Here is a 69,672-nt window from a genome sequence, read left to right as displayed (position 1 = left end):
TTAAGATCATACCAGGCCAGCCGGCCTCTTGAGGGAATACACCTTGGGGCAGCACTTGTTCTTGATGACACCACCAAAGAACTCGCATACCCGGTTGGTGACTTCTTCTTTAGTCACCTTTCGCTGTGCCTCTTGGGTTGGATCTAGTGGTCTTGTGTATTCATATGTCAGATGGACCCTGTCCTTGATCGGTTGCGTTAACCTCCGAAAGAAGTTGATGCTCATAGCCCCGGCTGTGAGCCCACACCTTTTCAGGTCGGCGATTTCCTCCAAGAGCTACATCACCTGCACCATCTCTGTGGAGGTCGGCTGGTTTGACCACTCTGGCATTATTACGGGTGCATATCCATGGCGGGGTTGCAACTTGGGCTTCTGATTGGCAATGATGAACCATTCCTTATGCCACCCTTTGTTAAACTCTTTAAGCTTCAAATCAAAATATTCATGGACTCTCGTCAGCCGCAACGAAAATCCACATCCCCCAATCACTCGTGGCTTCCCCTTGATCGACACAATTTTTGATATAGATACTTCCACAGATTGAAATGGGGTGGAATGGCATGGAATGCTTCACAGAGATGGATGAAAACTGTAGAATGGAGTTGGGGTTGAGATGTATTAACTCAATTGTTTAGTACTCCAGTAATCCACGGAAGAATCCCCCATTGGGATCCCAAATCCATGCTTGAAGAACGCTACGAAGACAATGGTCTCCGTCTTGTCCTCGGAGGGGAAATCTTAGCCGGCGGTCGCCTTCCACTCCAGCAACGTCTTGGGTCCCAGGAGATTCCAGTCGACGAGGGCGTGGATTTTCTCTTCGGTCATTACGGATTTCATCCAGTAGGTGGATGGATCCGATGCTTGCTCCGCCACCATCTCCTCGATTTTTAACCCTTGCTGCGCAGATTGAATATAGGCGGGCTTCTTGGTTCGCATATGGTGGGGAACTGTGCTGAGGTGGTAGTGGCTACACCCTGCGGGCGGAGGAGTGCTGGATGTGCTCTATGGATACGGTGGCGAGACCTATGGCTCTCAGCAGTGGTGGCTATGGCACTGGCGGTGGCGGTGTTCGAGTGTGGGTGGACGGGACATACAAATTGATCCGCACCCCTTCAGCTTTAGAAGACACTGATGGCGTAACTCTAGTGATGGAATCCACGGGCCATACGTTACGCGGCAAGTATTAGATGGAATTTGCGGGTTTCCTGTTAAGTTACATGGTGTGCCTCTGTGGCCCCGCCAGTCCTCGTACTCGGGGGCTGTGCGTCTATTTCAGGTCAACGTGCCTTCACGGCTCTGCTAGTCCTCATACTCGGGGGGCTGGACGTCTATTTTTTAGTCGGCGCGCCTCTGAGGCTCTGCCAGTCCTTGCGCTCTAGGGATGGGCACCTATTTCTTATCGGTGTGCCTCTGTGGGCTCGCCAATCCTCGTACTCGGGGGCTGGGCGTCTATTTCAGGTTGGCATGCCTCCGCGGCCCTGCCAGTCCTCGGACTTGGGGCTGGCCGCCTATCTCTGATCGGCGTGCCTCCACGGCCCCGCCAATCTTGTACTCAAGGGCTAGGCACCTATTTCTGGTCGGCGTGCCTCTGCAACTCTGCCAGTCCTCGCGCTTGGGGGCTTGGTGCTTATTTTTGGTCGGCGTGCTTCCGCGGCTCCGCCAGTCCTCGTACATTTGGATTCGTTCATGCTACGTTATGTTTTTGACCATTTGACCAATTATTTTAATTGCTTCAATGCTTGGAGGCTACTCCTTATGGAGTGCGTCTTGCGACGCCCTCCATGTCCTTCGCTTCAACCTACTGGATGCCTGACATCCATCAGCTCAATGCTCGACTTCGCTCTGCGCGTATGGCTCTGCATTCGCTCGAATTTTCTTCTTTTTTGAGCACTGCGCAGCCTCTCCGTCACTATGACGCCATCGCAGCTTCAGCCGACCATATTCCAAGCTTCACTGCGATGTCCTCAGGTTCCTGTTCGCCTACACATCGCTGGGGGGCTTGAGGGATATGGGTACCCCATGAGTCCCCACCAACCAGGATACTGGCCAGCCCTAGCAAGTGGGCCCGCCTGACCAGAACGTGCGGGCCAAGGATGTGAAGATACTTGGAGCGCAAGTCAAGGAGGTCGGGCGATTCAAATCAGCCCGGATATTGCGGGGATACTTGTTGTAAACCATCTCAGATTGCTTTCTTTGTAACAACCAACTAGGTTAGATTCAAACCGACTTGTAACATAGATCGTTAGCCTATATAAGACGGCCAAGGACGCCTCCGAGGGCATTCGATCTATTCTTCGCACCCGCACAAAGCAATACAAACCAACAAAACACATGACGTAGGGTATTACTCTTCGGAGGCCCGAACCTTTCTAAACCTTTGTGTTCTCGTGATAAATCTATCACTTGGGTAATTCTTGGTGGACTGTCGGGCTACTAAATCCAACCATTTACATGTCCATTTTATGTGTCCTATGGTGGGTTGACATATTTGTGAACAAAAATATGCCTCCTCCATATATTATGATCCCCATGTTCAAAAATGCGTTTGATGGGTGCGCACTAGGGCAGTAAATCACCGGGCAGATGCTGATTATTTTCAATTAAGATATTACCAATAGCTTGCTGGGCTGCAGTTGCTACAACAAATTAATAATGTAGATCATGTACGAATGTACGATCCGTCATCATATACTGATGTGAATCACGAACCTGAGGAAATATCAGGCAAACTCGTATCGTCATTGATGGGCGCCTAGTTTCTCCGGAAGACAGAATTCTTCCGGCCACCGGCATACTCAGCTCCCACCGTCGCCACCGCCGGCATGGTACCGTGATTCCGTTAGCGATCGGCGCTACACCCCCCAGGTATACGATATGGGGCTCCGGACCTCGTGCTCGTCGCTGCTCCACGTCAGCCACCCAAACGCGGCGGGGTCCATGGGCCCCTTGGCGCTCTTGGACCTGAACGTGACGGTGTACCTGAGCTTGTCCCCGGGCCGCCTGAACTGGAGCATCGCCGGCTTGACGCTCACGCCGACGTCGCTAGGCCCGGTGACCTTGACGGTGTACGTGGCCCCGGTGTCGCCGACGTTGGTCAGCTCGCGCCGGTACTTCACCGTGCTGCGCGACGATCTCCGGCCAAACACGACGGAGAAGGACGGGTAGTTGAGGTCCCCTGGGCTGGACAGCTTCCGCGTGCACGTCACGTTGGGCCCCGCCGCCGCGACGGCCTGGACCTGCCGCGGCGACACGCCGACGGTGCAGAGGAAGGCGACGTAGTCGTCGACGGTGGCGTCGTAGACGAGGCCCGGCGAGAGCGCCCGGACGGGGTCGACGTGGCCGGCGCCGAAGGCCCACGGCGTGGCCGTGGCGTTGGTCGCCGCGTCGAGGAGGGGCGAATCGGTGTTGTCCACGGTGTAGGCGGTGGTCATGAGCGCGGACTTGATGGCGCTGGGGCTCCAGTTCGGGTGCGCCGCCTTCACGAACGCCGCCAGGCCGCTGATGTGCGGGCACGACATGGATGTCCCTGCATCGCCGAATGCGTGTCAGAGTGCCCGTGCAAGTAAAAAGCCTGTCGCGTGTCGAGCGTATCATAATTTTGATGCACGCGAAAGGTAACGGCATCATGGTGAAAAAGGCAAGATGCTACTATTACCAAAAAAAAAATGACTGCGACAACAATAACGTTCACAGACAGATTCGTACTAGCTAAAGAATCGATTTTGAGCACGAGCAAGCGACAAAGAGTCAGTCCGACAGTAGTGAAGAGGAAGCAATGCCAAGGCGTGCGCTCACCTGACAGAATGTTAAACGCCGACCGCCGGTCGTCGGCGACCAGCCCGGTCGGGCCGAGGGAACCTGTCCACCCGGCCAGGATGTTCACACCCGGGCCGATCACGTCCGGCTTGAGCAGCTGCGGCACAATCCTGTTCGGCCCACGTGAGCTGAACGCGGCCACCACCGGCGCCGGGCGCACGTCGAGCTCGGTGCCGGCGAAGTTCAGCGCCACCTCCGCGTTGGCGTCCGACTCCACGTACCTCCTTATGGCGTCGCCGCTCTTGGCGCCGACGGCCACCGCCGGGAGCAGGTGGCTGTCCGCCACGACCTCCTCGCCACTCTGGGCAGTGTTCGCGAGCACCATCCCCACGCCGCCCGCCTGCTTCACCACCTGCCCCTTCTCCACCCTCGAGTTGGCGCCTCGGTCGCAGAGCACCACCTTGCCCTTCACCTCCGCGGCGTCCAGCGTGCCCTCCATGCAGAGCTTGCTCGCATTACTGCCGGCGCGGATGCCCTTGTTGTACACCAGGGGGAATTTACCGTCGCCGAGCCCATCGCCTGCGTAGAGCGACATGCCGGCGTGGGTCTCGCCGTTTCCGAGCACGGCGTACGCCGGGAAGTTCCGGTCCAGCGTTCCGGCGCCGACGGTGATTATCCACGGGGCGGTGTTCACCAGGGACGACGGCGACGGCCCGCTGTTCCCGGCAGAGCATGAGACGACGATGCCGCGGCGGGTGGCCGCGAGAGCACCGACCGCGATGGGGTCGCGCGAGAGCGGCATCGCGCCGCCGCCGAGAGACAGCGAGAGGACGTCGACGCCGTCGTCGATGGCCTTCTCCATGCCGGCCAGGATGTCGGAGCTGAAGCACCCCTGCCTCCAGCACACCTTGTACGCCGCGACGCGCGCCCCGGGAGCCATGCCCCGCGCCGTGCCCGACGCATACCCGAGCAGGCTCGCGTCCGCCACGACGGCCCCGGCCGCCGTGGTCGCGGTGTGTGTGCCGTGCCCGTCGTCGTCCCTCGGCGACATGAGGTCGGAGCTGACGCGAGAACCGTTCCGGCCGCCCGACGAGTAGCCGCGGAAGAAAGCGCGGGCGCCGATGAGCTTGCGGTTGCACATCGACGACGGGAAGTCTGTGGCATTGGTCTCGCAGCTCCCACGCCACCGCGCCGGCACGGGGCCCAGGCCGGCGTCCCCGAAGCTGGGGCTCTCGGGCCAGACGCCGGTGTCGAGCACCCCGATGATGACGTCCGGACCCGCGGCGTCCGCCTTGGGCGCGTCGTACGGCGGGAGGTGGAGGAACGAAGGGGAGCGCGTGGTGTGGAGCGGGAGGAGCACGTCCTCGTGGACCGACGCGACGGCGGGGTGGCCGCGGAGCGCCGCGACGTGGGACGGGAGGAGGCGGGCGGCGAACGCGGACGGCGCGGCCGTGGTGTACGAGTAGAGGAGGTGGCGCGACGGGTCGAGGGAGAGCGCGTCGAGGTGGGCGTGGTGCCAGTGCAGGTGCGTGCCGTAGGGGGAAGGCTTGAGCGCGGGGTTCAGGTACACAATGTAGGTCGCCGCGCCGGCGTCGGCATCGACGTCGGCGGTTGAGGCAAGGGCAAATGTGGAGACGACGAAGACGAGGAGGAGAACAAGAAGGGGCGGTTGCTGCATGGGGAGCATGGTGAGCTTGGAGCGTGGGGGAGTGGAGGAGTGAGCGCCAGTCCGTGCGAGGCGTTCGGTTCAAATAAAGAACCGGATGGCATCAACCCGAGCACTGTAGACAAATGCACACACTTATTCCTTTTGAACTTTCACTTTGCAAATGGGGCAGGACAGCTCTGAACCTAATTATATTGCGCCATTAGCGCAAGCAAAGCATATGTCCGATCTGCCGTGCCCAGGATCATGCCCTATATATATGCTCTATACCACCACCGAAAATGTCCTCGTTTCCTTCAAAAAGAAAGAAAGGAAGAAAATGCACTCTTCAAATAAAAAAACGAAATGTTCGAACGTAGAGTACGTGTAGCGTTCCTCGCCTACAAACGTGGAACCCTTGGCGTCAACGTCGACTTTCCCCCCGGTTCTACACCCTGCACGATCGCGCCGGACAACGAGCGAGGCAGAAAAGCGCATCACGCTCCGGGGCGCTCATCATGCATGTCCGCCCCGGCCGCCATCCACGCCATGATTCAGAGACGCGCTCCTTTACAAGCGGCACGGCCCGCGGCCGCGCACGTATACGTACGCGCGCGGTGGCCGTGGCTGCCGCCTCTCGCCTCGCCGCGCACCGCCGGTCGGCCGGCTGTCTGCCGTGGTGCGGGCTTGGCTGCGAGGTGGAGGCATCAGGTTCGCCGCGTGCCCTGGTAGTGGGGATGCGTGGACCGTGCATCCGACCCGGAAAGGGATGCGCCGGGCGGCACCACCGCTCCAGCACTGAAGAGCGCCGGTGCGGGGCTGGGGCGCGGTGGCGGGTGCGCGCGAGCTGCGCACGGGCCACGGGGGCGCGCACTGCACGGAGCACGGTCGAGAGCACGCGCGCGGGGGCACGGCCAGCTAGCACGTGTGCTGCGATCGATCGAGCGCAGGCTCGCTCGTCCGTCCGGCGTGGCCGTCGACCGTCGTCGCCTTTTAGCCCCTTCTGAGATATATTGCGTCGCCCATGCTGCCTCCGCTTTATCGGGCGGAGCCCCGCGTGGCGCCACGATTCCTTGCCTCGCGATGGCGGATAGCTGGATTCGATCGCGAAAGCTGGTGCGATCTCGTGCGCTTTTCTTCTCTCTCGGCCCCGGCCGGCTCTGGTGCTACCACTGGACATCGCGGTCATGGCCTCGTCCTCGTAGGATATTTAGGCGTCTCGTCTCATCTCCCACCATTTACAATTCGCTGTTCCGTCAATGGTGCCATTTCTAGAACAGCTTATGGCCGATAAAGCTGCCACATTATGTAACATACACTAGTATTCATCAATTGTCTGAAAAAGAAAATGCAGCGCATAGTATGGGACTGGGCGTGCCAGGTTTTCAAGTGGCTGAGCCGCGATGATGGGCGCTGCGACCTGTGGCGGTGAAGATACATGGGGGGTACTGTACTGATCTACTCTAGGAACAGTAGCTCAGTGCATCAAAGCACGATCCCGTTTTGACTGGTAGAGCCAGAACGGGTAAAGGGGGGCGTTCGATGGCCTTTGCGTCTCTTTTGGGGGTGCAGTTTCCGCAGGCCTCGTTTTACTGCAAGCGGCTCAGGCCACCCGGCGCACTATCTTCTCTAGGATTCGCACCATGTTGACAAGGAAAAGTGTCTAGCATAAAGTGAGCACGTTCCTGTGTAGCCCATTTTGATTTTTATCAGCGAATTGCCTGTACTCTGCATCACATTGGTCAGCTCTCTGCAGTCGCAGCACAAAGCATTTTGAATTTTTGACAAACAAAGTTTCCATGACCGTTGCAAGTTTTGATCATTGCAGTGGAGAAACTATGACGATCCAAGTGAACAGTCAGCTCTATGATCAGAGAGACACATAAAATCCATCAATAATGTACTCTGAATTGCCAGCGGTGATCCATCAGTTCTGCATTCCGTTAAAAAATATTTTACCATGCTAAAAGTTGAGCTCCGGTTGAGGATTTCAGAGACATGGAAACACGTGTGCACGTAGGTCCTACATACTTATATAGTGATTGATCACCTTTCTCCATCATGCATGCCAATGCTCTCATAGTGGGTTCTCAACTGTGTGACCGTGCATCCATAATGCATCGACTGGTTGGCATGGTGGAGGAGTGAGCTGGTCGGCGGCACGCCGCTTGTAATGCTTCAGTTGCCTTCTTCACCATCTAGTGCTAAGCTAGCAGCTTCCATTAAGTTGTGTGCTGCAGCATGCTGTCATGTCCATTGATCTGATCGTATCTATCCTTGTATCATTGGTGTTGCCACAGCTGACATCCTTGTGATATCAGCCAGTGTCAGCCCAATGATCGTCGATAGTGGATTCATGGTTAGTGTAGGATTTGTTCAGGAGTAGAGACAACCCAGTTTCTGAATCTGCAGAAACAGAAACTTGGTATTATCTTAAGGAAGAACACGTTTGCAGAAGATTCACACGAAATGTTCTGTTCAGTTAAAAACCCATGTCTACGTACCTGTTCCGCCCAATTGCTAATTCCCAACTCCCAAGCCATATATCAGGAACAATTGTTAGGTTTGGCGTGGTTTCTTAGTGCCAGTTGCCGCCGATTAGTTGGATCAGCAGCACGCACCGGTAGCACCAGTCGCTGGTCAGAACGACGCTGATGCTCGAACCGCAGCGGCCAGCGGCCTCAACCAATTAGTTGGTGAATGGTGAACCTGCCCGCTTTATTGGCCCTGCAGCGAGCCCAGATGGATGGCATATCCTCATCTGTATCCGCGACGTCAAGGCGCGGCAGCTAGCGATCGTTCTGTCTGACCGCGTCCCCCCAGAGTCCTGAGCCTTAGAGCATGCTGTTCCGGGTGTCCGGCCGCGGCCGGCCTTCCGCGCCGGCCAGCCAGCGGAGGAGGAGAATGGCGGTGGCGCGGGCCAGGACGCGTCAGCAGGCTGCTCGCCCTTGGGAGGTTCGTCCTGCCGCGGCTCCGGCTCAGGGCGCTGCTCCTGAGGTCCCGGCGCGCGCTCGCGCGGCTCAGGGACTGCTACGCCGACGTGATGAGGGGGCTCATCGCCGACGCGGCGGCGGCGGAGCCTGCGAAGGCAAGGAAGATGGCCGAAGCCCGGACCGGGGCAGGGACACATTGGCGGCCGTGGTGGCCGGTGGTCGTGCCGGCGGTGCAACTCGCACTACTACATCCGTTGACACGCGCGCCACGACGCGGGCTTGGCGTTGGGAGTTGCCGGGTAGGTGTGATTGGTTCACTCTGTGTGTGCCGCACACGTGTCTTGGCTAGCGGCCTGTCGCATTTGTACAATTTCCTCCCTTTCCTTTGTGCTTTGAATGGTCATGAAATGTGTTACGCAAAGTGAGCATCCATGCACGTATCCGAAGAAATGGATGTGCAGGGCGCGCGCTCCTGGTCAGGTCAGAAGTGTTTTTCGTCCTGTTCTTTCTCCAGTTTTAGAGCTCCATTCCCGTGTCGTGCTGGCTTCTTCCGTCGAAGGCTTTTACGCTGTACTTTGACGGTAGCAAATAAGAATGACAGGTCTACGGCGATGGTCAAACCGTATCAACACACGGAGAGGATGTGAATGCATCGGCCCTTGCTTAGATCAATGGACACTTCTTGCATACAGTAAACTAAGACCTGACGCCACCCTGCTCCCAGCCCCTAGCCTGCCTACCACCTTGCGGGTGTGGCGTGTGGTGAAGCAGTCAGAGACGGTGGTGGAGCTTGAACAAGTAGAGGGGGCCGGCCACACTAGTTTAATCCTCAATGGAGGTCACCGGTCAGAGAACTCGTCTTCGCTTCCTCTCTAAGCTCCATCAGCACCTTCTCTTCTTCTTCTTCCATGGCCATCCCGAACCCATTGAAGCTTGACACTTCCGCCATCTCCGTATACTAGCCGTCCTCTACCACTGTGGCGGTGCCGCCCTTCCACCCTTGCCCACCACCAATCGCTCATAGGATTAATGTACAAGACAAATCGTCGTATGCATAGGAGCAGGTTACGATCTAAATAAGCCATGCATCTGACCCGTATATGCTAATTTTCTTTGTTTTTTTTTCCTTCGTCCACATTTTTGTTCAACCTCAAACTTTGCATAAATATGGATCATTGCATCCTCTATTCGTCATATTTTTTTTTGAACTTTTTCATGCACGTTTTGGTGTGTGTTGAGCACCCCAAGGTGCTACACATAATCACATATATCCGACAGCATTTTGATTGGCGTCTTTCCCCTTCCTTCTCATCGCCGCCCACAACTAACTCGTCGGCCGTCCACGAAATCATATCTTGGACCGTGCTAATGCCAGGCCGGAAAGCGCAGCCCAGAATTTGTCAAAGCGACTCTAGGCCGGCCCGAGGGCCAAAAGCACCAGCAGGCCTGGTCGCGTAGCCCAGATACTCCTTGGGATTTGCTTTTCTTGTGTTCCAATCTAAGGTTGCAACGAAGTTCTTGGGAGCAAACAATTTTCGGATAAGGGAACTGTATTTTGGAAGAGATCACCGTGAATCACGATCGCCTGTCGAGCTCAGCAGGGCATGTTGATCAAATGGGAACTAGGAGACGCAATGGCATGTCTCCACAGTCCACACTGCTTTACTGTCTCCAGCACGAAGTTCATCTGGACTCTGGACTGCAGAGCAGGTAAGCTGGAGGCAGGAACCAAGGGCAAGATCACCGACGCTGGGAGAGAATCGTGTCAGCTGTGAGCCTTAACAAAAACAGACCGACTAGCAAACAATCCCTCTTAAATTACCTCTGTTGTTTCCATAAAAATTGAACTGACCTCTGTTTAGCTCATTTTGCAAGGAAAAGTTTACATCGCCCTCACGCACAAGTCCTCAACCAGAAAATATCTTTGAGCAAGCCAATGAGGGAATCGAATCGATCACAAGTGGTAGCGTGTGTTCTATCCAACAAGGAGAGTCCACACAGCATACGGCACAGAGGAGGAAGTTATCTTCCCTGCCGTTCTTTTCAATCTATAAAGCTACTAGTCACATGGAAAGTCATAACCCCTTCCCATGGCATATACGAGGACATGCACCAATCAGGAGGCAAATAAGTTGGCCATGCAGTAGTGGTGGTTGCAAAATGCCAGTAAGGATCAATCTAACTCGCACATTTCACAATTTAGAAAAGCTAGAACAACATCAGCACAATACATACAAAATCACAAAGATAGCAAAGGCATGAACGATCTGAAAGCAACCGCGATTGTGTGGAATAATAGATTAATTAGGGTATACAACATGTACAAATATATAGGCAGCTCTTGATGAGGTTTATAGAAACACAACCGACTAAGGGATAAGACTGTCCATCCTAATCCATCTAGGCACAGCAAGGAGCCGGCCTGGACCTGACGCACAGTCAGGGCCCATGTACAATCACAGCACATACACATCTTCTAACATGCCCCCGCAGTCTGATCGTCGACAGCTTGAACGTTAAGACTGGACCTGAACTCCGTGAACACTGAAGAAGGTAGGCCTTTGGTGAAAATGTCGATGTACTGAGAGCTCGTCGGAACATGAAGAACGCGAACATCACCAGTAGCAACGCGCTCACGGACAAAGTGGAGATCAATCTCCACGTGTTTTGTGCGCTGATGCTGAACGGGGTTCGAAGACATGTAGATAGTGCTAATGTTATCGCAATAAACCAAGGCGGTGCAACGCAGAGGAACATGCAGCTCAACTAGAAGTTGGGGCAACCAGGAGACCTCGGCAACGGCATTGGCAACTGCCCGATACTCAGCCTCGACATTCGAGCGAGAGACTGCAATCTGTCGCTTTGAAGACCAAGAGACCAAGTTGTCGCCCAAAAAAACTGCATACCCGGAAGTGGATTTCCGGGTGTCTGGGCAACCAACCCAATTAGCGTCGGAGTAAACCAGCAAATCCGACTGAGTAGAGGGTCGGAGATGCAAACCCAAGTGAAGAGTGCCACGAATATATCGTAGAATGTGCTTCAAGGCGGCAAGATGTGGCTCGTGAGGATCATGCATGTGTAGACAAACCTGCTGAACCGCATAAGCAATGTCGGGATGAGTGAAGGTGAGATATTATAGAGCACCAACGAGGCTCGGAAAATCAGTCCCATTGACAGGCGGGGCACCGTCAGTAGCAGACAGCTTCGGATTTGTATCAACCAGTGTGGAACAAGACTTGCAATCAATCATACTAGCACGCTCCAGAATCTCCAACATAAACTGGTGCTGAGATAGAAGAAGACCATCACCAGACCGCTGAACATGCATACCCAGCATACCCAGAAAATGATAAAGTTCACCAAGATTCTTCATCGAAAACTCCCGCTGTAAGGCATCAATAGTGCGACGAAGAAGAGGTGTCGAAGATGCCGTGAGGACTATATCATCCACATAAAAGAGAAGATAGACCATGTCGTCGCCGCGGTAGTACACAAACAGGGAAGTGTCGGTCTTGGCTTCCACAAAGCCGAGCTGCAGCAGGTGAGAGGCAGCACCGCGGTAGTACACAAACAGGGAAGTGTCGGTCTTGGCTTCCACAAAGCCGAGCTGCAGCAGGTGAGAGGCAGCACGAGGAGCCTACCTAAGTCCATACAGAGAGCAATTTAGCTGACAAACATGATTAGGATGGTGGTATCCTTAAAGCTAGCAGGCTGAGCATAGTAGACTGTCTCTGAAAGGTTCCCATGAAGAAAAGCATTCTTCACATCCAATTGATGAATCGGCCAATGACGAGAGAGAGCTAGGGACAGCACTGTACGAACGGTGGCTGGTTTGACGACAAGACTGAAAGTCTCAAAAAAATCAATCCCAGGTCGCTGAGTGAACCCGCGAAGCACCCATCGTGCTTTGTAGCGCTCCAGAGAACCGTCAGCATGAAACTTGTGATTGAAAACTCACTTGCCAGTAACAACATTGGCCCGAGCAGGACGTGGTACAAGATCCCACGTGTGATTGGCCAGCAGCGTGTCGAACTCCTCATGCATGGCCCGGCGCCAATTGGGATCAGCGAGAGCGCCCCGGTAAGTGCGAGGCACTGGTGATAGCTGGGAGGAATGAAAAAGTTTGGGCAGATAGAATCCCAGCTTCCCGCGCGTCATCATGGAGTGCTGATTGGTGACGAGACGCACGAAAAACCGCACCACGAGGACGAACGACCGGAGCAGGAGGCTGCGCGGGGGGAGAACCATGGGCGCTCGCCCGACCGGTCGGAGAGCCCGCTGGTGCGGTCGGGGCGCTCGCCCGACCGATCCGAGAGCTCGCTGGTGCAATCACGGCGTTTGCCTGATCGAGCGGAGCGGTCGCCAGTGTAGTCGGGGTGCGCAGCCGACCGATCGAAGAGCCCGCCGGTGCGGTCGGATGTTCGCCTGACAAAGCGGAGCGGTTCATTGGGGCGCTCAGCCGACCGACTGGAGAGGTCGCTAGTGCGGTCAGGACGTTCGCCCGACCGATCGGAGCGTTCGTCGGTGCGATCGGGGCACTCGCCCGACCGATTGGGGAGGTTGCTGGTGTGGTCCGGGCGTTCGCCCGACCGATCGGAGCGATCGCCGGTGCGGTCGGGGCGCTCAGCCGACCAATCAGAGAGCTTGTCGGTGCGGTCAGGGCGCTCAGCCAACCGATCGGAGAGCTCGCCGGTGCTGTCGGAACGTTCGCCCGACCGACCGGAGCGGTTGCCGGTGCGGTCGGGGCGCTCGCCCAACCGATCGAGGAGGTCGTTGGTGCGGTCGGGGCATTCGCCCGACCGATCGGAGGGTACGCCGGTGCGGTCGGGGCGCTCGCCCGATCGATCAAACCGGTCAGGGCCGCACCCGCACATGGCGCGGTCGTAGTCGGCGCAGTCGGAGGTGGCGTGGCCCCAGCAAGGTCCGGCGATGCGCCGGCTGCCGCAACGGAGGAGCCGAAGGTGCGCCGGGTGAGTGTCCTGCAGGCAACAGAGATGGTGCCGAGCCAATCGGGGGCGGCACCACATCATAAGGTTCCAACAAAAAATCAAAGTCCTCGTTAGCTGGGGGCGGTTGTTGCTGAGAAAAGAGAAAGGTAGTCTCGTCAAACACGACATGGCGAGAGATGATGACCCGGTTGGACGAGAGATCAAGGCAACGGTATCCCTTGTGATGAGCAGAATAGCCAAGGAAAATGTATAGGGTGGAGCGAGGAGCGAGTTTGTGTGGCGCAGTAGCGGAAATATTAGGATAGCAAGTGCAACAAAAAATTCGGAGATGGTCATAAGACGACGAGATGCAAAATGGACCCATGTGCGGTGTGGAGGAGCTGAGGGTTTTTGTGGGTAGAATATTCAGTAAATGTGTAGCAATGTGCAGAGACTCAACCCAATAGGAGGGAGGCATACTAGCCTGAAAGAGAAGGGAGTGGACAACATTGTTGATGCTCTGAATCATGTGCTCGGTCCGGCCGTTCTGGGGCGATGTATAGGGGCAGGTGTGACATCCTGGCCCAAGGCTTAATAGGATTGATAGAATACTCATACCAACAAGTTGCAACTTTTTTTCCGGAAGCTCATCCTCAAAGAACTCCGGGGTTAAGCGTGCTTGGCCCAGAGCAATTTCGGGATGGGTGACCGACCGGGAAGTTCTTTCCGGGTGCGCACGAGTAAGGACAAAGTGCGCAGAAAAGACTTGTGTTGGTCTGTGAGGGAATTCTTGATATCCTAGAGAGCTTCCAGGTGTAAGCGGGCCCGACCCCGGGGGGGGGGGGGGGGGGGGGAGCGGGACGCCACAGTTGGTATCAGAGCCGACTCTCGTGGTTTCACGGGCGCGTGCGGTCGCAGTTGCGCAGGCATGGTGTGCATGGCTGGTGTGGGCCTAGAGTGGTCACACAGCATGGCACATGCGCTGGCACTGGACACACGGACGTGGCCAAGAGGGGACGTTCCTGGCTTGGGGTTGACCGACGAGGGCGTCGGTCTTCTAAGGGGGTGAGTATGTGACATCCTGGCCCAAGGCTTAATAGGATTGATAGAATACTCATACCAACAAGTTGCAACTTCGTTTCCGGAAGCTCATCCTCAAAGAACTCCGGGGTTAAGCGTGCTTGGCCCAGAGCAATTTCGGGATGGGTGACCGACCGGGAAGTTCTTCCCGGGTGCGCACGAGTGAGGACAAAGTGCGTAGAAAAGACTTGTGTTGGTCTGTGAGGGAATTCTTGATATCCTAGAGAGCTTCCAGGTGTAAGCGGGTCCAGCCCCGGGGAGAGGGGGGAGCGGGACGCCACAGCAGGACATGCGAAGACGAACCCCGTGCGTGAGGAAGAAGGTGCGTGTGCTGGAGTTATCGAACTCGCGGCCGTTGTCACACTGAACGGCCTTCATAGTGGCGCCAAACTGAGTACGCACAGAGAAGTTAGCTAGAGTAGCAAAAGTGACGTAAAGGGAACGTCCACAAATAATGAGAACAGTCATCAAGAATGAGCAAATAGTATTTATAACCAGACACACTGGGAATAGGAGACGTCCACAAATCGCAGTGAATAAGATCGAAAGTTCTAGACGCTCTAGAAGCAGAGGACTGAAAAGGGAGGCGAGTGTGCCGCCCTAACTGACACGCATGACGGATGGTATGAACGTCCTTAGTACAAAAAGGAATGACCAAAGCGACTTTGGACAAAACTTCATGGTCAAGATGTCCGAGACGGCGATGCCACACAGAGGAGGTGGAGACGACAGCAAGAACGTGGGCAGCAGGGAACTGCAAGGGATAGAGTGGCCTGGAGCTATTACACTTGACGATCAGCCTTCGAGATGCCAGATCCTTCACAGAGCAGCCAGCGGGATCAAATTCAATAGAACAATTGTTATTAGAAGTAAACTGGCGAACAAAAATAAGGTTCTTACTAAGTTTATATAAAACTAGAACATTGTTAAGGAACAAGGAACCTGGAAAATGAGTTGCACCAGTAGCCGTGGCAGGAAGCAAGGAACTGTCACCGACAACAATTGATGAAGGAAAGGGATACCGCGGATGAGAAAAATGCGAAAGAGTACTAGCGTCTGAAGTCATGTGCGAGGTGGCACCTGAATCAAGATACCAGTCGTTTGGCTGCGGCTGGTTGAGGGTCATGGTGCTGAACGTCGAGGCAAGTGACTGCTGATCCCAGGAGGAGGGCAAGCCCGTCATGGGATTGTAGAACCCCGGGGGCACCTGTGGCACCTGCTGCCCTAGGTAGGGCACCTGCTGCCCCATAAGGGGGGCCTGAAGGCTCTGGTGCTACGCCTGCTACTGTTGAGCGTACAACGTCTGCTGTTGAGCGAGGAGGGCCTGCTGCGCCTGCTGCTGAAACACCGGTGTGGGCGCTGCTGGACGGGAAGGAACGGTGGCCTGCTACCGAGGGCCCGGGTACATCTGAATTGTACCGGACCAGGGTTTCCAGAAGGAGGGCCAAGGACAGCCGGACTCCTGGGTGGTGCTGGGAGCAGGGGCCTGGGCGCCGGCGGCAGGGGCCTTGCTGTCATTGCTACTACCCTGCCGCTGCTGACCGCCACGCCGGCCCCTGTCCCGCGTCTGCTTGGAGGAGGGGCCCCCTGCCATCCCTGGAGTCGGAATGCCCGACAGACAGGTGGGAAGGCGCAGAAGGGCGAGAGGAGGAGCCAATGTTGACGCCGATGAGCAGCGCCGTGGACGGAGTTGAGGAAGGAGGCGCCATCGTGAGCTCCTCGAGAAGCAGATCGTTGCGGGCCTCTAGGAAGGAGTGAAGAGGACGAGAGCATCGGATGTCGCGACCGACAATGGCGAACTTCTCGTTGAGCCCGTGGATGATGTTGAGGACGAGGGTGTGGTCAGAGACTTGCTCGCCAAGGTCACCGAGGGCGTCCACCATGCTCTTGAAGCGGCGGCAGTAGTCCATAATGGACAAGTCACCCTGGACGAAGGTTCAAAACTTGGCATCAAGGTAGAGGGCCTGCGTCTCCCGGTTGCCGAGAAACTGTGTCTCAATGGCGAGCCAGGTGGCACGGGCGGTGGTGCTGCGCTCGCCACGATCCATGACGACATCGATGAGGTCGGTCGCAATGGTGCCATAGAGCCAAGACGGGACATCGCAGTCCATCCGGCCCCAATCAGGAGGGGCTAGGGCGGGAACGTCACGGAGAATGTGATCCTGCAGCGAATAATTGCCGACGGTGAGGAGAAACTGCTCACGCCGTGAGCAACGGCGGAGCTAAGGTGGGGCCAGCGGGGACCACGGCCCACCCCCCAACATGGAAAATTTTTTTACCCCCTCCTGTAGCTAGTGCAGTTTATGTGATCGTGGGCTTAAAGATTGCTTAAATAGGCTTAACAGCAAGCCAGCAACCAGCAAGGCCCTTTTGTTTGCGGTAGCCTGCTGCAGCCTGGAGCCCTGGAGACAATCGGTCAATCACATGGTTCGCACCACCACCATTCACCGAGGGCTCTGAAGTCCAAACTGATAGGGCATGCGCACCCCGTGCGGTAGTCTCATCGATCGAGACCTTCAATTATGATCGCAGCCTCGCAGTCGCAAGCCCAGGCTCATCGATCGTTGTTTCGTTTCTGTTCGCCGACGCCGCCTTTTCGTTTCTATTCACTGGTGCCGCCTTCTCATCTCCTCAGTCCCTAATTTCAAGATCTCTAACCCTATCGCCGACGAGCTGCCGAGCATCGGAGATCGACGCCTCATCGCCTGATCACGCGAGACATCGACAAAATCTCAAGACCAAGACACAGCAGCCGGCGGCCCGAAAGATCTTTATTTTATTTCTTGCAGTTTACACTGCCAAGGTAAATAGTGGCACTTCGACACTCCATTGATAATTTTATTTAGTTAATTTTACTTTGATTTAGTTGGTTCAATAGCTTGTTACTTCTAGATGGCTAGATGCTAATTGAGCAATTATTTTTTTAAGGATAATCATGGTACTAAAAAAGGAAGACACTTGATTCTTTTTTCCAAAGGGAAGACAGTGTGCCTGAACAGATTGATGCTGACTCTGAGACAGATGAAGTTGCTAGCTAGCTTGCTGCACAGCAACAGGAGGAAGAAAATGAACAGATTGCAGACGAAATTCCAACACAATCACCATCTGAAGTTCAAAGAATCAATCCTGAAGGTGTTAGTCCCCTAGTGGTGGAACGAGATCCAAGTTTACGTCAACAAATTTGGGATTATCCTCCCGATGAACAAGACCAAGTTGTCAGAGCATACATGAAGCATGGTCCATACCAATTTCTTAAGAATGAGTACCCTTCTTCCGGTTCGAAGAAACACCCACGCAGATTTCAAACTCATTGATTCAAATCTTTCCCTTGGTTAGAGTAGTCACCTACAAAAGATGCAACCTTTTGCTTTCCATGCTTTCTGTTTTCTAAAAAGCCAATTGGAAAAGAAGGATCAGACACTTTTACAATGAAAGGGTTTAGAAGCTGGAAAAAAGTCAATAATGGAAAAGAATGTGCCTTCTTGACTCACATGGGAAAGGACTGTGGTTCAGCTCATAAATACAATGTTCAGTGTTACGAGAATTTGAAGAATCTGCCATGTCATATTGAGCAAGCCGTTGAGAAGCAAACCAATGAAGATATCAAGAATAATAGACTCCGTCTTAGAACATCAATTGATGCAATCCGATGGTAAGCTTTCCAGGCTTGTCCCTTCAGAGGACATGATGAATCTGCTGACTCAAAGAACCAAGGTAACTTTCTTGAAATGGTAAAACTTCTAGCTTCATATGATGATGAGGTCAAAGCAGTGGTTCTAGGTAATGCCCCACAGAATGCTAAATACACTTCAGCACAAATTCAAAAAGAAATCTTGGATCTTATGGCTTGTAATGTGCAGAAATCAATTCGTAATGAAATAGGAGATGCTAAGTTTTGCTTGGTTGTTGATAAATCAAGAGATGAGTCAAGAAAAGAACAAATGGCAGTTGTTGTTCGTTTTGTAGATAAAGAAGGCTTTATCCGAAAATGGTTTCTTGACCTTATTCATGTTGATGATACATGCTCTACAACTCTTCATCAAGAATTGTGCTCTGTTTTAGCTTATCATAAATTGGATGTTCAAAATATTTGTGGACAAGGATATGACGGTGCTAGTAACATGCAATGAGAGTGGAATGGACTCCAAGCAAAGTTTATGGAAGAGTGTCCTTATGCATATTACGTTCATTGCTTTGCTCATCAATTACAGTTAGCTCTTGTTGGTGCATCCAAAGAAGTAACTGAGGTTCATAATTTTTTTGAACATCTAGCTTTTATTGTCAATACTGTTTTGTTTTCCAGCAAGAGAAACGATGACCTACATGACAATCAAGTTGTTGAAATGGAGTATCTAATTGAGCTTAATGAGCTTGAAACCGGAAGTGGTGCTAACCAAATTGGAACCTTGCATCATCCTGGTGATACTAGGTGGAGCTCGCACTATGATTCAGTTTGCAGTCTTTTCAAACTTTACAAGCCTACATACCTGGTACTGAAAGATATTGCTAAGATATTGCTACCGCTAAAGGTTCAGGAACTACAGCTTCTGGACGAGCAAAGGCTGCTGGTGCTGTTACATTAATGATGTCATTTAACTTTGTTTTTATTTTGCATGTTGTGAAAGAACTCATGGGTATCACAGACCTACTTTGCAAAAAGTTACAACACAAATCTCAGGATATTGTCAATGCTATGGATGATGTTGCCACTACCAAAAAGTTGCTCCAGAATTTAAGAGATAATGATTGGAGTGGCCTTCTTAGTGATGTGATATCATTTTGCAATAAACAAGGAATACAAGTTACAAATATGAATGGCTTCTATGCAGACTATATTTGATCTCGTGCAGCGGATGAGCTAACAGTTGAACATCACTACAGATATGACATTTTCATGGTTGCTGTTGATCAACAAATACATGAGTTGAATTCTAGGTTTAGTGAAAAAGCTACAAAGCTTCTTGTTCTATGTTCGGCTTTGGATCCTAGGGATTCATTCAGATCGTTTAAGTTCTATCCTGCTGATTTTACTGAACAAGAAAGAAATAACTTGAGACAACAATTAGAACATTTCGAACTCAATGTGCCCACAAATCCAAAATTTCAGAATTTGTCAACTATTTCTGAGCTATGTTGTCAGCTAGCGGAAACTGGAAAATCGGATGACTATCATTTGATCGACAGGTTATATAACATGCTGCTCCCAATTTACTTATTCTCTTACTATTATTACTTTTGTATCTGACGAGTACTAAATATTTTCCTTTACAGGTTGATTCATCTTGTTCTAACCCTGCCAGTTTCAACTGCAACTACAGAACTTGCATTCTCGGCAATGAAACTTGTTAAGACAAGGTTGCGAAATAAAATGGGTGATGACTTTTTAAGAAATTGCTTGATAATCTACATTGAGAAGGAGATTGCAATGGAGTTCACATCTGACACACTTATTGATGACTTCAATGATATAAAGATCCGTAGGGTAAGACTAAAATGAAAAAGGTAATCAGATCTGCATATTTAGTTGAATTATTAGTTAGTCAGAGACTTCAATGATATTGCTCTTCTGTATTGGAATCATTAATTGTTATATATTTCTCGAGATTTTAGTCGTAACAATCTATGGGTCGTGTTTGACCGGCCCCCCTATGTTGAATTCCTGACTACGCCACTGGCCGTGAGTAGTTGTCGACGGTGGTGTCGAGGATGACGGGGATGAGGCTCCGAATGTTCTGCACGGCGACGGCCTGGGCGTGCAGGTTGAGGACGACGGCGGCCTCGTGGAGCATCATGGCCTGGTGAGCGTCGGAGAGGTCGACGCTAACGTCCTCCTTGTCAGAGTCAAGCATGACGGCCTTGCGCTCCTGGGCGGCGCGTGCTAGGATCTCGCAAAGGCAGGCGTTGGCGGCGTCGCGCTCCTGCGTGGCGGCGGCGGCCTCAGCCGTGATGGCGCGGGCTTCCTTGCGGGCGGTGCGGCGCTGAGCAGCGGCGACTGCACTAGCATCAGCCGCGCGCTTGGCGGCCTCGGCAGTGGCAGCATCAGCCGCGGCAGCGAAGGACTCGAGCGGCAAGATGGAGGCCACGGAGGGCAGCGGCGGTGGAGAGCCGGTGTGGGAGCAGCGACGCGGTCGGGCGCGTTGAGAGCAGCGCCGGCGGAGGCACGCTGGGAGTGGCGCTGGCGGCGCGCTTGATGTGGAAGGTAAGGAATCGAGGATAACCCGGACTCGTGATACCATGAAAGCAACAACGATTGCGTGGAATAATAGATTAATTAGGATATACAACATGTACAAGTATATAGGCAACCCTTGATGAGATTCATAGAAACACAACCGATCAAGGGATAAGATTGTGCATCCTAATCCATCTAGGGCACGGCTGGGAGCCAGCCTGGACCTGGCGCTCAGCCAGGACCCATGTACACGCACAATACCAATTTTCAGAATATGATGCAGATTCGTTTGTTCTTTCAGAATTCTGACCTTCAGCTAGCAAAAAGCAAGCATGGCAAATGAACACAAGCAGAGCTGCATAGTTCAGTAGTTTTTACCATTTTTACAGCATCCATGACCAACGGTTTTCCCATCCCACCCCGTTTTTGCACTCAGTCGTAGGGATAGGCAGCTACAATTCAGCAATAGAGGACAAGCACTCTCTTTCCAATGACCGGATCTACGCTCCTCCTGTGTCGAATAGCGACGCTTTAAATTCTTCCCAGAGGCGTGGCTATGCTTCCGGCAGTTGGTGCGAAAGATCCTTCAGTTTCTTGGGTTCGTCGCACGCAAACAAAAATAATCTGTCTGCTCTAGAGATTATCATTTCGTAATTTGATCTCGGAGTCAACTGCCAAAGAACCATCTACCCCCAAATCTTCGTTCAGAAAGGAATCAATTCATCAATTTGTTAGAAGAAACAAGGCAATTTTTCTCATTCTGTACTCTACAATTCCCCCAAACAGCACATGAACACTGCAAATCCTCCAATCACACAACTGAATTTGTACATGATTTTTTATTATGATACCTGTGTTATACAACAACTCCGTCTCCGCGAAGCGAAACCTGGGGCAGCAAACCGGCGACCCCATCCGGTAGAGCCTTCACGCGCAGGCGCAGGGGTTGTCGACCACGACGAGATCCTCCCCGTCGCTGCTGCGGAACGCGAGGTACCCGAGCGCAAGCCCCACGACGACGGCGATGAACACGCCGGCGTTGAACGACATGACGGCGAGCATGAGGAGGTATCCCAGGCCGGAGTTGACCCCGAACATCGCGGCCACGGCCACCCGCGCCGGCCACCGCCCGGCGGCGAAGGCGAGGGCGGGCGCGAGGAGCGGCGCCCGCGACGGGTCGGAGCCGGCGGGCGGCGGGATGGAGGGGGCCTGCTGCTTGCCCGCGCCCCCTCCCGCGGCGAGCTTGACGCGGATCCGGAGCGCCTCGAGGTACTGGTAGAAGGCGGCGGCGAGGAGCAGGGCGACGAGGGAGAGGAGGTAGCCGAGCCACGTGGAGGTGCGCCAGCCGTCGAAGAGGATCGTGGCGGACTTGCCCCAGTAGAAGGTCATGTGCATCATGGTGGCCGGCCGGGGGGTAACGGCGGCAGCGGCTGAGGAGGGATTGGGGGCGGCGATTGGGAGCGCGGAGGGCGAGGCGACGGCTGAGGAGGAGGATTGCCGTGACCGGCGAGGAAAGAGACCGGCGAGATTTTAAAGGGGCGGTTTTTATTCCGTGGTGCGGCATGGGGCACGCCGTTCGGGCCAATTTACGTTCGCGCCATCGGAATCGGGTCGCTTTCCCGGCGCGTAGGCGCTAGATTAGGGGCATCAGGCGCCGGTAGGCGCGTAGGCGGTAGATTAGCGGCCTTCTAGGAAACAGGTAGGAGGCCTAGCATAGTAGGATTAGTGGTTGTTTGTCTGTTGACTTTTTGATGAAACAGAATATTAAAGCATGTGTTGTCGAACTATGCAGATAAGAACTGCGGTGCTTCCTTGCTTATGAGAGAGAAAAGTAGCCGGACTATTTTATTCTGCCTATGCAACTCTAGATGTTCTTCTTTGAAAGCAATTCTTGACACTTTGAAATTCCATGAAACGAATTTGTCAAGCAAGAAAAACAACCGTAGATAGATGGCGCATTCCCAGCTCCCAAGTCCGGTTTTTCCCGATCTCCACGAACTGCTTACTGCTGCGCTGGCCGAACGGGAAAAACATGGGCAAATCGCCAAAACAAGGCGACCTATAGTAGGCCACATGCCCACATCTCTCTCGCATGAACATTGCGGCGTCGCCGTCGCAGACGACAAGGGGCTAGGGCTCCCATGTAAATTAGCCCCGGCGGCGTGCGGGCCTGGCCTATCGGACATCCGGACGGGGACGGCCGGACGGGTACTACGCGCGCGCAGCCGTGCAGTACAGGCGCACGACCTGTACTGCAGCGGCTGTACTCCCGCGGCCGGCAAAAGCGCTCGGCCGGCCCGGCGGAAAGGAGGCTTGCAGACCCGGAGACTGCTTTGGAGGGAGTCCACGTGTGTCGGTGGATTCGTTCGCGGCTGGTACTCCACTGTTCTGTCTTTGATCGGCTCTCGTCCTCCGGTTGCGTGCCGCGAGCGCCGGCTCGTCCGGGAAGGTAGGGTCAAGAGGCGTCGGAGTCGGAGGCGAGTTGGGGTGGCGTGCCCGCGACGGGCAAGAGCTCCGTCTTTCCCCGCACCGGTGTTGCCTGTGGCGCCGTGGGTCATGACGCTTCGTTTTCTTCACTACACTACAGCTGTACCAGCCACAAAGGTGCTGAATGCTGAGTTGCTAACGCCTGACGGCAGGGAGTAGGGACGTGGCGGTCGTCTAGCGTGTGCAGTAACAATTCTTTTTTTTTCTTGAGAGTTGGAACGACCCACGGGAGTCCTAAGCGGCATCTGAGAAGATCATCGTACACAAATGTTGACACAACTCATGCCACACACCTTGACACAACAAACGTACACGAAGCACAACACCAACCAAACGTACGTACGAAGCGCAACGCAAACACCAAATGGATGGATTAGGGCCACCTGACAACAACAACCTCCACTGCAGCCCAACAAGAACTGAATGGAATAACCTTTTCAAAAAAAAAAAGATTAAGAATAGAATCTAACATGGAGCCCAGTGGGCCGATCGTGGCCGCCCAACTTCCTTAGCCCAGCACAACAAACTAGCAACACACTCCTGCCTGTCCAGGAATGTTGGGCTAAGTACAAATCAGCGTCGATCTCTCCGGACTTATCGATAAACACGAAGGTTTAGGTACAGATTACGCCTACCTATCAGAAGTTCGGAACGAGGTCTGACGTGTGAGTTCGACGAGCTAAGGGATGGAGCAGACCAAGGAACGCTTATCCGGAGAACACAGGTGAAGTGATCTTTTAACGGAGACGACAACGAGACGAGCGGAAAATAAAAAGAAAATGAGGGCGTGCTTCATGCTCCATCCTCTGTTGGTCAGTTTGTGGATAGCTTTACCAGGGTGTTTGGTTTCGAACACGGACTGGTGGTGTTTGGTTGGCTCAAATGTAACGTAATCTGATTACAGAAGGTAATGAATCCCATTACATATGTTTGGTTGCGGTGGTTTGTAATCAATTGACACTGTAATCGAATCCCTTACCTAAATAATATCTATACAAGCTTATTACCCCTCCTCTCCCACCGTAATCAGATATAGCACCCACACAGTAATTTGATTACGTTACCGGAGTGCAACCAAACAAAGAGGGCAATCACCCATTCCACCGCCAATTACACTGTAATCTGATTCCCTTTGCGTTTACATTACCTTAGCACGAACCAAACACTATCTTAGTTCCTATCACATCAAATGTTTAGATACTAATGAATATTAAATATAGACTAATTACAAAACCAATTGCATAGATGGAGACGAATCTATTAAACCTAATTAATTCATAATTAGCACATATTTACTGTAGCATCACATTGTCAAATCAAGGACTAATTAGGCTTAATAGATTCATCTCGCAAATTAGCCTCCATCTGTGCAATTGTTATGTTTAATCCTCCTAATTAGTATCTAAATATTTGATGTGATAGGGATTAAATTTTAGTCCGTGAAACCAAATACCCCCTTAGGCAGTCCCAACCCTCCTAGTCAGCTGGTTTCCATAGCATTTAATAAAATATCATGTAACCGTTTTGATGATGTGGCAAGAGAATTATTGAGGAGAGAGAGTTGAAAATCAAGACATCGTTTCTCATCCACGAAACTGGATCGACTCGACATCCAATGCACGCGACACTGGTGATTCCGTGTTCCAGCACTTGCGCACTGGCCTTTTGTGGGACCCACCAGCGGACAGACCCGAGCCATGCCCAGGAGTCCGCCATGGCCAGGACCTTCCTTGCCGTAGCCGCCATGCCACTCAAAAGCTCGCCATGCACGTCGTCGCTGTAGCCACCACGCCCCTCGGAAGCTCGTTGTGCTCATCGTCGCCGTAGGTTCTTCGGTCGCGTCTCAACCTTGGCAGGCTCGTTGCGGAGGCCTCAGCGTGGTCTTGACGCCGACGCCCCTCCCTCGACCTGAGGGCTCGCTCGCATTCGCGAGCGTGCAAACCACGCCAACCGACCTCTCTCGGTAGCATCACTTTGTGCTTGGGATTGCCGGCTGCCATAGCTGCATAGCTGCAAGAGTAGGGATGGCTTGCAGGTGCTAATTTGGAGAAGATAGGAAGCCAGTTCCACATGCCTCCCAAACCCGACCCCCGTCCCCGGCCACCACCGCCGCCACCAAGCCACTAGCGAACCTCACCACCGTGCACCCTATGCTGGTGCCTTACCTCGCACCACTGCCACTAGAAACACCGGATCCGCAAGCGTCGGCGATGGATCCGAAGGTACACATGGAGGATCTGATAGCAGCGAAGCAGGATTCGCCCCCTGTCATGGCAGATCGGAGGAAATCCAACGGTCGGGTAGGTAGCACCACCCTCGCGACGTGTGGCCCCTTCCCCGCCAAGGACGCCGCATTCAAGCCGGCGAGCTGACAAGGCCACGACGCACTAACTTCAGGGACAAGGCGTCATGGCCTCGCCGCGCCAGTGCTCCCCACCAGGCCCACCAGCCAAGCTGCCCTGCCTCCGCCCAGGAGTGGATGACAGCTACGAGGCGCATGAAGCATTCAACGTAGAGCACGTCGTCCCGCCTGGCCTGATGTGACGGCGAACACGACCGACCGTGCGATGAGGAGTCAAAGTACGCAACAACCGCGGCACTCGACGCCTTCAATCGTGCCACTACCGAACGGTGCTTCATTTGTTTGGCTAAAGACCACCGCACGGCCAATTGCAGAGACCCCGTACGCTGCTTCCTCAGCCGTTGCTTGGGGCACCGAGCGTGCTTCAGCAGGAACCCGCGGACACTCCAAGCTGCCTCCCCCGTCGCCAGCAATACCACCCCCACCCACCACCTGCCACAGCTCATCCCCATCTACCAACAACGCTGGCACCACCACAGCACACTCCACCGCCACCGCCGTCGCCGCGCCGCCCACGCCATCCACCTCCAGTCACTTCCCGTCCCCATCCATCACCGCCACCAACCACTGCTTGTCCCCGTCCACCACCGCAAAAGCTGCCCCTACCACCACCGCCACCACCACCACCGTCGTCGCCGCCACCACCATGGGTTCAACAACGGAAGGTGACTAGAGACCCAAACACCCGCCCCGATAAGGAGACCATCATCATGCCCAACTCCTTCGACCCTGAGCGAGACGCCAAGGATTGGGAGGGAACTACTCTGGTTCCATGGGCCCTGCACCTCCCGCGCGGTGCCGACGCCAAAGACATTGAGGACCTCCTTTTGGACAAGCTGCACCTCCAGAGGGGCGAAGTCATCGTCACCATGCATAAGCAGGAGCCATTCCTCGTCCGCTTCATCGATAGTGCCCACTATGCCGCAACTCGCAATCGCGGACGCTTCCAAGGCGACGGCATCAACATATGCTTGCAGCCATGGCGCAACCTGAGCCACGCGCTCGGCTTGGGCATCTTCTTCCGGGTGCGCCTCTACCTCGACAGCATTCCGATACATGTGTGCACACCGGACATCGTCGAGCGCATCATCAGCACACGCTGCGCTCTCTAGTACATCAACTCCGACCTTGTCCAGCCCACCGACACCAGGCACATCGACCTATGGGCCTGGACAGAACCCAAGCAAAATTCCCAAGCGAGTGTGGCTGATTTTCATTCACCGGCCTTCTGACAAGTCTTCATCGGTCACCATCTCCACGTCACAACTGGACCGCTGGCAACAGGGGGTGCGCTTTGAGGTCTTCTTGCACCTGGGCGTGTTGGAGGACTACACCGCGGCGGCTTGCGACCTCGATGGCGCCGTCAACAACCCCTCTAGCTTCAACCCTATGCGTTAGGGCTATGCCTGGCGCTATGGGGTGTCAGACAGCACTCCCTCTGACGCACGCGCAAAGTTCCCCGCAAGGCTCCTCAAGCCGCCGTGGGAACAGGAACCACGGGAGCGCGGCCACGGTGAACATGACAGGAGCGGCAAGCACGAGGATGACGACTGGTGATGCCACGACGCCAGGTGGGGGGGCAAGGGCTCATGTGATGACAGGCCCTTCCGTTTGCCGCACCGCAACGAGGACGACGATGATGACGACAATGGCTACAAACATCCGGGAAGAGGGTGCGAAAGAAACATCTAGCTTCATGGCAACCAGGGCTAGGATGCGGTACACCACGAGCTCACGCACTCACCAAGGCGCTGGAAGGCTGAGTTCAAGGGGGGCCAGCAGAGGAGTGTTGTACCATTGGCCGCCTACCTCCCTGCGTCCACAATGCCAAAGCCGGTGCCTCTCAAAGTGAGCCTGGCTACCTTCGCTCCTGCCCTGCCGCACCTGGACGAGCACAAGAGCATGGTGAGTGCACAAGTGCAAGCCCTGTTCAATGCCCAAGCTATGGTGCTCAAGAATAGCCTCCAGGCGATGGTTGACAGCGAGGTAAGGAGAGGATTGCAAGTCTTTCCCGGCGAAAACGCGGAGATGTTGATTCAAGAGGCCACGGACTACATCGACAAAGCGCACCGCCTTGCGGATCGGCTCAGCATCTACAACTCTCCGGTTCCGGCGAACTGAGAGCTCATCTTTGGAAATGGAGCCTGGTTCATACCAAGCGCACCCTGTGAGCCCTTAATCCCTGTTAACCGAGTGTTCGACAGGATTACCACTACGACAGCACTGACGGCAGCGGAGGTTGAATGTGCGCTAGACCGTCTGAGTTTCTCCGCGACGGAGGCCGCGGCTATGGGTCCGAACATGGAGGACCTGCTGCTGCTTCCACTGGCGGCTGCTGCCACGACGCCCGCCAGTGTCGCTCCCCCGCCTGGGGCTACGACGCTGGGAACAAAGGCCCCGACGCTGGACGACGCGGCAAAGGAAGCGCTGTGGTAGGAGGCCCTAGCACGCGATGAAGTGGCACTAGTGGGCCACCAGGCTCACAATGCCCTGGGCTCCATGGGCCCACCAGGCCAACAGCAATAGCTGGGGCAGGAGGCCCCGGCAAGCGCCGATCCTGCGCTAGTGGGCCACAAGGCTCACAAGGCGCGGAGGTCCATAGGCCCATTAGGCACACAACCCATGCCAAATGGGCCTACGGCGGTAGGCGCTGAGGCGGCCGTCGTTGGCGAGCAGGTGCAAGAGGCCCAAGCGCAAATGGAGCCAGCAACAGTGGGTCACCAGTCGCTGGGCCAGAATAGCCAAAAGGAGCAAACACACATCGTGGCAACTGGGCCTTTCAGCTGGCCCAGTTCATTAGTGGACAGTTCCAGCTCCAACTGCTTGGCCTAGGCCAGGCGATGAAGACACTGCCGTGCCAAAGGAAGGCCACGCGTCGCCTCCAAATAGCGAGCCGGCACCGGCAGAAGGAGATTCCGCACCAGCTCGATCCGTCCACGACCTTTTCGCCAACCCAGAACCACCGGCGCTACAACTGCAACCAACTCAACGCACGCGGCAGCGCCGTACTTTCAACATGAATGAGGTCCACCGAAGCGCACGTCTGGTGAGGAAACCGGCGATGCCGGCCATCGAACGTAAGCAGAGGAACTTATGGAGGAAGCTTGGTGTCGTCGATGACGAGTTCACCCCAATCGAGCACATCCTGCAAGACTTCATCAGCATGTTCCAGGGAGCTCTTCCGGACTTCATTATAGGTGCCATGACCACTCTCTTCGATCTTGATGATGTTGTGGCAGAGCAGATGAATGATGCAATACTACACATGCTGGGCGACGCCGTAGACGACCTGCAACAGGAGCTCAACACCACGCCATGATTATACCCACAAGACAACCTACCTCTGCGCGTCACCTGCATGCCTTGTATCTCCCGTTTAGCGACAAAACTGCACTGCTTCGCCACTTCCTCACCCTACTGGCTGCGACCTTCGGGGAGGACGACACACTAGCCCTGCTGGCATCGACCTTCGGGCAAAACCTACGAACTATAAATTGTGCCCTACTGGCCATGACCTTCGAGCGATCAGCGTGTCCAACCGTTACGAACCCCTATGCCATGAACTGCATGCAACACATACGCCACCGACTATGAAAACCTACCTTAATACGTCACCAGCCTGTGGTAACCCCGCCAACGACTAAAATGAAACCCGGATGATTGGTAACTTCGAAATAATGTGATGGAACGTGCAAGGTCTAAACGCCCCTGCTAGATGCTTGATGGTGCGTGAAACGCTAGCAACAACAACGTGTCACATGGCATGCCTACAGGAAACGAAACTACAAAATATAGATGCAACTCTACCTACCTTCCTGGGGGGACATCGCCTGAACAACTTTGTCTACAAACCGACAATAGGCACAAAGGGAGGGATCCTCACACTTTGGAATGATAGTGTAGTTGACATAGAGGACATCCACATTGGCAGCTTCTCCATCTCAGCCACAACGGTGGTCAAGTGCAGCGCTTCATTCGTCCGCTTAATGACAGTATATGACCCCTCATGACACAATACCAAACTAGCCTTCCTACGACACCTACGCGCTAGGAAACTGGCCGGCGACACGCGATGGCTTGTTTTGGATGATTTCAATCTATCTACAGGGCAAGAGATAAAAATAACAGAAACCCGACAATTGATGAGGAGGTTTGGATCCGCACTACACTATTACGGCCTAAAAGAAATACACATGCAGAATAGAAAGTTCACCTGGAGTAACGCTAGACGTCGGCCGGCATTAATACGCCTTGACCGAGTGTTTTGCAATGAGAGTTGGGATTTATACTTCAACGACCATGTACTGCATGCGCTCTCCTCTTCACACTCCGACCACTGTCCGCTTCTATTAGCACAGCATTCTAGACCCCGAAACCCAACACCTTTCAAATTTGAAAATTTCTAGACACACCTTCCAGGCTTCCACGATGTAGTCACACGTGAGTGGTCAAAGTGGACGAGCCACACAGAACCTTTCCACAGACTAGGGCACAAGCTGCATGCAATTGCTCACGCACTTCGAACATGGAGCAGGTCAATCGTCTCAGACGCCAAACTTAAACTGCATATGGCCCAAGAAGTTATCCTGCGCCTTGACATGGCTGAAGAGATGAGAGAACTATCCGACGCAGAATACTCCATGCGCCATAAGCTAAAGAGGAGACTATTAGGATGGGCGGCCATAGAAAAGGTGAGGAAAAAGCAATGCTCTAGAATTACTTCCTTGCGCGAGGACGACGCAAACACAAAGCTCTTCCATCTAAAAGCAAACGCCAAAAGAAGAAGAAATTTCATCTAGAGGCTAAAGAAGGAACATGGCTGGGCACCAACACACGAAGACAAAAAGATGATGATCCAAGCACACTTCGACAACATGATGGAACCGCCTCAGCAATGCTCCAAAGATTTAAACCGAGAGATTATGGACTTCCCAACAATTGATTTACAAGCGCTGGACAACCCCTTCTCAGAAGATGAAATACTTCACGCAATCATTGAACTCCCGAAGAGCAAAGTGCCAGAGCCAGACGGCTTCACCGGTCTCTTCTTCAGATCGTGCTGGCACATAATAAAAGGGGATGTCATGGTAGCAGTTAACTCCTTCCACAGCATCTGTTGTAGGGACTTGAACCTTGTCAACACGTCTAATGTAGTATTAATCCCGAAGAAGAAGGGCGCTGAAACAATCCAAGACTACAGGCCAATCAGTCTGATACATGCCATCACCAAGATCATAAGCAAAATCCTTGCGTTACGTCTAGCCCCATTTATGGATGCACTAATATCACCATGCCAAAGCGCCTTCATCAAAGGAAGAAGTATTCACGACAACTTCCTCTACGTTAGAAATATGGCTCGCCGATTCCACAGAAACAAAACACCTGCCTTGCTAATGAAACTGGATATCTCAAAGGCCTTTGACTCAATGCGCTGGGATTACCTTCTATCACGACTACAACACAGAGGTTTTCCACCTAGGTGGCGTGGTTGGATTGCGGCAATGCTCACAACTTCCACTTCAAAAATACTCCTTAATGGCACCCCATCCGATATGATTATGCACGGCCGTGGGCTAAGACAAGGAGACCCACTGCCCCTCTCCTCTTCATCCTAGTGATAGACCCACTCTACCAACTAATACGCAAATCGACCGACATGGGCCTACTCAGTAAATTGGGAAGGCGAGCAACACGCGCACGAATCTCAATGTACAATGACGACGCAGTGATCTTCATAAAACCAACAACTACAGACATGGAAAACATGACGCAGCTATTAAGTCTATTCAGCGAGGCAACTGGTTTGAGGACAAATCTGCAAAAAACAAGCGTCGCGCCTATCAGCTGTGAATGCATCAACCTGGATGAAATCCTATCGGAGCTACCAATAACTCAAACAGGATTCCTAATAAGATACCTGGGCTTACCCCTTACGATAAGAAGGTTAAAGAAGATTGATTTCCAATCTTTAATCGACAAAGCAATAGGTAAACTCTCGGGATGGAACGGACGCAACCTCAACCAAGCAGGCCGCACTTGCCTCACTCAAACGGTGATGACGGCGCAACCACTATACCTAATGACGGTCCTTAAGGTCCCACACGAAATACTCGAGGACCTAGACAAAATAAGGAAAAGTTTCCTATGGGCTGGCGACAAAGAACTGACTGGAGGAAAATGCAAGGTAAATTGGATTAGAACATGCCTACCAAAGCAAAACGGAGGATTAGGGGTACTAAATCTTCACAAGTTCGCAAGGGCGCTAAGACTATGGTGGCTGTGGCATGAATGGGAATCGCTGTAGAAAACATGGGTTGGTATGGAAATGCCATACGACGACACCGACAGACTTTTATTCGCGGCCTGCACAACCATCACTGTGGGGAACGGTCAGAAGACTACCTTCCGGCAATCAAGCTAGCTACAAGGCTGTAGACCGAGAGATATGGTGCCAAACATCTTTTTGATATCCAAAGGAAAAAAATTAGCGTCGCGGAGGCCTTGCAGGGAAATACTTGGGTCACGGATCTTAACATACGCGATGGCATCACGGCATTGCATCTATAGGAATTTACGACATTATGATGGCTAATTTTAGCAGTGCGGCTACAACCACAACAGGAAGACACTATACGATGGAAGCTCACTGCGAGCGGCAGGTACTCTACAGCTTCTACGTTCAAAGCACAGTCTCTTGGTTCCACAAAAGCCCTACACAGCAAAATACTCTAGCGATCCTAGGCACCACCGAAATGCAAATTCTTTGCATGCCTAATACTACAAAACCGAGTGTGGACGGCTGACCACCTAGTGCGCAGGAGATGGCCACACTCCCCTACATGCGCCCCATGCAGACGCGAAATGGAGACGGCCAATCACCTCATTGGGGAATGCAGATTCACCAAAAGTATTTGGGGGCTTGGTGGTGGATTGGACATCATAACCAAGCCTACAACATGCTAGACTAGTGGATAAATATGACTACTAAAACACAAGCTCTCAGGAAAGGAATGTGCTCCATTGCCCTGGTCATCATGTGGGAAGTCTGGAAGGAAAGGAATAGGCGTGTCTTCAATCAAGAGGAAATGTCAGCTCCTGCTCCTTTTGCAAAAATCAAGGAAGAAACCGGAGCGTGGATAGTAGCAGGGGCAAAGGATTTAGCGCTTTTTATTTCTCGCAAGTAATTACATCTGTTACGTGTGTTCCCTCACCAACTAGCCGGATGTACAAACCCTCTTTATCAATAAAATAGGCACAATCTCGTGCCCGTTCGTTCAAAAAATAATTTGGAGAAGATGGAGGAGGTGCAGTTTGCATCTCTAGCAGAAAAGGAGCACTTGGCCTCCATGGATTGCTTGCTCGATGATTAGATTTAGATTTAGACGCTTCATGTGGCGGAACCGCCCAACTTAAGCTGGTTTAAGTGCGCCTAATCGCCGTTAGATCAGCAGTTATCCGAAACGCACTTAAAACAGCATAAGTCCGGTAGTCCGTCGAGTGTCCTTCGGACTCCTCGAAGGATCCACGGCGTGTCTCATAACCATACATCAGGATAATATCCGCGATAGGATAATATCAACAAACATTACATTTTTACATACACAATTAAGAGGTACGAGTTATTACAAGACATAAGTTGAGGCAAACTTAGTGGTGCAGTGTTAGACAAACTCTAAGATTAAACATAAAAAGTTCAGGTGAAGATGCGTCGATAAACTGTTTTCTAGAGTATTGGAGTATTGTGAGACTCAGGTCAATACTCTAGGTCTTCGGGGTCTCCTCCTCGGTAGCTTCCTGAGGAGCTTCTGAAAGATAACCACAAGGGGAAAACCCTGAGTACGGGGTACTCAGCAAGTCTTACCCGACTAACCAATATAATAGTTTTCTTTTAAATGCATGTCAGCCTTTGGGTGTGCTTGGTTGACACAATTTGCCGAAAAAGCTTACTACGAGTGAGGCCTTAGTTTTATCTTTTATTTTAGTTAAGTCATTACCTAACCATTCTAGATGATAACAGAAATAAAACAATCACAGCTGTTAAATCATACAGTACTTGGCAACAGGAGATTTTATATCACATGAGTTTATACTACGATGCTCAACAGTGATCAAGTGCATTCATAACCGAGAATTGCGGCGATCCGGATCAATTTACATCCTGCAGGAGAGTACCCCGATCACCAGCATTATACGACTGTCCAGGTCGTACTAACAACCTCTCGATTAGTAAAGTCAATGATTAGGAATACAACTACCCGGACCCAGGGATGCACCCCCACATGGGACCCCACGTCTGGCCTGATCTCCATGTGAGTTTCAGGCTACACCCCTGCCAATCTCCAGCACGTCAAGCGCGGGTACGAAGCATTCCTGATCATAGAATTTACTAATCTACTGGGCTTTACTGGTCCCATACCGAGTAAGTGATCAGATGTTTATCACTTGATCAGCAGTTAAGACATGAATCGGGCCTTAACCAGATTAATCTAGCAGACAGAACTACATCTCTAGCTTCTGTCTGTTTCCATATTCCAAGCTATCCTTCATAAGCAACATGTATGACTTAAGAGTTTTCCTTAAGGTTGGTAAACCAAGCATGTAAGCAAGTAAGCAATTCTAGACTTGGGTAGTTTCTAGGATTTGAACAAGTGGCAAAGATGTCCTTAAATCAAGCTAGGATCATACACAAGCATAGGTTTCATTCAACTCCTAGACTTAGTGCATGCGATAAACCAATATAACCTATAACTAGTCACATAAAATAACGACTCCAAAATAGATAGGTAAAAATGCACCGGGGCTTGCCTTGATCGTTAAAAAGATTAGTAGAAGCCGACGGATTTGCTTCACAGGGAACAAATTCAAACACTTCGTCGGATTCCAAGGGTCCTTCTGAAAATTCCCAGTAATCCTCTTCTGGTGCTTCTGGATCTACGGCACAATATATGCAGGGGTCAGAATGCAACCTTTTTTTTAATAACAGACTATACAACTTTCCTTCATGATAAAGTTGCAAGCCAACAAGGACTATACGGCTTATCATGATAAAGTTGTAAGTCAACACACAAAATCTAAAAAGATTAACCTATGTTTTTATTTTTCTTAATTAACCCTTCCTATAGTTTTTCCTTTAATTTTTAGAAAAGGTGGTAAATAATTTCTAACTTGAAAATCTAATTTCCTATGGGTTAAGAGTTATTTGTGATTGATAAAGTATTATTCATGTTTTTATACATTTTATAAATATTAAGTATTTATTTAATTACCTTAAAAGGAAGGCATTAAATAAATACCCAAATTTTTATTATTTTCCTAGGGTGTAAAAAACTTAATGCATAAAGGAAAATAAAACAAGCCTAACAAAATTGGTTTCACTAATTTTGGACACTCCTACAAATTTCTGTGATTAAAATGGAGTAAAACGAATTTAAACGGATTAAATTACTAAAGGAAACCTAATTTTTCCCGAAATCACCCGAGAAACTTTTCTTACTCACCCACGCTCTACTCTCTCTCACGAACCACTGGACCCCACGGCGCGGACCCCACCTTCCTATTTCTTTCTACCCGCCGGTCCTCCTTCTTCTCCTGACGGGCCCCCACGGGCCGATTCCTTCTTTAATCCTGGTTTCAGCCCAACAGCCAACTGCTCTTCTTTTCTTTCTTTTGCGCGACTTTCGGCCTGCCTTACTGGCCCACCGGCCTGCTGGACCTCGCGAACCCCCGGCCTAACAAGCTAGACGGACGGCCCCGCACCGCCTCCTGGGCCTACGTGACGCCGGCCCGCGAACTGCTCCGGCCTCCGGCCTCCTTTCCACTCTCACCGACCGCGCGCGCTGCTACTGGGCCTCCCACGCATCGCGGCCCAGCAACCGCTTGCGCTGCCCTGGCCTGCTTTCCCCCTCCTCCTCTGACGCGCGGGCCCTAGCTTCAGAGTCGTCCCCTACCTCCCGCCAAAACGTGACCGAGACAGGGGGCGGCGCGGCTCGCCGGCCGGCGCCCTCCCGGCGGCGGGACTAGGTTGCTATCCCAACCCTAGACCTACACGACCCCGTGCGCGGCAACAGCTTCCCCGGAGATGGCCGGAGCCATCCCCTCCACGGCGACAGGCGGCGACTCCCTCGGCCGGCCATGGCTCTTTGCGACAACAGCTCAACCGACTCGAACGACTGCTTCTACTCCATCCTCAGACCCTAAGGACTTGACTATGACTGCTCAAGAAGGAAGAAAGGCAACGCAAGGTGGTTCTCACCGTGAGCGGGCGGCGCGACGGCGGCGGACAGAAGCGGCGGCGAGTACGGCTATCTTGGCAAGGATGTAGGACAACGACTGGCTCGGGGTGTAGCTGGGGTGTCTGTGGAGGAGTGAGCGAGAGGAATCGACGGGAGCTGCTGGGAGGTGGTAGAATTTTGCGCGGCGGTGATACTGATCCGAGGAGAGTGGGCGGCGGTAAAAAGAAGAGCAGTGAAACGGTGGCGCGGGAACAGTAAACATTCAAGGGTTTCACCGCGCGCATGGCTGCCACCGTGGTCTACCGCTAGGCTTGCGTGGTGAGGAGGTGGCCTAGCTAGTCATGCTGGCGGGCGACCGACGACGGCGGCGGCGACACGTCTAGGTGCTCTGTCACCGCTCTTCTGGCGCCCGTGAGCTTCAGAAGCAACTGAGGGTTGATCCTCAATCCGACGGCCTCCCGTGTTTTAACAGAAGTTGAAGATAAACACAAGACCGTCATCTTTTATTTTGGCGTCGACTTGAGATAAACATCGGATCATCTGAATTCTTGAAATTTTGCTCGGTTTGGTTCTGAATGTCGACTGAATTGTAAATACAGTTCGTCAGTTTGACAGTGATGTTGACCTTACTTTGGGAACCAAATTAAGGACTTAAATCTTGTTTTGTTAATCCAACTTCCTCCTAAACATGTCCTCCTATGTCCCAATGTTCCATTTTGCTCATGAACAAGTACCTTTCTTGATCTACATTGCTCTGAATTTGGATTCAAAGTCGATGCCTAGCTGCTGTTCAGACTTAGACATTTTCAGAGTTTCAGACACTTGTGATTTTGTGCTGACTTTGAGCTCGAGTTTGACTTCCTTTCTGTTACTGATCCTGGCCAACAACACATGATTATTGTAGTCCAAAGTCTATATTTCAACATGGTATAGTTGTTCTGGTGCACTTGGTTGAAAAATTTTCCAGAATTAAATTTTGAAAACAGACTCTGCTGCTGTTTACTGAGCTGCTGTTTTCGGACGGTGAACAGTAAACGACATTTCTCTTTTCTTTTTCTTTCTCTGATTCTTCTGTAATGTTTGGCACCAATTTAGCTCCAAACTTTTGATCCCTTAACTCCAAATAATCTCACACTTGTGATTCACATGTTTGACAAATTCTTCTGAATTTAAAATTTGAAATTCAAATTTTGGTCAAAATTTGGCCGAATTTGGAATTTTTGCCAATTTCCTTCCTTTTTCTTTTGGATTTCTTTCTGAATTTTTCATGGTCACTGCATTACTTCAAATGGCACTTATTACACTTCAGTGGATGGATTCATGTTGGATTTGACAGAGATGAAAATCTGAGTGCTGGATTTAGTTGGATGCTTGGGTGCCCCAGCCGCTCGTGCGTAGCCCTCGACCTGCCGTCTAGCGAGTCGACGCGCACCCCAGCCAGTCCGCTACCAAAAAGCTCGCTGCTGCAGCACCACCATGGTGCCATCGCTGTGCAGGGTTGGTCAGAGAAAGAAGACGGGAAAGGGGCTCAGAGAGAATGGAGAGAGATAATAATATAATTTACAGTGGGATCCGTGCAAAAAAATTGTACGTTGGGTGAGGGAGTTTCCAGAGGTAGTGTCTTATTGACGTGGCTCTGTAGACAATATCTATAAACCTTGTGAGTTGGGGCTGGCCTTACGCGCCCTTGCTCTAAGCATAGAGTGCCGGATGGGACACCCGATGGAGCTATCATAATAGTACGGGGTTCTATCTTGTCCAAACTAGGGATGGCAATAGGCAAAAATCCGTTGAGTTTTGCCGTCCCAAACCCATGCCCGTGAATATAAAATCTGCCCATTAAAAAACTCATGACCCATCACGGGTTTAATTTTGTGTCCAAACCCATGCCCGTGAATATAAAATGTGACCGTTAAAAAACCCATGACCCATCACGGGTTTAATTTTGTGCCCAAACCTATGCCCATTGGGTTAACGGGTACCCACGGCTCTCCCATGGGTACCAAAGCAAGAAAAAAAATTTGTCATATACATACATACATATATATTCAGAATATATATATATATATATATATATATATATATATATATATGCATGCATGCAACATGGATGTAAATCAACAAAAATATAGTAAGACAAGATAAGAGTTATCCAATCACAAGTTCACAACACCACATGTTAACAAAGCACTTCATATCAGTGACATAAATGCATAGTATAGAACTTAAACTACCAAAGTTCAGTGCTTAACAATTTAACTCACAATAAAAAAAAGTAGCACATGCATATAAGAGTTGGACTTTCAGCATCAAAATTGAGGTGTGGGCTAATAACATGGCCTTATTTCGTGGTATATGACCGGGTCTAAAAAACCCATGGGTTCACGGGTTCAGGTTTTATATTCCCAAACCCATATCCGCGAACCCGATGGGTCTCATTTTTTGCCCATTACTAAACCTAAAGTAGAAAAATTGATCCATACACGTGCCCTAATGGAATAAAAACCCATCGAATTTCCGGTTTCGTGTGCCCATTGCCCATTGCCATCTCTAGTGTGAACTATTGGGCTGGAGTGTTTTTTTTTATCTTCCTGCAATGCTCAAGCTCCGACAACCAAATAAAAGACAACCAGAAAAGTCTTGCCGTAGTTTTCTTTTAGAGGTTATTTTATGTTAAATTATTTTTACATTAGTTATTGTTTTCTTGATAAATATATTAAATACTAACATAAATGACATGTGTTTCTACGGTTTCTTACTTGCTCCCAAGTTGTCACCCGCTAGCTCCTAGTTCGCTTGCTTCACTTCCTAATCTGGTTTAGAATGTTTCATAATATTTGTATACATCTTTGATAATAATAAGTGGCCAACTCCTTTAAATTCTACACGGCCTATTTGAACAGTGGAATCTCAATTTTTATACATATGTAATCCTACATCTAGTTCAAACATGCATTAAAACTTTTGGTAAGATTCAGTACTAATGCAACTCCTGTCTTAGCTTTTATGAATATGCAAGTACAATGAACGTAAGAGGTTGTGCACAAAACTTTTAGTCTATGAAAAGAAAAAAACTGCAAGGCTAAAATAAATGCTCAGTCCTTGATTATAATATGCTCAACAATTTATGTCTGAGTGTATACACCCTAACAGCTTGACATCATTGCTCTAAGAAACATGAGCAATCAACCAATGTAAGTATCCTTCTGCAATTTGCTTCTCAAAATATAGTCAATGATGACCAAATATTCTACCTACAAATTAATTTTCAGATTTAGATAGTAAAGGCATAGCAATTGACCTACTATCTTGCGGCTGCAAATTTCAAAATATAAGGACAAATCATATTTAAGATTTGATTATCCATCAGTTGGGCTAAAATCCTTCGTAACAAAAAACCATAATTATTGTTAGGCATCTGAGAGGACGTTGTACTAAGATAAATACAAATTGTAGAAGAGAAGGCACTGCACCTGAGTAACCATGAAGTGTGCCCCCAATGACCCATGGTAAGCTTCTCAATCATATTACAAAATAAGTGGAGCAAGAAGATCCCTCTTATCATTAATTTACCTCTCTTATCATTAATTCTTATGACTTAAAAAGTACCCGTGCAGATCAGCAGCGACGTGCTCCAATGAATTTTTCCTCGTCATCCTACACATATGGTTCCCAGTTGTGGATTGCCCTCCTGGTGATGCAGCAGTGGGCAGTGGAGCTTCTTGCTGAGGCCGAAGCAGCAGCCCTTCTTACATGTGGCGGTGAGTGTTGCTGACGAAGACGACATCAGCTAGCGTTGCCTCTGGTTGAGGACTATTGCTGGGCATGCGAGCGAATCCACACTGGTGGGTGGTGGTATACATCACTATGGCCATGCGAGATCTGCTGCACGTCATGAGGGAGCTCCTCCACCACTATACTATGCTTGTGACGCCTCCCCCATCGGGATATTAGCTTCAGGTTCCAGCAAAGGGTGACGACGATGCGACGCGCCGCCGCTGCGAGGAGTCCTAGCTCCACCGCCGGGAAAGCCACCAGTCCGCCCTCGTCGGAAGCTGCGGCAACCCCATCCCCCACCCCACGTGCGGTGGCGTAGCTGCGCCAGGACCACCCCTCAGGCCTAGCACCGGCCATGCCCGCGCCGGCCACGCTGCTTCGCCATGCGCTCCATTGCTGCTCCGTCCCCACCCTCACGCTTAGCGGCCATTACGAAAAAGTTGAGGGGCTTTTTTGTAAATCACCTACGAACTACGGCAGTTTAACTCCGAGGACTACGGGTTGATTATGAAAAAATTTTCAAACTTTTTTTTCAAAATAACCACAACGGTTAAATATAGGATGTTTTTACAATTTTTTTTAAAGAACGTACGAGAGAGAGGAAGCGGTACGGCGGCTGATATATATGTGCCCCCCGTGACTCTGACGGACCTAGAGCTCGTGGACGCGGAAGCCAAGTTAAGCACGGCACGGGTCCGCGGATTTGAGTAGAGCACGAGTAGACAGTGATAGCGGCCACGCGCGCGCCGGAGATCAGTTATCCTAGCACGCCACGTCTGTTTGAGATGTGAGTCGCAGCGACTAGCGGCTGACTCGTTGCACTGTCATCCTCACAGTCACAGCCCAGCGTTTCTGTTACATCTGTTGAGCCTTTTGGCACCATGCCACGCTAAGGCCCCCTGTTCCGGGGTCCCGCAGGGACCATTCGCGTGGGCCACGTCGCTCTGAATTCGCATCCGTCCGATCGTGCAAATCTGGCCATCCGTAACCAGCGCGTGGAATTTTGCCACTTGAAGATTCTTATATTTTTACAATCTGACCGACGTGGCAGCCAGCTCGGAATGCCAGCGTGGATGCGGCATGCTAAATGTCTCTTTTACCCTCGCATTGTGTAGTTGGTCCAGCCTGAGTTCTTCCGACACATGGACCCCACGTCATTGCCCCCACCTTCTCCCTTCCCTCTCTCCATGCACAATGGTCCCTACATGTCATCACTTACCTCCCGCCGGCGCCCCCAATCTATCCTAGCACGGTGAGTGCCCCCGGGAGCTTCTCGGCCATATGCCCGACGAGGACGCGCTCAAGTCAAGATGCACCGTCACCCATCATCTCTGGCGGCCGGCACAATGGATAAACCCATGCCCATCTCCGCCATCTTCCTGGCTTCGCAAAGTGCATCTCCCCGCCGAGCAAAGCCTCGTCGCCCCCACCTCCGCGCTGCCGGCAGCACCCAGGAGGAAGTGTTCCCCCTGCCGAGCCTGTACTCCGCATCACGGCCAGACTGCCGGAGGCAAAATTAAATAAATAAATCATGTACCAGCAGCACTCCTCGGTGGCTAGTGAGGCAGCGACAGGTTCATGAATAATCATGACGACAAATCTGAGAAATTGAAGAGCTTCCTTGATGCAAGTTAACTCTTTCGGATTTATTTATTCCGATGATGTTTCGGCAGATAGAATCATGGCTTGCGACACCGTTCGTCAGTTCTTCACCGGCAAGACGTGCCGGCAGCCCATAGGGAGGAGAGCTCCCTCCCCGTCACGGATTCGGCATAGTTCGGCCTCGGTATCTTGGCCTGCGACTCCGTCTCTCGAATCGGCGAGACGAGGCCCGCCGCCACCTCCTCCATCTCCGGCCGCGCGAGGCGGGCGACTAGACGGACTCGCTCCAGAACAACCACGGCCGTGAGCATGGCCGCGGCCACCAGTTGCTCGCTCCAGATCACTAGCAGCAGCTCGAGCGCGAATGGCGAGGAACACGTGGACGGCATTGCCGCGGAGGGATGCTGCGCCTGTGGAGGAAGAAGAAAGGGCAAAACAGACATTTCGCGCACCATGTACACGCTGGCGATATGAGCTGGCATGCCACGTCGGACAGATTGAAAAAATGTAAGAATGTTTATCTCTCGGCAAATACGTTGGAACGGAAAAGATAAGATGGCAAATAATTAAATATCGCTTTCGTCTGTCGTCTCCTTCCCGGAGCAGTTCACGCTCCCCACTCCACCTCCTTCTACAAGTACGCCCCCATCATCTCCGGCTCTCCCTTCCCCCCTCCCCTCCCCTCCCCTCCCGATCCCCTCGCGTCGTACGGAACCTCATCCCTTCCGGAAGGAACGCCGACGCGCCATGGGGGCCTTTGCGAGGAAGGAGCACCAGTTCCTCTCCGAGCTCGGCCTCGCGCCGCGCAACCTGGGATCCTTCGCCTGCGGGGCCTGGGGCGGCTCGGGCCCCGTCGTCAACTCCACCAGCCCGGCCAACAACCAGGTGCGTCCCCCACCCGCCGCCTGGCCCGATCCGCGCGGTTTTCGGCGATTTGGCATCTGGTTTTTTTGTGTGGATTTTGAGGATGTTTACCGCGTATCTGTGGTGGTTCGTGCGCTAGGTTATCGCGGAGGTTGTGGAGGCGTCCGTGAACGACTACGAGGATGGCATGCGCGCCTGCTTCGATGCCGCCAAGTCATGGATGGCGGTGAGCTTCTCTGACTTGTTTTTGTTTTTGGTTAGAATGCTCATGGCCAGCCACACGTTCGGAGGGTGGAATGCTTGCATGTGTGGTTTGCTAGTTGCTATTGCCCGTGAAATTTAATCCCGTGGAAATGAAAACGTTCACTTCCGTTTAACTGGAATTTGGATTTGCTTCAGATATCTGCAATTTTCAGTGCATTTTGGGTTTTAGTTTTCACTTTTCAGGGAAGTTTGAATTTCTATTTCTGTTGATATGAGGTTGTATGGGTTGATTCAGGAACTCGAAACTATGGTATACAGTCAGCATTGACTAGATTTTACACTAGAATTTTAGAGGTCATGCATCTCTGGGCTATCCGATTTTGGAATATTTTTATGTCTAGAAGGTTGGCGACACTGTGGACTGTAAAAAGAAATTGTTCGGTCCATCAAGTGATCTAAGATTTTACTCCTATCAGTGTGCTTATAATGAGCTGCCAATGCGTCCAGATTCCTGCTCCGAAGCGGGGAGAGATTGTCCGGCAAATTGGTGATGCACTGAGAGCAAAGCTCCATCACCTTGGCAGGCTTGTGTCACTTGAGATGGGGAAAATTCTTCCGGAAGGGATCGGGGAGGTTCAGGTATGATCATGGTTGCTTGTAGTGCATTTATTACAATCTTCGCATTATCTTTTTGCGCTCTGGATAAGTAGTTAAGTATTATCATCAAGTTGAGAGGATGTATATGTGTTTCTATTGTAGAATGTTAATGTACTTCTTAACATGAATACTACATATCATCTTTACTGTGTTGTTACCATTTCCTTATCTGCTAGAAGCCTAGAACTGCAACGCAGCCTAAAACATGCCATTCACAGATGTGTAGCAGTATTGAATAGGCAGTTGGTATTGTCTTTGTGTCACCAAACCATATGAGTAAGATGTTAACCTTTAGTGAAAATAAATGAATGATTAAATGAGTTAAAATGAAATCTGATTTTGATTCCCTTTTATGTTCATGATGGCATTGGTGTGTCCTCTTTTTATAGGAAATCATTGACATGTGTGATTATGCTGTGGGGCTAAGTCGCCAATTAAATGGATCAATTATACCATCTGAACGTAAGTCCTTTTTTCCTTTCGTTATATCTTTTTCGGATTATCTGTTGAAAACCACACTATCTGCAATGAAACTGTAGATTTGAATATTTTGATCATGTTGGTTGTATTTTGCAACTGATTCTGATAATCTGCAACTGTATAGGAGCCAGGAGAGGTCTTGTTTCTCAGAAATGCTAAATGTTATATTTCACTCATTCTATTAGTCTAGCTTTCTAGGTTTATTGTATCAAATATGCTTAGTTGAAATCAGCCAATATGTTGTATTTTTCTAATATTAGAGCTGCTAACCTGCAGCAGCTTGGTTCATGTTAATTTTTTCCCCTTATCACTACTTGGGTGATGTACAATCGACTTGCCTTTCCAGTTTTCTGTATTGTATGCCAATTCCCTGAAATGTTGCACTGATATTACTTGCTGAAATTCCATTCTTTTTTGTGTCCTCATATTAAAGGAGCATCAGAAGTAATTAAATCCATTAGAAAACTGAGTTTTAGAGCGTTACCTTTCTGATTAGTCACATAAGGTGGTAGAGTCCCAGTTATCAATCATATAGCTTTTATCAAAGTCCTGGGTGATTGCGTATTACCTTATCTTCATAAGTCCTGGATATAAAGCATATATGCAGCTAGATGATAATATCAGGAGGTCTGCTAACACTCCATTTTATGTGTTTTTGCAGGTCCGAACCATATGATGATGGAGGTAGGTTTCTTTTACGAGTTTCCTGTGTGGTATGCCCACTCTTAGATATCAGTACGTAACTAATGGCTATGCAATGCTTATCTGAATAGGTGTGGAATCCACTTGGAGTCGTCGGTGTTATAACAGCATTTAATTTTCCTTGCGCTGTGCTCGGTAAGTCTCTGATTGCTTGTATTTTTGGTGCATTACATTTCTAGAATATCTATATGCAATGAAAATTGACAAGTTGCATCACCTCTCCATGCAGTTTGTATATTCAAACTCTTGGTATAGGGAATGTTTAGCCAAAAAGTTTAACAATTGACAGTTAATGGTGTAACCTGGTACTACTGCGCCCATAGGATACTTTAAATATAACTTTCATGATTTTGCTATGCGATTTACCTACTTATTCTGCTGACATACACAATGCATGATATGTTGTCAACCTCTACCATATAGTTATGTAATCTTAACAAGCATAAGTACCTCAATAGTCTCTCTTGTGTCATGTAGGTTGGAATGCTTGCATTGCTTTGGTCTGCGGAAACTGTGTTGTCTGGTAAGAATGGGTTTGCTTTTCTGATAAAGGAGAATTGCTGTTATATATGTGCATAGAAAATCGTACCATTCCATTCAGTGAAATTTTGAGTTGACCTACCTTATGATTCATCTATTACTCTTTGTCCCTGCCCATGAAAATTTACTGGCCCTTCCCTTTCAACAGAATAATTTCTTGAACTTATGTGCCTGCAACGATCGTATGGCATGTTACTTTGTATGAATTGTTTGGGTTGTGACATCCTAATCATCTGGAGTTCAAGTAATATAGCATTCAGGAAGCACTTCTTAGACAACATGTGCTGCACCTTGTGACCTGCTAGGGTTTTAGTAACAGACCTGGCTGGATGAAAATATGGCAATGTAGCTGAAAATTAAGCATAATGAGCAGAATGGGAAGTCAGTCTTTTTTCTCAAATCAGAAAACAATGTCCATCTCCTTACACAGAACATTCCTAAATGAATAGTCTGTTCAACAGATTGCACCTGTTTTTCTATTTTAGTGGCAACAAACTCATTTCAGTACCGTAGGTAGGACAGTTTCCTTATGTAATTTTGTTGTGATTATTGCAGGAAAGGTGCCCCAACTACTCCATTGATCACTATTGCAATGACTAAAATAGTAGCTAGTGTGTTGGAGAAGAACAACTTGCCAGGCGCAATTTTCACAGCTTTTTGTGGGGGCACTGAAATTGGCCAAGCAATCGCTGTTGACACTAGGATACCTTTGGTTTCGTTCACTGGAAGTACAAGGGTATTCAACTTCCACATATTTCACTCTTTTGTTCCGTTATTGTGTAGATCTTGTGGCAACCATGAGATTGATCTTTTTTTTTTGCTAGATATACTTTCTTGTATGAACAGTAGTATAAGCCTGCCTTGATTAAGATCCATTTTGTTATTGATCTCTATGCATTTCCTCTATTTTATTCTCGCTGTGATGTTTGGGGGCCTCTTTTTGTGGGAAGTGTTATAAATTCCCATCCTTGTGGGAAGTCTATTGAACACTGGTTTCTCGATGCAGGCTGGTCTAATGGTTCAGCAACAAGTTAATGCAAGATTTGGTAAATGCCTTCTTGAACTTAGCGGGAACAATGCCATAATTGTTATGGATGACGCAGATATTCAGCTAGCCGTGCGTTCTGTGTTGTTTGCTGCTGTTGGTACAGCAGGACAACGCTGCACTACATGCCGTAGGCTGGTATGGCGTTTTCTCATTTCTGTTTTTTATCTATTGTGGTTTGTATTCAGTTTTTCTAATTATCTTTTTCATTTTATTTCAGATTCTTCATGAAAGTATATATCAAACATTTCTTGATCAACTTGTTGAGGTATATAAACAAGTCAGAATTGGGCATCCGTTGGAGAAGGGCACCTTACTGGGACCGCTGCACACTCCTACTTCAAAAGAGAACTTTTTGAAAGGCATACAGACCATCAAATCTCAGGTGAAGCTTTAAATTAATGTTAGATTTTCGGTCAAGTAACTGGGTTCCTACAATTATGTTGATCTCCATTACAATCCCACTCGATATAAATAGCTATTAAAATGAAGTAATTTTGAGTTTACTGGTAACAGGTGAAATGGTGTATTACTTTATGTAAGACATGAAGTTCTAACAATATAATTTGATCTAATGTATTCAGGGAGGGAGAATCCTTTTTGGAGGATCTGCCATTGAATCAGAAGGGAACTTCGTACAGCCAACGATTGTGGAAATTTCAGCTTCTGCACCAGTTGTGAAAGAAGAACTCTTTGGCCCTGTCCTTTATGTGATGAAATTTCAGGTAGCATATAGTCAATACTATGTTTTTATATTGTTTTATCTGTTCTGTTTGCTGTGATTGCAAACGACTGCATGTAATCATCATCATAATTCATGATAAATATGGTTTGTGTTTCGTACAGACCTTGAAGGAAGCAATTGAAATCAATAACTCTGTTCCTCAAGGATTGAGCAGTTCAATATTTACAAAGAGGCCAGAAATTATTTTTAAGTGGCTTGGGTAAGTTTCTGCTCAACAACCTAGAGTTGCATTGCTCATCCCTTGTTAGCATGCTATTCTAGTTGTTTGCTTAATTGAAGGGTAGATACTTTGGTTTACAAGTTATAACTTGAGAAAGTTTGGTTCACTATTGACCTTCCTATTTGTTGGTACCTGTACACAACATACTAATGAAATTGATGTTTATTAACAAGTCAATATCATATATTGTCTTATATACCAGTAAAGCTCTACTGGAGTTCCAATACATGGCACGAGCAACCATACTCCTCTGCCACAAAATGAATCATATTAATGTATAATGTATTATTGCCAATTCGACAGTCTCACTGTTACTTATAATGCAGGCCCCATGGTAGTGACTGTGGTATAGTGAATGTGAATATACCTACCAACGGTGCTGAAATCGGTGGAGCATTTGGTGGAGAAAAAGCAACTGGTGGTGGACGAGAAGCAGGAAGTGATTCCTGGAAGCAGTACATGAGGAGGGCAACTTGGTAAGAGTATAAACATTTTGGCTGTGGTTGAATTTGAAATGGTACAACTGTAGATAATGATTATTAAAGTGGTGGATAATAAGGATAGTTGCAAAATAGTTGCGTAGCTTAGCTTAACATTATACTGGCATGATGCACCCATCACCTGATTGTAGAGCAGGTATTGCAGTGCTGTAGATATGTCATTGGTTATACTCAACTATCTTCTGCTAGGCTAGTTACTTGTTAATAGGCTGGAGTCACAGCCCTGGTCCACAGTATCCAGCCTGGTCCTTTCTTTTTTAGGTCCAGCCTTAATCATCATTTTGACCTTGTGCACTTTGCCAACTGCAACACATCTTGCTGGATACTGTTCCCACCATGTGGTGAAATAGTACACGCGAAAAGAGAACTGCTTGAGTTACGAGTACCCTTTGTTTTGATTGCCCTTGGGTGGGTACCTTTCATGATGCGGTAGATCAATAAATCAAAATATTCTGTTACAATTATTCTGTTGTAGTACAAGATAATCTGCTGTACTTTTTTTGAGTAGGCTCAAGATTCTTTACATGCTGGTTCTGCTGCTTTTCGCTTTACTAATGGTCATTCCACACATTTACAGTACAATCAACTATGGAACCGAGCTACCTCTAGCACAGGGAATCAATTTTGGTTAATCCGGCAGGAGAGGGTTGAGCATGGATCTCGCTGTTTTCTGCAGACGTGGATGCCCGCATTGGAGAACTAATGCTATCGTGTTGAGATCTCTGCATACATCAGCATTGTTTATCTGTGACAGTTGTGAAACCTAAATTGGAGGACAGCAGTAGTAGTATACTAGTATGTGTACATATAATAAGATGCTTGTTGCTGGTGTCCGAGTCTACTAATAAACTGGAATTCCGGAATCAAGAGCAAATTTCGAATGTAACCTTCAAAATGGACCATTTAAAATAACATATAATAAGATGCTTGTTGCAGGGTCTACTAATAAACTGGAATTTCGGAATCAAGAGCAAATTTCGAATGTAACCTTCAAAATGGACCATTTAAAATAAAACATCCTCATTCAGGCTCATTAGTACATTATATGCAGTGTAACTTTTCAGCATTTCCATCTAGAATTCAAGTTGAGAAGTATTCGTTTCGAATAACAATCACAACGCTGCGTGCAAACCATTGCGCGCTAAGAGTTTTTCCAGATGACATTGCAAGTCTGTGCTTAAAAAAAGGGGAAACATTGCAAGTTTGCGCCTTACAGATCCGACAAAGCTATTTCCAATAAACTATGGATTTATTTCCCACATCTTTGTTCTACAAACGTAGTACATCCTTCCTGACTATAGACTTTTCCTTTTCCTATTGGAAAGTAACAAATAAGTTTTGCCAAATGGCACCTGAGTGTGGTGCATTCATGCCCTAATCACAAGCTCATATACATTGCTATTATTCTCCCTGTTGAGGCGCTTTAGTGCCTCAAAACTTCTTCTGCTTCCTAAGAACTCTATTCTTTTAAAAGTTACAAGTCCTTTCTCTGCTGATTCGGCACTTGAATACAACGATCGAAGTCGATCAGCGTGCCGAGAATCTGTATGCAAGGCCATGTCTATCTCATCCATTGACATGTTTTCCTACAAAAAAGGTGATAATTTCCTGCTTTTAACGCTCCAGAAGATGAAATAATTGATATGCATTTACCCTTGCGTGTGTATTGTGGTGGGTGGTACTTGAACCAAGACACTAAATACCTGGTAGAAGTTGTAGATGTGATCCAGCACTTGTATACGTGTAAAGCCACCATGGTTATAGAACGTCTTCGAGGAAGGTCCAAGCTCTCCAAAACGGTCAATAGGGAAGAGTATGGTAAGAAAGTGATTCTTGAAGATCAACTCACTTCGCTCACTGAAAGAACAAAAGAAAGCAATCAGAATAGCAGTTCAGAAGAGGTTTGATAAACCTAATTTCCTATGATTGATCACCTTTCTTTCAGTGGGCGGGAAAAATTATCAGTTGGTTGATCTGGATCCCTCGCATCCCCATTTGCATCAAAATAAGTGGTGCCTTGCTGCTCATTGGTATCATCAGACCATGAAGAATCCGTATAAATAGAGGCGGATGAAGTTGGCTCAGAGATTGTCCAGCAGATTGAATCCAGAAGTGTGGCTGGTGTGATCGGATGAATTGGCACTTCACATGACTGGCTTAAAACCAAAATTTAGTCATTTTCATTTAAGGAAATGAAATCACGAATTGACTAAATAAATGTGCTGCATTCAGGGAATGCGATTGTGTGTTCACTCTATCCTGCAAACTTTGCTGGGTGATAAATCAACTTCACTTTAACAGTAATACTGACCACTAAAGAACTAGATAGCTTAGCTAATACTAGCTGGGGCTGCCTGTGCCTTGACAGCTGGAGAGAAGACCCACACATGCAGATTAATGGCAATGCACAACGAAAAAAGAACCTGATATGTAGATTAATGCACAAAAAAAAAGATAAACAAGGACTAACTAGGCATGAAACATAAGTCCTTGTCTCATTGTAACCATGATACAAATGATTAAAAAAATATTAAAGACTTCATGTGCGCTTATTTTGTCTTATTTATTGATAAGTATTGGACCCACGTGCATGCCAACAAAATCTGCAACTTCCTAAAACAACTTTTACCTGCATACGACGAGCACGGCGGTCTCGAACTTCTTTCTTTGCCACTTCAACAAATTGTTGCCTCTCTTGATGAACCTCATCAATCTCCTCTTGGGTTGATGGCCGTCCACTGGAGTTTATAGAAGGAACACTCCCAGGTTTTCTATTCTAAAATATCAGAAGATCTAATGTCACTTCATTTGTAATCAAGCAATAGCAACTTACTGCAAAGTGCAAACAACAAACTGAGCCTAAAAAATTCCAAATGAAAAGAATTGTGCAAACATAGGATATTCAATACATTATTTAAAATTTGTTGGAACGCACTTTGGTGATGTTCATCATGCAAAATTAGGAAAAAAAGAAGTCAGATCCATTACTGTCCTTCTACGGGGACCACAATACTGCAGTATCTTGTCCTTTTCTCACTGAACGCATTGCAGAAGGGTAGCTGCCTGTTATCAAATACACTCTACTCTGTACACCATCTTATCCATTATGAAGATAGGTTAGGTTGGGTTTGCTCATGTAATATGCCAGATATCAATTCGGTATTTCTCTTATCCGTTCAAAAAAGAAGAGGGAAAATATCTCAATAACATAATAAAAATAAATGAAAACTCCATGCTGGTCATGACTTTGGGCAAGTGATCAAAGTACTTCTTTCTTTATAATTGGCTCAAGTAAGAGTACAATCGTACAATATAGTAACGCTAAAATACCTTGTCAGATGTCTGGGCATTTTGCAGAACCATGGCAACACGCCTAGCTAGGTCCGAAGACAAATGGACAAGACGCTGTAAGTTTTTTTCCTTCACTGTTTTCAAGATCCAAAGTGGCTGTTAAATTGGGAGGAGAACATGTTAAGACAAAGCGATCACCTCTGGTGAAGTAGCACCTAAGAAACAAATGCAAGGATAGGAATGTAGCATTGCTTACAGTTACAATGTTGTCTGAGTGTCCCGCATATCTGTTAATAGAAGCATCCTCACACACAACATAAGTGGCAGGACAACCTATAAACCAGTGCTCGAGCAACTTAGCACCTTCTCTCGTAGCAGCATCAGATATCTGCAGTGAAGGGGGTTCAGTAATCCTTGTGGACTAAACAAATTCAGGGAGAACTCATTGCTTTATTGGAGTTGATTATAAATTCTGTCTGCAGTAATTATTAACGGATTCTGCAACCCTTCCATCAGAAGAAACAACAGAAAATCATCTTTTCCTGCCTAAAAGTTGCAGTTTGGTGGTTTCTGGTAATACAGCTACCATCATGAAAGCATGAAAGAAATGGGTTGGGCAATACCTTTTTCTTCATTTCACCAGATATCCCAGGGTCAATGTAGATTGTGTCATTCATAAAAACCAGCTCATCATTGCCACTTTCTTTCCTAGGAGTCTGAGGGGGATGCTTCCGGGTCGCATCTGAGCACGCCTTGTCTTGAAAAATCATCGGCGGAAGGCAAGACTTCTCGTCAACAGTAACTGCAATAAAGCGGTTGAACTCCCCAAGTGGCAAACCATTCTCCCCAATGTTCTTGATAGCGTACAAGGATTCATCCAACCTCACTTCAGTCAAAACACCACCGGTTAAAATTATTAGTAATTTTAGCCAAACGTCAAGATCAAGGGACGATTATGGAACTTGTGCTTACTGCTTCTCCGCACGCAATCAACAAACCAACCCAGAGTTACAAGGAATAGTCCGTTCCTCGGACCATGCTTCAGTGCATGCTCGAACTTGCGCCCAGCAAAGTTGTGCTGAGTGTTAAGGACTCACAGCAATCTGAATCGGGCTTTGGGAACAGATACTGCTAAGACATGGACTACGAAAAGCAATAGAAAATTGGTGTGTTCAAAGGATATCTGCACCACGAGGTGCGTGCACTTGGGGTGCAGGCTCCCGCTGTACTCGCCCCCCAGCCGCTCCGTGGCCTCCTTCACCTGAGCCCTCGCCTCTGCAGCCGACGAACCAACCAACCGAGAAACAACAAAAAGCATCAAACGGACAAGCTTTCCAACCATCACACGCGAAATCGTTAAGCAATTAAAGCGCGCACCTTTGGACAGCCCGGTGACGCAGATGACGAGGCCCGAGAAGGGCCCATCGGCGGCGGCGGCGGCGGCTCCGCCGCGCGAGGCGGAGGAGGAGGCGACGGACGCGGCGGCGGAGGGGTTGTGGTGCATCCCGGGGAGCACCAGCCTCGCGCACCCCCTGCTGGCGACCACCTCCACCCCGCTACGCGACATCGCTGGTACGGCCGCGGCTGCTGCGTCGGGAGGCGGCGGCACTCGCGCCACGCATGTGGGGCGAAGCTATTAAAAGGCGGGCGGGGGCGGGGTTCCGTGAGGTGGGGAGAAAGGGAGAGAGGGGGGAGGACCTCGAGGAGGGGGTCGGATCCGGTGGCGCTTTCCTAGGGCTGGGGGAAGGGGAGTTTAATGGCGGCGATCGGGGCGGAGGTTTTCTTCCCTTTCTCCTCCGACCGGGGGGGGGGGGGGGACCTCGCGGGCGGAGGTGGATGGCGATGGAGGAGGCGATCTGGCTGGCTGCACCTACACGGCGGGAGCCGGGCGAGGCGAGGTGACCGTTGGGAGGGTCTGGTTCGCTTGGCTACCCCCGTTTTCTTTTCTTTTGGCTGCTGGAGGCTGAAGCAGCAGATGAGATGAGACAGACGACAGAACAGCAGTGGAGACGAATGTTTATCTGGGCATTAGGTGTGGACAGACAGCTGCGGCTTGCATTATGGTTGTGATGTGATGTGACGGCGACAGTAGGTGCTCAAATTTGTGGTAGTTTACTGTGTGTGTGTGTGTGTGTGTGTGTGTGTGTGTGTGTGTGTGTGTGTGTGTGTGTGTGTGTGTTTTAAGAGTAGCTGATGTAATTGGTGGCTCTTGATGTTGCATATGCAAGCGGGTAGATGGCAGGTATCGTTGACGTAGACTCTTTGCAAGTGTCCCTTTATCAAGAGATTTGAAATGATCGTAGGAAGAACAGAAAGGTACATCAATATCTTGGATGGCTTAAACATTTATTACTAGGCATCTCCTATTCCTTAAGCAATTGAATTTGATGTCGCGTTTAGTTGACATTGTTGTAGTGCTTGCTGTCAGAAAATGGCATGGAGGCGTCGGAGATGGACTAGATGGGGTGACATTAGAGATGAGAAGAGGAAAACGAGGAAGCTTTCCATCCGACCATACCGATCATGATCTAATAGTTCTACTTCATAAATGGTAGAGAAATCCATTTGCACACATTAGATGGAATGTTCCTTGGTATTATAGGGTAGGACCTACCTTAGAAATCTAAACTTTTACATCCTCATATGAGCAAAGAATTCAACTTAATGTGCAAAATTTAGGTTTCCATAGACCTTTTAGTTCTCGACGGATACTTAAGTGTTTGTGGTACTAAAACTGCTACTCCCTCCATTTTAAATTGTAGGTTATTTTAGTTTATATGCAGAAAAGTCAAAACGAACCTACAATTTGAAAACGGAAGTACATATATTTAATGTTTTATTCTTTGCTAGTATGGTCACACATTCCATTGAGCACCTTCCATACCATCAAGGGTCCATACCACCGTAGACACCTTTGTATTTTGTAGTATTTTTAATTTTCACCTGCAGAACACACTCAACAATATATCAATTCTAATTCATAATGGTTTCATCGTACTATTATCATTTTAAAAAAAATCTGCATAAAGAAAGAAGAACTAATTGTGTTGGAACGTTGTGTGAACCGTAGGAATTGGCAAACCACCGTCACATTTCTATGTATAACCACTTCGCTCAATATACATGATTGATGCTACAGTAGCAATAAATTTTCGCCAAACCTCGACTTAAGGGATGTTTGGATCCTGCAGCTAAAGTTTAGTCCGTGTCACATCGAATATTTAGAGGCTAATTAGGATGACTAAATATGAGTTAATTATAAAACTAATTACACATATGGAGACTAAATGGTGAAATGAATCTATTAAGCCTAATTAATCCATCATTAGCAAATGATTACTGTAGCAGCACATTATCAAATCATGGACTAATTAGGCTTAATAGATTCGTCTCACCGTTTAGCCTCCATCTGTGCAATGGGTTTTGTAAATAGTCTATGTTTAATATTTCTAATTAGTATCTAAACATTTGATGTGACAGGGATTAAAGTTTAGTCTGGATCAAACACCCCCTTAAAGTCATTCTTCCCTTTGGCACCGGACACCATCACGCAACCAACGGCGCACAGGGCCTCAACAGAGGAACCCTCCAACCGCCTACTTTTGGCGCACTTTTTTGTGCTGTTGCGCAGTGAAGACGCAGCCCGGATCACATGCCTTGTTGCGCTCCATCATGACCATCCAAGAAGAATCCTTCTCTGCCGCCCTGCCCGGCGTGAGCGCACCGGAAGGTCCCGATCTCCTTGCCCGCGGCCCGCCGAGAAAGCCTGCGGTTGACTAGAAAGCAGGCGCCGAGCCGAACCCTCTCGTCCCGAGACGCGCCATCCCTATTCCCTTCTTCCCGGCGTCGCCTGCTCTCTGGTCCAGGGCTCCAGGCCACGGGATTGAATGCAGAGGCCGAGCCATAACGGTGGATGGGGTTGGTCCGTTGCTGTTGTCTGTTGAAGCCGGCAGCCGAAGGCGCGTGAACGAATTATTGGGTGGTTGCTGCTGCTCCCTGGCGCATAAATCGCCATCATCTACGCCCGGACATCGTCTAACGCCACTACGCCAGGCCCAGCTCCCTGTTCCCGAGGAGACGAGGAGGTTGCACGGCGAGAAATTACTGTGTTCCGGAAGTCCTGACGACTCAATCCTAGCCATCCATCCCGCATCGATCAGCGTGATTTCTTGTCTGATTCTCAAGTATATTTGATTTTTTCTTCGAGGAACCTGAGAAAGAAATCTTGCCATATTGGCATGCCATAAAATAACGTCAGGTACCGATGCAAAAGATAAAAGTACACCTTTACATGCATGTGTCTAGATTTTTTTAAAGCAAGTGGCAACTTTTTAACCTCACACCATATGTGATGCTCTGTACCTGTTTGCCAGCTAGTTTGAAAAATAACCATTGTACCTGTTTGCCAGCTAGTTTGAAAAATAACCATTGCACATGACATATAATAATATTTTATATGAATTATCTTTTTAACCCATTTACTATCACGTTGAAACTCCATTCACATACAAGGCTACGCACGTACATGATGTGTACTGCACATGCTCTAACCATCTTGTTTAGAGTACACCAGTTGTGCAACAAAGCTTTCACCTATGTACACCATATGTACATTATTTTTTGCACATTTAACTACATTGTAAAAAACTGAAAGCTTTAATCCTTATGGAACATTTGATGGACAGTAGAAGAACGCATTTGATGAACAACAGATGAAAATGAACAGCAGACGAACACGATGAACGCATGAACATAAGAACACGCAGGTACTGCTACACTACCATCGCCTCAGATCTCTTGAATCTGTACAGCACGGAGAGAAAAAAGAACACGCAGGATCCGAGTCGGAACAAAAAATGAGAAAAAAAAAGCGGCAAGAGGCTGAAAAAGAGAGAAAAAACATAAAACAATAATCGGCCAGATTAAAAGATTAAAAGGACAAACCAGCAGTCTCCGCTAAAGAAAAAGGAAGAAAAAAAAAAGGAAAACTAAGAGCCGCCCCAGGTCGCGACATGCCTCTGGTCGCTACACGCGCTTGCTGGCTAGTTGTGGCTCGACGCTGCGCCTGGCAGATCGCCCGGCGCCGCGCGCCGCCATGCAAGGTAGGAGGCATCGGCTGCACCCCCGCGCTTGCCTCGCGTGATGCGCCACGTGCAACGTGGCCTCAAGCGCCGCACTGCACCCCGGCTTCACATCGCGGCGCCCAACCTACGTCATGCTGGACTCAACATGGCCTGGCTCTGGCACACCCTGGCGGCGGGGGACTTGCACCGTGTTGATCTTTGGTCGTCGCGCGCGGAGTGCCCCTGGTACCAGCCAAGTCCAGGCCTGCCACAACCCTCGCCGCGCCGCTCGCCCAGGCCGGTGACGGGAGCATGATCCTGCGCGCGGGCGGAACAACATGCAGAAGGGAGCCAAGGGATGCGCCGTGGATGCGTGGCCGCACTGGAGCGTGGCGGCGGCCGCCCGATCGGGGTGCAAGAAGCCGCGCGCACAAGCGCTAGAGCTGATGCCTGCAAGTCTATGCCGGCGCCAGGCAGTGTCGCCGCCGACGCGCGCCACTAGATCCAGGCCCCTCGTGCCCGCTGCCGCAGGATCCGGCCACCGATGGTCTCTGCGCCGCTAGGTGCCGTCCCAGGTGCCGGGTGCCGCTGCCATGGTGAGGTCGGGGGCGCTCGTGGCCCGTGCTGCCGCGACCGGTCACCGTCGGTCGGGCTTGCGCTGGTCCCCCCATTGGAGCTTGGCGTGGCGCTGGGGTAGGACGGCGCGCAGCAGCTCGGCCAGTAGGCTCTGCTGCAGGCCTCCAGTGGATGGCCGGGCCCATGCGCTCATGTCTGCTGTGGTGCCAGCGGCCGCTAGCTCCTAGTGGCTGGACCCGCGCGCGCCCGGATCCAGCGGCCCGCACCCCACCGCCCCGGATACGGCAGCGGCGGCCTGGGCCTCGCCGCGCCCCACGCCACTATTGGTGCTCCTTGGTCTGGCGACTGCGCGCCTTGGATCCAAATTTGGGAGGGGAGAGAGGGATGGAGGAGAGAGAGCTCCTGATTTTCAAATGAATTCGAAATGAGGTAGATTGATATTTACTGTGAAGGAGAGAGATTCTGTAAATATTTTGTACGCAATCCTGACCCCTCACTTCCCCTCGTGCATACAGGATACGGTGTGATATAAAGTGGTCATACGGATGGGATATAATCCCTGCGTACCTGAGCACGGTGCTTATCTCGATATCAGGTTTTGACCACGATCCTACGGTTTGAATAGAACCTCCTGACTGCCTTCGTTCCCTGCACGGCGCCTTCGTTTCATCACGGGCAGGGGCGGCAAAGGGGAATTTTGTTCCGTGCGACTAGCGAGTGTGCGAGTGCGAGCCCATCGATTCTTTCGATGAGGAAAGGGCAGGCAGGAGCAGGCATGACCATGCGCGCTTGGCTCCTTTGGCTCTTGCTTTGGCGTGCGCCTTGACGGCCGCCTCCGATCAGAGCCGCTTGGCATTGGTAGGCCTGACGAGGAGGGTGGTGCGAGGGCAAATGATTAGCGCGGCAGGGGCACGGGTCTCCACCTTCGATCGCGATCTCTCCGGTGATGCGATGCGAGGTGTCCTTGATAAAGCAACCGCTTCAGTACCGCCGCATCAAACATTCTGTTGACTCGGAACGGACGCCGGGCGCTTTATCGTACTGGGGGATTCCGCACCCCGTGCCTGGGGTACATGCATCCCGTTCCCGTGCTGGTGGCCGCCTGGCCGGGGGGGACGCCCAGTCGCCCATGCATCCAGATCCAGACAACTTTACACTGTCTTCGAATGTTACTGATTGCACCAGATGTGTGTGCTGCCTGAATCCATCCATGGCCACTCGGTAAAAATAATCAGATGTTGCTAGTCAGGCTCATTGCTCTGGGATACTGGGATACTAGTACTACTACTTCATAAGTATACTAGAGAGTTTGGTTGGATTCTCCGTCTGTTGATTCGGCCCCTTCGGCTGAGTGGCCTCTGTCCCATGCGTTGGCCCATCTAGGATGAGCCGGGCCAGAGAAGGCGAAGCCCAGATCAAACGCGCAGAAGAGGCACCAATCCGGTCCAAAGGAATGCAGGCCGGATAAAGCGCGGAGTATTACTTACCACCGTGGGCTATGTCTCTTGGGTTTTGCCTCCAACGGCTTTCACCGCGGACGGAACAAGTACAGAACCGTTATTATACGAGAAAATTCCTTATTTGACGTTCGAAGATGATTGAATTCTTTTCTTAGCTCTGAATAAATTTTATGTCTCTTATATAACATCAATTACTAACTTTCATTCCTAATTTCACATTTTTGTCATTTCTGTCAGTTAATTTGGGCGAAACAACCACCAATTCAACTCTAAAATTCATGAACCTATTTTTAGTCATAGAACTAATGGAGATTGAAACAATATTTTTTAAATGCACATGTACCGTTACACTTTTGAAGTTAAAATTCGCCAAATTACGATTACTTTCAAACTTATCTAAATTTATATGGTGCTAAAATATTTTCCAAAATTATGGAGAAAAAATAACTAATATTCCTCACATGTAGTAATTTATAAAATTATATCCCACTTAGTTACATAGAGAATTATGAGGTTCTTTTAAAATTTTCCAATTTTCCACTCTTCATAATTATCTATGTGATTTATGCTAGGGAATAATTAGTAAATCACCGCATCTGAAGTGAGGAATATTAGTTATTTTTTTATAATTTTTAAAAATTATTTTAGTGTCATAAAAATTCAGACAATTTTCAAAATTAGCCAAATATGGTGAATTTTAATAAAACTGTAAAGGTGCATATGTGTATTTATGAAGAACATGTTCATCTTCATTTGTTTTATCGCTAGGAAAAGTTTCATGATTTTTCGAAGGCGATTTGGAGGTCATTTCACCTAACTTAACTGATAGAAGTGATGAAAGATGGAACTCACTGTCACATGAGATAGGGAAAGTTTTTCAGCCTTAAGGAAGGAATTGAATTATCTTCCAATATCAAATAAGGAATTCCCTCTTATTATATTAAAAACTCTTACGTTATAGATCGAAACGCAGATGATGTACTTTCGTGGTACATTATCTTTGTATATTAAGTGTACTCTTACGTTCTCGAAACACATTTTCAATGGCAGGAATAGTGACTTTCTTGCATAAGATTTACCATGTCAAGAACTTGGTAGTGAGTCCCTAGAAATTGATTTTGACTACATATAAAAATCAATTACGTAGTAGCGACTAGAGCATAGTTTATAACTTGTTGTCCTACATTAGATTCAAATTTTAGAACAGATACTCTAGTTCTAAAATCTTTTTATTGCCTTTTTCTCACTCTTTTCATATCTTGTCGTTCATCCCTTACCTCTACGTACTCCCACCCTAACTAGCACTAAAGTGCCCTCTTACCAAAGGCAATTATTTTTGCATGTGAGATGCCACAAGCAACTGTCAAGAGCAGATCTAGGGGGTGCAGGGGGCTCAAGCCCCCCTCCCGTCCTCATTTTTTAGGGGAAGGAACGAAGAAGGTGGAAGAGGAGGAAGAAAGAAAGGTGAGGAAGAAGAAGAGAAGAAAAAGAAGAGCACCCTAGGTTTGGAGGCTGGATCCAACACTACCGGGCATTCTTCACCACCATATGCAAGTGACGCTTTTGCTATATTATCATGCCACACGTCGCCTACCACCACTATATATTAGGGTAATTAGCCTTCCCGGCTATCCTTCCGAACCCGTCGAAGTAAGATAATCCTCACCTTAAACCTGGAAACCCCGTACCCTAAAACACCTTTATTAATGAATGCATGGCTAACATGTTGCAAGATCTTTATTTAGATGGAGCAAACTTTCACCAGCTTGGGATGTACAGAAACACAACCATTAAACCCATAGACATATACGTAGAAAAGTTAAACCACCTGCTAATCATCTGTGTGGTACGGTACTGTAGCCTTCACTAAAGAAATTAATTTAGAAACACCTCATTCTCAGTCTTAGTAAACACAATCAGCGATGACCATTCAGGACCACCAGACCTGAGGCCGGCCATTCCTTCTTTGATTATTAACTGAGACACAGGTCAAGAGATACCAACCTTGCCAACAAGTTCTCACTACTACGAGGTTAATGGTGGCTAGCTAGGTTGGGTAGTTTCTACAATTAGCTGCCCTAGCCCTCCCTAGCCATGGGACCATTTCAGTGCTCTACACACATTCACACTGACACACACGACGACGTGCACGTACGCCTCGCAGGTCGCAGCTTGGAAGCCTGCAGGTGGTGGCAAGGTTTCCAGATACTGCATATTGGCGGTTTCCACTTCAGGTGAGGGAGGGAACCGCGTGGGGATCCCAACTCAATTCCATCCATATCCTGCTCGTGTTTGGCGCCTCGCCTCGCCGTTGCCGCCGATCGAGCTGAGTACTCCGTAGTAGTGAGTGGAGAAGTCTCCTGGCGAGTCCTCGCCGGCCGTGGGCGGACGTGGGCTCATGCATCTCGAGGCGAGGCGGCCAGCCGGCAGCCGGGGACAAGGGCGCCCCGATCGGATCGATCGTTATCTCTTCCCGTCGCCAAGCCCGGCACGCGCCACATGGGGAAACCGAGACGCCGCTCTTCGTCCCTCGCATCCGGGGAAAAAAGGGGACGCACGCAGTATACTAACGTTTCATACATTATCTCGCCTATAGTAGCTCGCTCGTCGTCGTTAATCACGAGCCACCAGTTTGCAATCCGCAGAACCGGAGCGCATCATTGCGCGTACTTGTGATATGAGACTTGTTTGCGTCGTTGTACTAGCTCCGTTCTGTTGGTGCTGTCCTTTTTGTGCGTGAGCTGGCGAACTGCCAGCTGGGCTACGTAGCATGCCCATCATATCAGGCCATCATCATCATCATCTACGGCTTCGTCAGTCATCAACCATCCAGATGGCACTGCGGCAAAAGCGCAAATCTACCAACAGTACGTGAAGCGTGCTGCCGATCCATCCTAGAAAGATACAGATCGATCGTGTAGCAGCTTCCTCTCTTCTTCTTCTTCCCAGCCTTCCCTAGAACCCTATAGCAACTAGTATTTCAACCGATCAGGATCCTTGTCTGCAATCCGCTGGACACTAGCGTGCGTATGGCATATATGGTGGTCGTCGTCCACAAGCTTCGTTCTCCCGACAAGCCCATCTGATCATTCGCCTTGCAGTCTTCAGAGGCGCCTATACCATACCAGGTCGGCACACACGTAACGCCGGACGCAACAGTCGGAGCTCGGCCGGGTCCTGTTGCCATCGTCGTGGACTCCGCAGGCACGCGCACGCATCCACCCGTGCGCGGTCGCTTTCCCGCGGGGCCGGCGGCTGTTGGTCGCCAGTGCCGGCCTTGCACGCGCGCGCCTGGCGCCCTGGCCTTTGTCACCGAGTTAGACGATGAGCAAGAGACGGTGACGACGAAAGACTGCTAGACTGCTAGTGCTAGGATGACTCGATGGTTGGACGATCGGAATTGGAATGGGATTGGACCGGAGGAGACGGATCAAGCCGGAGGGACTGTTGCCAGCCGCTGCGGTTTTTGGCCCCTACACTACTAAAAAAGCCGTGTGCAAACCACAGTCCGCGGCACTGCTGCAACTACAGGATCGGATCCAAAGTTGGCGAAAAAATCCCGCCGCGCGCGAGGAAAGGAAAAGTGGCGTGATTCATCAGATCGCACACGCGCGGGCCGTTTTTTTATTTTTTTGCCACGGTACCGACTACCGAGAGATCCGTATCAGGCGATGCATCCCGGCTGCAAGGGGACGGAAAAGTCCAAGCAACATGTATGGCATTCCAGCGCAATTTTACTGTATTTTTGCTAATACTACATGTCATATAATCATCATTATCTTGGGAGTTAAACAATCTAGTGAAATGCATCATGTAAGGACATCCATAATATACTCCAAAAGCAGTTCTTAGAGACTAAAATACTCAAATAAAACTAGCAAAATTATTATGAGAATAGTCCATAGGGAAATGTACTCGTAAGTTAATGGACTGCCCATAAAAAATAAGATAACAATTTATCTCTCGTTTTCATGTCATTTCTCTCTATCTCTCTCACCATCCTCCCTCTCTCTCCTCCTACCACTACCACCTTCTTTTGTGTTTACCATTACAATGTTTGCAATAGTTATAGCCTAGTCCCACCTCTAAGGACTACTTGGTTCAAATACATCGGTGTTGCCCTAATGGATGGTCTTGTAGTAATAGTTTGAATGCTCAACTCCTAGCTAGTAGGGGTAGCGGCCGGCAGTATTTTGATCCATAGGGTTATTCAGTATGATATTATCTTTAACAAATGTCCTAATATTACTATATTACTGGTAAATTTTAGGGGTGCTCATTGGCTACGTTATTGGTGATTGCTGCAAAGAGATGACCAACACGAGGATGCTATAGCCATGCCAAGCTTTTAGAAGTGGTGGCAACCCAAATCTTCTCCAAAGACAACTGGTCGTGTAATTATAGGATTTGTGACTAGTTTTGTTTCATCGTACCTTGTTTTGTTATTGAAAAAAGGAGACGGAAAAGTCCGCCTGCATCCGGGTCTACAGAGGCTCCAGCCAGTGGGGCAGTAATTAAGGGCGCCCCAAACGTGATTAGCATCGGCGCGAGGGCTTACGGCCATTGGCGCTTATGCCCGAGCAAACCAAGAGAGAACCCCTTTGCTTAGTGCCGGGTTTAAGGAATTAACACGTGATTTGGTGGTGCCGAAGACACACGCGTCGGGGCCCGACCAGGCGCGATGGGATCCGTTGCGGCGCGGTCGTGACACTTGGTGCGCAACTTGGCCCTCGATCGCGCGCCCGGGTACGGAGGGGGGGGCTTCGGGCTCCATAATCTCTTGCTTCTCAGCAGCGGCTCACTGACCAGGGTTTACTAGATAGATCCCAGATTCCCAGTGCAGACAAGTCAAACTAGCTGTAATGAGTACAGTTACAATGTTACATCGAGGGCGTTTCGTACCTGGAAAATATCAGGGGCCGTTTTGTTCCCTTACTTATTTTTAGTACCTGTCACATCGAATATTTAGATACTAATTAGAAGTATTAAACGTAAATTATTTATAAAATTCATTATACAGATGGAGATTAAATGACGAGATTATTAAGTCTAATTAGTCATGATTAGCAAAGGTTTACTGTAGCAGCACATTGTCAAATCATGGACTAATTAGGCTTAATAGATTCATCTTGCCGTTTAGCCTAAATAGTCTATGTTTAATACTCCTAATTAGTATTTAAACATTCGATGTGACATGTGCTAAAAATAAGTAAAGGAACCCAGGAGAGCTGGAGAGCTGTGCTATCCCAGTGCCATTTTGCTTTTGCCGTTCACTCGTCTAGTCTCTCTCTGGCGCCATCTTCTAGTCTAGAATGACTAGTTTTCCTCCCGAAGAGGAAGTGACTTGCCAGATGAAGTAGCACGCCGGCCATGCCAGCTGCTACGCTCCAAAGCCTCGGAACTTGAGCCCCCTCCAAATCGCTCCACCACACCAATACTGTAAGCTACTGCTGCTGCTGCTGCTGCTTGTGTGTGCACCAATCCCGTGTCGCCGATTGCCGCCACTGCAAGCCTTGCACCTCTTGGCCTATATCTCTCTCGCTACCTCCCTCACTGAGCCGTCTCAGCTTGGGTCTTCCACTCCTGATACCTCTCCGGCTCTCCCCTTCAGTCTTCAGCTCACTGATCCCACTGGTCTCCAGTTCTTAAGGATATGAAGGTGAGAGGCCGCATATGGCATTACTGTAATCCTTCTGCTGATGCGTGCGAGAGACTCCTAAAGGCTCAACTGTTGATTGTTCGTTGTTGCTGATGGTTAATTTCCTCTTTGATTTTCCTGCAGATTTTCAGCTGGGTAGCGAACAAGATAGGCGGGAAGCAAGAACCGAGGCGATCTGCCGCCACTTCTACCGCGCCTTACCGTAAGTGTATTCTGGTTTTTATTTTTTTATTTTGTGTGTGTTCTAGTTTCTTTGCAAATTCTTTCAGAGCTGTGGTCGTTGTCGTTCACCGGGCAGTAGTATGCTCCAGTTCAGTTGTGAAAGTAGTATGCAAAGTCTGCTTGGAGCGTGAGTACAATCTTTGAATGCTGATCTGTGATAGGTGATGATCAGGTTAAAACATGGTGGTGTGGAGTAAGCATGGGCAAGCATGTTTCTAATCAGTGATAGGTTCATGAGAACAGCAGGGCTTTAAAATTAGTGGTCCATGCTTCAAACAACCAATTTATGCTAATATATGGACGTAGGACCATACGTTTTTATTTCTATACTAATTTAGCTAACTAATTTACTTCTAATGGGCAGGTGGCAATGTGTCGGAATGTCGCAACGATGAGTTCAGTGATTGGCCCCAATCATTGCTTGCAATTGGGACATTTGGGAACAAGCAGATTGAGGAAGAAGCACAAAGTTCGTCCGGGAATGTGCAGACCGTACAAGATTCAGTGAAGTTTACAGAGGAGGAAGTAGACAACATCCGGGAAGAATTCGAAGTACTGCTCGAAGGCAATGATCAAGCAGAGGTTCAGGGATCACATGCTGATGAACAGGTAGCTTCACAAAAACGTGTTGGCGAGCATGACAGCGCGAAGCACCAGGAGCAGTTGATGAACAAGGAGATCATCATCAGCAAAGCAAGAGAAATAGTAGGGAAGAAAGGGGGTGCAATCAAGCCAAGATCAATCGCTTCGCTCCTCAGATTATTCGTGTGCAAGGGAGGTTTTACGGCCCCAGTTCTGGAACCAAGGAACTCTTTCCCTCAAACAAGAATGGAGAAGGTACAGTCAAATTCTTCAGTAAATTTGTAGCTCAATAAGTCACTGCACCTTCTCTGCATCTCATTCCCATATGTGGTTACGGCTGCAGCTGCTCAAGGCAATACTGCAGAAGAAAATACACCCACAAAATTCCTCCACAGTGGCAACTAGGAGGCATTTGGACTGGAAGCTAGATGAGAAAGAAATCAACGAATGCCTCGAGGATGCGCTAAGTGACCTCGACGACGATGGCGCAAAGTGGGTCAAAACCGATTCAGACTGTAAGTAGATTAAACCTCTGGCAAAATTCCGTCTCCTTTTCTTGAACGTGCCATCTTTCTGGCAACTTCACGTTTCATTTCCATGCCAACTCTCTGGCTTTGAAATGACTCGGTTTATGTTTATTTTTCCTGCTTTTCAGTTATTGTGCTTGAAATGTAAAGGTGCGTGGATATGTTTGTTCTTTTAGGCCAGGTATGCACTTTCTCCTATGAATGAATCCCAGATCTGTCAGCTTTAGTTGATCATAATGTGCATTATTACGCTTCATCTGATGGGTTGTGCCAATAGTCTGATTGGTTCTATTGGACTATGTTCAGGTTCCGTAGGTTTTGGCGAGCTTGGTGGGTCTACGGTATTATTCATGATATATACAAGGAAATATGGGATATAGTAAGGACTGAAGCTATCATGTAATGCTCCTCCGTTTAACCATCTGTAATTTGGAGTACAAAACCATATTCCATTCTGATTCTCTCTTTGGCTACGAGATTTTAAAGAAGGCATCCGATTTTTCGAGTACCATTCCCTGTTTCTGAACATTACTGATTCCTGGTCCTAGAATTAAAAATGGTACTCTCTTCTATTTCTGCTGCATATGCTGCTTTTCTTCTAACTCTACGCTTGGTCGGTATCCATTTGCACGGTGTGCACTATTCGATCATGTTCGCGTCATAGGTCGTTCAGCTATTCCTGTTTGTATGCCTTCTCTGAAAGCTAGTGCCGACATCTTCAAGTTTTCCCAGAAGGATAAGAGCCCAGCCACGCTCGTGTGCTGCGTGATGGGGAAAGGACGGCGCACCAGCCCTGCAGATCTTCCGATCGCCAGAGCATGTTCCCTGACACTACTTTCGTTGGACTCGTGCGCGGACGCGGCTTCCGTCGGCGAGATTCCTCCGCTCCGCCCCGCCGTCCCGCAGGCCGCAGCCATGCCGAGCGGTCGACCGGCCAGAGCTTTATTTTCTGGCGGCGAACATGGAGCTGCAGCAAGTTAATGGTCTTCCGGACAGGGCATTGCCACTTGCCAGACACCGTCTCACACGAACGGAACGACCGCGGTGACAAAGCCTGCATGAGCAGCTCGTAAGCTACAACCAAACAAGAAAACGAATACATCCCCGTGCGTTGGCAACAAGAAGACAAGTGCAAAATTTTCATCGCTGCTCGCCTGCGCGAGGCGTCAAAGGGCGAAACAAGGCGTCATGCAACAGAAGTTATAACCTACTAGAGAATGTTGCAACCTGCACAGGTTACGCCTCATCCTACCATCTTGTGCTCACAAAAGACTAGCCTACTTCTAAATGGGAAGTTACTGTTTCATCTCCCGCTGCCTCACTTCTTAACCTCCTCGTACTCGGCCTCTGGGGGCTGGTCATTGCTGCCCTGAGATCCTTCCGCCTGCGAACCACCTGAGCCGCCACCGGACATGTGCTGCCCAATCTTGGAGACAGCCTTGTTTGCGGCTTCAAGCTTGGCCTTTATCTGCTCCATGTCATCCGAGGCCATCTCCTTGCGGAGGTCAGCGATGGCCGCCTCGATCTCAGACGCGACCTCCGCGGGGATCTTGTCCCTGTACTCTCCCAAGCTCTTTTCGATGCTGTAGATAGTCGTGTCCGCGTTGTTCCTGATGTCAATGAGCGCTTTACGCTCCTGATCCTTCTGGGCATGCAGCTCAGCTTCCTGGACCATCTTCTGGATCTCAGCCTCAGACAGCCCACCGGAGGATCGAATGGTGATGTTCGTCTCCTTTCCGGTGGCCTTGTCTTTTGCAGAGACGGTCACGATTCCATTGGCATCAATGTCAAATGTGACCTCAATCTGAGGCATGCCTCTTGGGGCGGGTGGAATGCCAACAAGATCAAATTCACCGAGAAGCTTGTTGTCTGCAGCCATTTCACGCTCACCTTGCAACACACGGATACCTACTTGGGTCTGATTGTCAGCAGCAGTCGAGAACACCTGCAAATCAACGCCAGAGATCAGATAAAGTAACACCAGGGGAATCAGGGGAAAAATGATAGTGCTACATGAAAATGCAAGGAATAAAGCCTTCCACCAGAGACTATCAGAAACTCATCAGACAAGGACAATAATATAGGCCAAACAGAATTGTATTGCAACTAGTGACTGTACCAAAAACACAGACATGAATAAATATCAAGATAAAATATGCTGATAAAAGGCTCATCCAGTTAAATCAGGGATAATCAACAAGATTATTATGCATTCTCTGAAAGAACAGAGATATTACTCACCTGGCTTTTCTTCGTGGGGATAGTAGTGTTCCTATTGATCAATCTGGTGAAGATACCACCAAGCGTCTCGAGACCAAGTGACAGGGGAGTAACATCAAGGAGAAGAAGCTCCTTAACATCTCCACGGAGAATGCCACCCTGAATGGCTGCACCCATGGCCACAGCTTCATCTGGGTTGACTCCTTTGCTTGGGCTCTTTCCAAAAATTTCAGAGACCACCTCCTGTACTTTTGGAACCCTAGTCATTCCACCAACAAGGAGCACCTCATCCACATCTTTAGTAGATATCCCAGCATCCTTCAAGCAGTTCTTGCATGGATCAATAGTCCTCTCAATCAATTGGTGCACAAGAGCCTCAAACTTCGACCTTGTCAGTGTGATGTTCAAATGCTTTGCTCCTGATGAATCAGCTGTTATGAATGGTAGATTGATTTCAGTCTGAGTAGTTGATGACAGTTCAACCTTTGCCTTCTCAGCAGCTTCACGAAGCCTCTGCAAAGCTAATCTATCCTTCGACAGATCAATGCCCTCAGTTCGCTTGAAATCACTCCCCAAGAATTCCAAAAGTGTATTATCAAAATCTTCACCACCCAAGAAAGTATCACCATTTGTTGCTTTGACCTGAAAATACGTAGAAACAAATCAGAAAAGGGTTTATTTCATAAAATGTACCCCTCACAGTAGATTAGTTGAAAATTATGAAGACATACCTCAAAAACTCCATTTGAGATCTCCAGAATAGAGATATCAAAAGTTCCTCCTCCAAGATCAAAGACTGCTATCAAACCCTCCTTGTTGTTCATTCCATAGGACAGAGCAGCTGCTGTCGGTTCATTGATGATTCTTTCAACCTCAAGGCCAGCAATTCGGCCTGCATCTTTTGTGGCCTGACGCTGAGCATCATTGAAGTATGCTGGAACAGTGATCACTGCCTTCGAGACAGATTTTCCAAGGTAAGCTTCTGCTGTCTCCTTCATCTTGGTCAACACAAATGCACCAACCTGACTTGGTGAGTATTGCTTGCCATCTGTTGTTTCAACCCAGGCATCACCATTTGGAGCCTTGACGATTTTGTAAGGCACCATCTTCATCTCTTTCTGTGTTTGTGGATCATCAAAGCGGCGTCCGATCATCCGCTTTGTTCCAAAGAAAGTATTCTGGGGGTTTGTTACTGCTTGGCGCTTGGCTGGAGTCCCAACAAGGCGTTCACCCTTCTGATTAAAAGCAACAACAGATGGTGTTGTCCTTGCCCCTTCGGCATTCTCAATAACTTTCGGGTTCTGCAGTCATTTGGTTGCCAATTCAGCAAAAGATAAATGAGAGGGACAAAAACAGGACATGGAGAGTCCTTACAGGGACCTCACCTTTCCCTCCATAACAGAGACACAAGAGTTAGTCGTTCCCAAATCAATTCCAATAATGTCATTTCCAGCTGCTTTTGCACTGAAAGCAGTTACACATATAAATTAGAGTCACTGCAATAAGGAAGCTTAGCTCTGTAGGATTAAGAAAAGCAAGAGAGCACTGATACCTGAAAGGTCTTGCGAAACTACCCCATTTTGAGAACACATTGGCAGCAGACGTTGACTGTAAGCTGGCCCTCAGCTGAGGTAAGTTTGTTTGCAGACAGCAAGTAAGAGCAAGAAAACCAGATAGGAAAACAAACAGTACAGTCTATGGTGCTATTCAGGAAATCCCTCGTGTGCAGCCTAGCTGCATTGCCTAAGTAAAGAAAACTACACTGATGGCATCCAGAAAACTGCCATTAAAAAAACAGATCACCCTATTGTACAAAATGATGATTTGTTCAGCATTAATCTAGCTACTCACAAACAGCAAAACAAAGCCACTACTGACCCAATGATGCTAGAAATCCTTTGGAGGCCTCTGCATATGGAAACAATCTAAACAGAACACTGCTTCCATGAGCAAAAAATAATTGCGCACGCATAAACAATTCGCAGAAACTCCTATAAATTAATACAAAACAACACTATCTCTTCGTAGCAGCAAGCCCGAAAGTACCAGAACTGAAATAATCTAAGAATTTACAGGCGCTAAGCCGTACATCCGTCCTTCTCGCATCAAATCCACCAGCACGATAGAGAGTGATCAAATCATATCCAATCTACAACCACCTCCTCACCATCTGGTGCGCATACCAAAACCACTAGTAGATCACCAAAACAAACACGAGACGACCACACCGACTATTACGAATCAAAGTACAGACACTCGGAGACTGAGAAAAGGGAGAGGGGGAGGGGAGTTACGGATCCGAGAGTGGACGCGAGCTCCCGCTGGCGCGCGGCGCGGCGGAGCAACGACGCCGCCATGGATGACTGATCGTCCCGGAACGGAGGCGAGTAGGGTTTCGGCCGAGGGGTTTTTTCTCTTTCTTTTTTTTTCTTGAGATGACGGCTAAGGGTTTTGTGAGAGAGAGGGCTTGGGGGAGAGGTTGATTGGAGGTTGGGGAAAAAGGCACCGCGTCGCCGCGACGGGCCGAAAATGTGTGAGAGAGCCAGGCCCTTTACTAGGCCGACCCGTGCATCGAGAGACCAAACAAAAACGGGCGGGCAACGAGATCCGGCCCACGGTGCTGGATGTGCTGGCCCAGCGAGTCCGTCTTGCTCTCAGCACGCTATGCGGCTAATGCCGGAGACTTCCGGAAGCTATACAGGCCCTTTGGTGCACCTCTCATCGGCTCCGGCTCCCTCTGATATGACAATGCAGGTGGGAGCCGGTTTCTTCTCTCCTTTCCTTCCTCTCACAGATGTCTAAGGAGCTAGTGGAGTCACAAATTGTGGCTTCTCTGACTCCGACTCCTCTGACACAACACTGCGCGTGTTAGGGGGAGCCGGAGCCGGCCAGCGCTCCACCAAACACGCGCATAGGTTCCAGTGTTTGAGATTCATGCAGCCAACCGGAGCCGCACGATGTCCTTCTTCAACCTCCAGTCGTTTGGACGCTGCCCTCGCTCGGTCTTGCTCCGGCGAGAAGCATGGTTGGAGGAGCTGGAGCTAGGGAAAGGGTGGGGGTAGGCGAGAGCGGCTCGGCGGCGAGGTTGTCGCCGGCCGCGGGTGGTGCTCAAGGCAGGGTGCTTAGGGTTAGGGTTTCTAG

At 49.3% G+C, this 69,672-nt stretch overlaps 6 protein-coding genes and 1 pseudogene across 6 annotated transcripts; 2 read left to right on the top strand and 5 right to left on the bottom strand.

The window, feature by feature from the left end:
• Positions 1-2,572: 2,572 nt before the first annotated feature.
• On the bottom strand, positions 2,573-5,664 carry LOC117842115 (subtilisin-like protease SBT1.8). The gene is made up of 2 exons (XM_034722470.2): positions 3,796-5,664; positions 2,573-3,526 (listed from the first exon to the last, which is right to left on the bottom strand). The coding sequence occupies exons 1-2, from the start codon at positions 5,441-5,443 to the stop codon at positions 2,853-2,855; spliced, it is 2,322 nt and encodes a 773-aa protein (XP_034578361.1). The 5' UTR covers positions 5,444-5,664; the 3' UTR covers positions 2,573-2,852.
• Positions 5,665-15,865: 10,201 nt separating this feature from the next.
• Positions 15,866-20,578, bottom strand: LOC140221910 (uncharacterized; annotated as a pseudogene).
• Positions 20,579-21,213: 635 nt separating this feature from the next.
• On the bottom strand, positions 21,214-22,069 carry LOC117842039 (copper transporter 5.1). Its single transcript, XM_034722378.2, has one exon. The coding sequence runs from the start codon at positions 21,910-21,912 to the stop codon at positions 21,442-21,444; it is 471 nt and encodes a 156-aa protein (XP_034578269.1). The 5' UTR covers positions 21,913-22,069; the 3' UTR covers positions 21,214-21,441.
• Positions 22,070-41,618: 19,549 nt separating this feature from the next.
• On the top strand, positions 41,619-47,794 carry LOC117843352 (aldehyde dehydrogenase family 7 member A1). Its single transcript, XM_034723929.2, has 14 exons — positions 41,619-41,859; positions 41,978-42,064; positions 42,550-42,681; positions 43,089-43,161; positions 43,841-43,863; positions 43,953-44,016; positions 44,359-44,404; positions 44,977-45,157; positions 45,428-45,604; positions 45,687-45,851; positions 46,051-46,191; positions 46,313-46,410; positions 46,758-46,907; positions 47,509-47,794. The coding sequence occupies exons 1-14, from the start codon at positions 41,722-41,724 to the stop codon at positions 47,561-47,563; spliced, it is 1,530 nt and encodes a 509-aa protein (XP_034579820.1). The 5' UTR covers positions 41,619-41,721; the 3' UTR covers positions 47,564-47,794.
• Positions 47,795-48,161: 367 nt separating this feature from the next.
• Positions 48,162-52,174, bottom strand: LOC117843351 (uncharacterized). The gene is made up of 10 exons (XM_034723928.2): positions 51,600-52,174; positions 51,406-51,497; positions 51,195-51,297; positions 50,846-51,108; positions 50,479-50,610; positions 50,262-50,378; positions 49,561-49,707; positions 48,866-49,083; positions 48,635-48,788; positions 48,162-48,517 (listed from the first exon to the last, which is right to left on the bottom strand). The coding sequence occupies exons 1-10, from the start codon at positions 51,787-51,789 to the stop codon at positions 48,299-48,301; spliced, it is 1,635 nt and encodes a 544-aa protein (XP_034579819.1). The 5' UTR covers positions 51,790-52,174; the 3' UTR covers positions 48,162-48,298.
• A 10,421-nt stretch (positions 52,175-62,595) lies between these two features.
• On the top strand, positions 62,596-64,822 carry LOC117845007 (protein DEEPER ROOTING 1). Its single transcript, XM_034725876.2, has 6 exons — positions 62,596-62,980; positions 63,104-63,182; positions 63,567-64,039; positions 64,128-64,299; positions 64,440-64,492; positions 64,618-64,822. Exons 1-5 carry the CDS (start codon positions 62,975-62,977, stop codon positions 64,457-64,459), a joined length of 750 nt encoding a protein of 249 aa, XP_034581767.1. The 5' UTR covers positions 62,596-62,974; the 3' UTR covers positions 64,460-64,492; positions 64,618-64,822.
• Positions 64,823-65,422: 600 nt separating this feature from the next.
• LOC117845006 (heat shock 70 kDa protein, mitochondrial) lies at positions 65,423-69,001 on the bottom strand. The gene is made up of 6 exons (XM_034725875.2): positions 68,826-69,001; positions 68,084-68,157; positions 67,917-67,995; positions 67,263-67,832; positions 66,553-67,173; positions 65,423-66,256 (listed from the first exon to the last, which is right to left on the bottom strand). Exons 1-6 carry the CDS (start codon positions 68,886-68,888, stop codon positions 65,630-65,632), a joined length of 2,034 nt encoding a protein of 677 aa, XP_034581766.1. The 5' UTR covers positions 68,889-69,001; the 3' UTR covers positions 65,423-65,629.
• Positions 69,002-69,672: the final 671 nt, after the last annotated feature.

The sequence above is a fragment of the Setaria viridis genome, chromosome 2 (genome assembly GCF_005286985.2).
Source record: "Setaria viridis chromosome 2, Setaria_viridis_v4.0, whole genome shotgun sequence".
Classification (NCBI taxonomy): domain Eukaryota; kingdom Viridiplantae; phylum Streptophyta; class Magnoliopsida; order Poales; family Poaceae; genus Setaria; species Setaria viridis.
This window is presented reverse-complemented; position numbering and strand designations above follow the sequence as displayed.

What these genes read in the sequence shown, in the direction of transcription:
- LOC117842115 (XM_034722470.2), bottom strand. Translation starts at nt 5,443, where the DNA reads ATGCTCCCCATGCAGCAACCGCCCCTTCTTGTTCTCCTCCTCGTCTTC. An exon ending in GGCGTTTAACATTCTGTCAG is followed by an intron (nt 3,527 to 3,795) that starts GTGAGCGCACGC and finishes TCGGCGATGCAG; the next exon opens with GGACATCCATGTCGTGCCCG.
- LOC117842039 (XM_034722378.2), bottom strand. Translation starts at nt 21,912, where the DNA reads ATGATGCACATGACCTTCTACTGGGGCAAGTCCGCCACGATCCTCTTC.
- LOC117843352 (XM_034723929.2), top strand. Translation starts at nt 41,722, where the DNA reads ATGGGGGCCTTTGCGAGGAAGGAGCACCAGTTCCTCTCCGAGCTCGGC. An exon ending in CGTTCACTGGAAGTACAAGG is followed by an intron (nt 45,158 to 45,427) that starts GTATTCAACTTC and finishes TTCTCGATGCAG; the next exon opens with GCTGGTCTAATGGTTCAGCA. An exon ending in TACAGACCATCAAATCTCAG is followed by an intron (nt 45,852 to 46,050) that starts GTGAAGCTTTAA and finishes TAATGTATTCAG; the next exon opens with GGAGGGAGAATCCTTTTTGG.
- LOC117843351 (XM_034723928.2), bottom strand. Translation starts at nt 51,789, where the DNA reads ATGTCGCGTAGCGGGGTGGAGGTGGTCGCCAGCAGGGGGTGCGCGAGG. An exon ending in TGATTGCGTGCGGAGAAGCA is followed by an intron (nt 51,109 to 51,194) that starts GTAAGCACAAGT and finishes TTTTGACTGAAG; the next exon opens with TGAGGTTGGATGAATCCTTG. An exon ending in GCCGTGCTCGTCGTATGCAG is followed by an intron (nt 49,084 to 49,560) that starts GTAAAAGTTGTT and finishes GTTTTAAGCCAG; the next exon opens with TCATGTGAAGTGCCAATTCA.
- LOC117845007 (XM_034725876.2), top strand. An exon ending in CACTTCTACCGCGCCTTACC is followed by an intron (nt 63,183 to 63,566) that starts GTAAGTGTATTC and finishes TCTAATGGGCAG; the next exon opens with GTGGCAATGTGTCGGAATGT. An exon ending in CTCAAACAAGAATGGAGAAG is followed by an intron (nt 64,040 to 64,127) that starts GTACAGTCAAAT and finishes TTACGGCTGCAG; the next exon opens with CTGCTCAAGGCAATACTGCA.
- LOC117845006 (XM_034725875.2), bottom strand. Translation starts at nt 68,888, where the DNA reads ATGGCGGCGTCGTTGCTCCGCCGCGCCGCGCGCCAGCGGGAGCTCGCG. An exon ending in AGTTTCGCAAGACCTTTCAG is followed by an intron (nt 67,996 to 68,083) that starts GTATCAGTGCTC and finishes AACTGCTTTCAG; the next exon opens with TGCAAAAGCAGCTGGAAATG. An exon ending in TCTCAAATGGAGTTTTTGAG is followed by an intron (nt 67,174 to 67,262) that starts GTATGTCTTCAT and finishes ACGTATTTTCAG; the next exon opens with GTCAAAGCAACAAATGGTGA.